The sequence below is a fragment of the Lynx rufus genome, unplaced genomic scaffold, assembly GCF_022079265.1.
Source record: "Lynx rufus isolate CCGP_SWC_20201006 ecotype Redwood Valley unplaced genomic scaffold, mLynRuf1.p SCAF_7, whole genome shotgun sequence".
NCBI lineage: Eukaryota > Metazoa > Chordata > Mammalia > Carnivora > Felidae > Lynx > Lynx rufus.
In genome coordinates, this window is record NW_025814889.1 from 48,559,932 (window position 1) to 48,631,775 (window position 71,844).

General features: G+C 39.5%; 4 protein-coding genes across 5 annotated transcripts; 1 reads left to right on the top strand and 3 right to left on the bottom strand.

Annotated features, from left to right (window-relative positions):
* Window positions 1-13,197: 13,197 nt before the first annotated feature.
* WBP11 (WW domain binding protein 11) lies at window positions 13,198-29,359 on the bottom strand. The gene is made up of 12 exons (XM_047066209.1): window positions 29,185-29,359; window positions 27,233-27,346; window positions 26,718-26,749; window positions 25,787-25,880; window positions 22,541-22,737; window positions 21,125-21,258; window positions 20,714-20,913; window positions 19,863-20,054; window positions 17,486-17,587; window positions 16,770-17,063; window positions 15,614-15,796; window positions 13,198-14,214 (listed from the first exon to the last, which is right to left on the bottom strand). Exons 2-12 carry the CDS (start codon window positions 27,294-27,296, stop codon window positions 13,781-13,783), a joined length of 1,926 nt encoding a protein of 641 aa, XP_046922165.1. The 5' UTR covers window positions 27,297-27,346; window positions 29,185-29,359; the 3' UTR covers window positions 13,198-13,780.
* A 2,368-nt stretch (window positions 29,360-31,727) lies between these two features.
* On the bottom strand, window positions 31,728-32,405 carry SMCO3 (single-pass membrane protein with coiled-coil domains 3). The gene has a single exon (XM_047066618.1). The coding sequence runs from the start codon at window positions 32,403-32,405 to the stop codon at window positions 31,728-31,730; it is 678 nt and encodes a 225-aa protein (XP_046922574.1).
* A 12,157-nt stretch (window positions 32,406-44,562) lies between these two features.
* Window positions 44,563-45,297, top strand: CUNH12orf60 (chromosome unknown C12orf60 homolog). Its single transcript, XM_047065628.1, has one exon. The coding sequence runs from the start codon at window positions 44,563-44,565 to the stop codon at window positions 45,295-45,297; it is 735 nt and encodes a 244-aa protein (XP_046921584.1).
* Window positions 45,298-48,739: 3,442 nt separating this feature from the next.
* On the bottom strand, window positions 48,740-62,541 carry ART4 (ADP-ribosyltransferase 4 (inactive) (Dombrock blood group)). Of its 2 annotated transcripts, none has more exons than XM_047067017.1 (3): window positions 62,079-62,541; window positions 59,583-60,291; window positions 48,740-51,812 (listed from the first exon to the last, which is right to left on the bottom strand). In XM_047067017.1, the coding sequence occupies exons 1-3, from the start codon at window positions 62,262-62,264 to the stop codon at window positions 51,721-51,723; spliced, it is 987 nt and encodes a 328-aa protein (XP_046922973.1). In that variant the 5' UTR covers window positions 62,265-62,541; the 3' UTR covers window positions 48,740-51,720. The 2 variants fall into 2 exon arrangements, with proteins under 2 accessions (XP_046922973.1, XP_046922974.1); XM_047067018.1 differs by having other exon boundaries at window positions 62,047-62,133.
* Between the last annotated feature and the right edge of the window lie 9,303 nt (window positions 62,542-71,844).

Below are 71,844 nucleotides of genomic sequence, written 5' to 3' on the forward strand. Positions count from 1 at the left end.
TAGAAAAACATCACTCTAGCAATCCTGTGACTTTTCTGATAGCAACCCATGAAAACAAGCTTAGTGGCTGTTTTACTAATTACAGGACATCCACAAATCAACCTATAACAGGAAAGAGAGTAATAAATGGTTAAAGCTTGTTAACCGGTCAGATTCAAATCTTAATATGCATTCTCCCCGCCCCTAAAGACAGCCTATTTTGGAATTAATGGCTTTACACCCACGCAGATTAAAAACAGAACCTGTTTGTTCAACAACTTATTGCGTATATATTATGCGTGAAACCTATAATTGATAACCAGCTGTTCAGAAAAATGATTATAATATAATAAAAAAAAAGATTACAGTATAACAGGCTACACGTAAAGAAAGGGAGATGTTTTGGCGAAACATCTGTTTCGGTAAAAGCAGGTGTTTCCGTAACAGGGAACAGAGGCACCTGTATCACTCAGCCTGGCGGGGAGAGTGGCACCTGAGATAGGCCTAGGTGTGTGAGTTAGCCTGACATGCTAGCGTGTTCCAGGCAGAGAGGCAGCACGCACCAAGGCAGGGGAGTCAGAGTACAATGGCTGCAGTTGGATGTGAGAGGACCTAGGGAAGAAGGTCTGGCCTGGAGATGAGAATTTGGGAGTCATAACTAAAAATGGTCAGTGGCTAAAGTCATCGAGAGGGAATATACATACACAGACTATATGTATAGATGCCTAAGTGGCTGTACAGAAAACAGCCACAGCTGAACGGGATGTGGGGATCTATGAGATCTAATCTCCTGGCAGAAGAAGAGGAGCTGAGGAGAAGGAAGGACATGGGCCATGTCCTTCTGTCAAAGGATGGAGACTTCTCATAGTTTGGCTCCCTGAACTCCTGGACACCCCTAATTTGCTTATACTTTGCCATATAATTAGAAAATGCTCTTTAAAAGTTATGTTCTCCCACACAGGCAATGTGGACAGGTTGACTCAGTTTACTAATGGTGTTGGAATGGATATGCATTTTTACCGTATGAATTTTCACTTTGCACAGACAGAAATTTGGGGGTGTATCTGATGACAACGAGAGCATTTGTTTAAAAATTTTTTTAATGTTTATTTCCGAGACAGAGAGAGAGAGAGAGAGAGAGAGAGAGATCATGAGTGAGGGAGGGGCAGAGAGAGACAGAGACACAGAATCTGAAGCAGACTCCAGGCTCTGAGCTGTCAGCACAGAGCCCCACGCTGGGCTCAAACCCATGAGCTGTGAGATCCTGACCTGAGCTGAAGTTGGACGGACAGCATTTGTTTAAAAAGCTGGGAAGAATGTTGGCAAAGAACCGTTTAATAATATGTCCTTTATTATAATCATTCCATTTAGTTGAATATTTTTTTGAATATTGAATATTTTTTGAATATTGAATATTTAGTTGAATATTTTTACATGTTTTAATTTTAATTGAAGTTTTAAGTTTTAATCTTAAAGAAGTTACAGAAACAGTGGTAACTTATTAATTCATCAAACTAGTTATTTAATTTATTTACTTTCCTAAAGAAATATATATTGCTTATAAATATCATTTGTAGAAAGCTATAGTTATTCTTATTGAGGTATAATTGCCGTATAACATTTTCAGGTGTAACATAATTGTTCAATATTTGTGTCTAATTAACAACTGTCACCACACATGGTGACAATTCTTTTCTTGTGACCAGAACTTTTGGAATTTACTCTCTTAGCAACTTTCAAATATGCAATACAGTATTCGTAACTATAGTTACTATGCTATATATTACATCTACATGACTTAATTATCTTATAACTAGAAGTTTTTACCTTTTGACTCTCTTTACCCATTTGGTCCAACCCCCTCAACGCACCTGCCACCTAAGGCAACCACCAATCTGTGGTCTGTATCTATGAGCTTGGTCGTTTCATTTTTATTGTATATACATGTGAGATCATATGGTATTTGACTTTCTCTGTCTGACATTTTTCACTTAGATAATACCCCCTAGGTCCATTCATGTTGTTGCAAATGACAAGTTTTTATTCTTTTTAATAGCTGAATAATATTCCTGTGTGTGTGTGTGTGTGTGTGTGTGTGTGTGTGTGTACACCACATTTTCTTTCTCCCTTCATCTATCTAGGGACACTTGAGTTTTTTCCATATCTCAGCTATTGTAAAAATACTGCAATGAACATAGGGGTGCATATATCTTTTTGAGTTAGTATAATATAGACTTTTTCAAATGTTTGAAATGAGAAATTTGACCTGGACAAAGTAATTTTCTTTTAATCAGCTAATGTTTAGTTTCCCAAGGGAGGGAAATGGAAGGAAGAACAGAAAAAAAGAAAAAAAAAGAGAAAAGAAAAAGAAAGGAAGGCAACTGGCTTCAGGCAGATATGAAATTACCACTGTAAAGCTTTACTTTGTTTTCTGTATAAGGAGAGGAAATAAAGTTTAGGTGTTGAACAGCGGATTTTAACACATACACACAGAAAAGAGAATGACAGCACATTTAGAAAGTAACTCAGGTCCTCGATAATTTTATCAAGTCGTACAATTAAAAAGCCAGTATTGCTTAACTCCAGTTGGGAAGGAAGGAGGGATAAGTCCTGTATTAAGTTACCTTTTTTTTTTTTCTTTTTAAGACAAATCAGACCAACCAATCTCCTCATGTGGGTTTATTTGCTTTCTGTTTTAAAGTACTTCTCAAATGAACTATCTTGTTCATTTCAAAAGCCCAACTGGCAACTGCAACTCTAAAATATCCCTGGTGAAATTGTGTTTATTACAGACAGAGATGTACAAATTCCTATTAAAATGAGAAAACATGAAGGAAGCAAGTGGTTGGCTCGAAAGAGGTGCAGTTTTAGATTGTGACAACTAGGAAAAATAACATGGTTTATAAAAATGGGGTAATTTCTGGGGTGCCTGGGTGGCTCAGTCGGTTAACCATTCGATTTCAGCTCAGGTCAGGATCTCACGGTTCACAAGTTCGAACCCCAACTTGGGCTCTCTGCTCTCAGTGCAGAGTCAGCTTTGGATCCTCTGTGTTCCCCGCCCCCCCCCACACACCTCCGCCCCTCTCCCACTCGCACGCACCCTCTCTCCCTCTCAAAAATAAATAAACATTTGAAAAAAAAGGGGGTAACTTCTGATCCCCACAACTTAGCCACTGGCCAGTCATCACTGATCACAGATCCAGACAAAACTAAATGGACCAGTCTTCAGGGACACAAAGACAGAGCTCTTTATCTGATTTAGAAATAATGATTGAAAGCAAAGTTTGTCCTAGGGTCGCTGGTCTGAAGAGTCCCGAACGCCTCAGCCCTCGGGGGATAGCTCAGAAACAGACTTGTCAGGCTTCTGTCCACTCTCGCCCTGTGGACTTTTGTGCTCAGACACGATTACAGAGGAGTCTTCTTTTGGTTTTGATTTTTCATGGTCACAGAATGGCCTGGTCTGCTGTTGGCGTTCTATGACATGGTTTATGTTCCACAGAAAGCTATGGTGTGGCTGTGAGGCCAACCCTCAGCAGCACCAAGGCCTGGCTGACAGTCCAGGCTGGTGACAAAGCTGTCCTGGGCTGCCTTCCCCTTTGTCAGTGGCTAAAGAAAAAATGTGACACCCGGAAGAGGGCTTGCTGAACCGTGGAAGTGGACAAGGGCATCTCAAGACAATTGCTGGCAGTGTCCAAGCACCACGCACAAGAGGGAGCTACTGTCTTTGGGTGTTTCAGCCCCACATTTGTATACTTCAAACATCCCGATCCTCTAACAACATCCTCTTGTTTTCATGTTCATCAAGGAACTTTTTATCTTGAATCATTTTTTGTGTGTCTTTGGGTAGGATAAGAGTATCCTGGTTTCTTTAACATGATATAATCCATGTATCGCTCATAATAAATGATATTTTAAATTTATATTATATTTATATATACTTCTCTCTATATAATTTTTGTATGTTTAGATATAAATACTAAGTAAATGCCATGACCTCACTTTCCTCCCATCTTCCAATATCCTGCTCCCCATTGCCCAGCCCAAATAGAAATCACTGTTACTCTTTTTTTAAAATTTTTTAATGTTTATTTATTTTTGAGAGAGGGAGAGAGAGAGAGAGAGAGAGTGTGTGTGAGTGGGGGAGGGGCAGAGAGAGAGGGAGACACAGACTTGGAAGCAGGCTCCAGGCTCCAAGCTTCATTCGGCACAGAGGCCCATGCAGGGCTCAAACGCACAAACTACAAGATCATGACCTGAGCCAAAGTCGGTCACTTAACCGACTGGGTCACCCAGGTGCCCCACCACTGTTATTCTTATTTGAACTCATGTCAGAAAAAAAAAAAATTCAACTCAATAAAAATATAGACATTTGTTTATAAGCTGGCTAAGCCTCTGTTTTTTGCATGCATAAAAATAAGGTAATAGTGGGGCGCCTGGGTGGCGCAGTCGGTTAAGCGTCCGACTTCAGCCAGGTCACGATCTCGCGGTCCGTGAGTTCGAGCCCCGCGTCGGGCTCTGGGCTGATGGCTCAGAGCCTGGAGCCTGTTTCCGATTCTGTGTCTCCCTCTCTCTCTGCCCCTCGCCCGCTCATGCTCTGTCTCTCTCTGTCCCAAAAATAAATAAACGTTGAAAAAAAAAATTAAAAAATAAGGTAATAGTGTCTATCCCTTATCATAAAGCATTTAGTGATTAGTGTATGGTAAGGGCTCAGTAAATTACTGCTATTGTTATAATCATTACCTTATATTTTCTTTTTCTTTTTTTAAAAGAGTTTTTATTTTACTTTTGAGAGAGATTGAGAGAGAGTGAGAGAGAGAGAGCCAGGCAGGGGCAGAGAGAGAAAGGAAGATGGAGAGGACACTGTCAGTGCAGAGCTGGATGCGAGGCTCGAACTCACGAACCTGTGAGATCATGACCTGAGCCAAGTCAGATGCTTGACCGACTGAGCCACCCAGGTGCCCTACCTTATATTTTCTCTGTGGCTTTTCTCTTTCCCTTTTGTATTACCCTGTGTGTCCGTCAGTGTTTATGATCTATATCCCCTGCCTGCCTCCTGAGCTTCATACTTCCTCTGCCCATTTCAGATTCCCATGGGGTTTTCTCCCAGAGATCTCAACCTGAGCCTGTTCCGAACTAGACCAGTTCCCTTCGTTCTACTACCCCCTCCCTGGGTCTGAATTTCGACTCCCTTCATTGGGTACCCTGGGCGGGCTATCTAACCATTCTGTGCCTCAATTGACCCATCTGTAAAATGAAGGAAATGACAGTAGCTACCTCACTGGGTTGTAGTAAGCACTGAATACATTGATGCATATGAGGCAGAGGGCATGCTGAGAAGGCCTGGCACACAGCGAATGTTCCGCAAGTGTTAGCTGCTCTTATCGTCCCTTTCCTCCTCTTCAGCACCATTACGCCTAACGAACCTGCGCCACACCCTTTATAAGTCCCCGGAATAATGAATAACGTCACTGCCATACAACCAAAGCTCTCAGCTGGAGACTATGCTCTTCCTTCCCTTTCTGTCTCATCCCTTCGATGACCTGGACTATCCAGTCTTGTGCTCTCTGTCCCTGAACTAGATCTTCAGCTCCTCTCCTCCACGCTTCTGCGTCAGTCTGGGTGCTTGCCTGCAGTGGTCTCCCCCTGGGTCTCCCAGCTCTGGTGTTTCATCCTGCAGCCAGCCGATCCCCTGCATCACAGCCAGGGTCTCATCCTGAAATGCAGAGACTATTCTGGCAAGCACATTGTAGTTAACCATGTGCCAAACGCTACTCTGAGAGTTTTATGCTATGAACTCACTTGTTATCTGTGTTCAATGACTTCTCCCTGTCTCATATATTATTTACTTCCTCAATAAATCTTATATTTATTCAATAAATCGGGAACTAAATCAGCCAGGATCCTGCCAGGAAACAGATGGCATGGCCCAAATACGGGGAGTTGAGAAAAGTGTAGTAATGGGATTATTTTTTTTTAATATTTTATTTATTTTTGAGAGAAAGGGGGGAGGGGCAGAGCGAGAGGGAGACACAGAATCAGAAGCAGCCTTCCGACTCTGAGCTATCAGCACAGAGCCCAATGCGGGGCTCACCAACTGTGAGATCACGACCTAAGTTGGACACTTAACCAACTGAGCCACCCAGGCGCCCCAATGGGATTATTTATAATGATGTGAGTAGCGCAAAGGGAAACCACATGGAAGGGGGCTAGTGACAGCTGGGCTCCACTACCACCCTTAGGCTTGATGGAGTGAAAGGAAGGAGTGATCACCAGACCTGGTAGGAGAAGGTTGAGTGGAGGGGGGGGCCTGCATGACAGGAAGAACCAAGAGAATATAACCCAAGACAGCCATGCAGGGAGGGTCCAAGGGAATAGTTCCCATGACCTCACTTTCTTCCCTTCCTCCAGTATCCTGCTTCTCATTGGCCGGCCCCAGTGAAAGCCAAAAGACAAAAAAAGCCCATTGATGCAGTCTCCCCAGTTCAGTTTCCTGGGGCCAGAGAACAGAGCGGAAACATGCAAAGAGGGGCTCTGGAGGGCCAGGCCTCTTAGTAATCCGAAGGCAAAGTGAGCAGGCACCCACTGCCATAGGGGAAGAATACAACTGGGCCTTGCCTCGCATGACAAAGGTCACCCCCCTCACATGACCCTTGATATACAGAGTGTGCTAACAAGAGCAAATAAAACAGATGAAATTCCTGTGTTCCTGAAGCTCCCACAAGAGTAGACCTTAAATGAAGTCCACAAAACTTACAGATGCCGGCCTGTTCTGCCATTTTTTTCCATATATATACCACTACTTCCTGTCTCTTCCAGTAGCCGACGTAGAAGCATGGGGGAACTCACACCCACTCTTCTTTGCTTCAGCTCCTTGAGTAGAACCAGCTCCATGTTTATTTATTTTTATTTTTTTAATACTTTTTTTAACGTTTATTTATTATTGAGAGACAGAGACAGAGCATGAGCATGGGAGGGGCAGAGAGAGGGGGAGACACGGAATCTGAAACAGGCTCCAGGCTCCGAGCTGTCAGCACAGAGCCCGACGCGGGGCTCGAACCCACAAACTGTGAGATCATGACCTGAGCCGGTCAGACGCTTAACGGACTGAGCCCCCCCAGGCGCCCTGAACTAGCGCCATGTTTAATCTAAATGCCAATAAGGCTGGAATTTGTCGAAGAGCCGTTGGAATATTTTAGCGAGTGCCACCGTCTCTGCCAGAGTTTCCCAGAGCATGTTTTGCTCACCTCTTAGTTCTTAGCTTTGTTCTATTTAACAAACCTCTGACATGGAGACTGCCAGGCAAGCAGGGTTCCCTTAAGAGTTTGTTAAGAACAAAAATGACCAAACAAGCCTTTTATCATTAGCAAGTACACACAAGCTAACAGTGCCTAATGACCTGCCAGAAGGAGCTGGAGGAATAAATGCTCCCTATTTTTGTCAAAGGAATTGGTGCTGATAATTGTGCAACTAGGCTTGTGACAGTGGACATAAAGAAGACTGGATTTTCTTCGCACTCACATGTGCCAGTTCTGAACTGATTGCTTCTGAGCTCCACGTTCAAACTTCAGTACTACTTCTGAGAAAAGAGACCGAATTCCTTTAGTGATTTTTCCATTTTGGTAAGCATGCTGTCTCTCTCAGTAGAGGGCACTGGAATGACTTTGCGGGAGGAAAGGGCGAATCTTGCTGGCTCAGGCTGCTGGTCGTTGTGGTGGGTAAGCAGTGAGGGTGCGAGGACACCCGGTGGCAATCTGTCCCTACCATGTGCCCAGAATGCACCGTCTCTCTGTGACCCGGCAACCTTGCCTCGCTCTGGGGACCAGCTTCCCGTAACCCCCCACCAGGGAGACCACACTCCAGGCCTCTGGCCTTCAGTGTTGCCCAGACTCCCTCACGTGCTTGCTTCCCCAGAGTTGATCTCCTGGGGTCCTTTCCTTGAGGTCAGCGAGAGTGACAGGCAGGCCACCTGCCTGCAGTGTGGGGTTCACACTACGAAGATAGCATTGAGTAGTTGTGACAGAGGCTGTATGGCTCACAAAGCCCAAAATATCCACCATCTGGCCCTTTACAGAAAGTTTGCTGATCCCTGTTCTAGTCTAATAGTGGAAACGAACAAATAAAAATACAAAATAAAAAAATCAAATAAATGCAAAGCATCTATTTAAATAACTGGGTTGCTCTAATAAATGTGGTATGTTATTCTTTGCTTTTTTTTATGTTAACCATAAGGTTTTTCATGAACATGTATTTTATGAATAAACTCTCAGTACAAGTTATGGATTTTAAAATAGCTCCTCCTATGATCTGTGTTACTCAGCAATAAGAACGGCCGTAGATGTTGGGTTTGTACTCTGTCTGCATTTTGATTCCCTTATCACTCAAAAAAGCCAACAAGTATTATTTGAAGGTATGGAGTTTTTTGTCTGTACGTTTTATTTTTTGTTTTGCAGTTAAGTCCCTAACTATGGCAACCTTTATCAACTCCCAGAAAAAAAGTCCAGCTTTCATAAAGATAGAATGACCTTTTCGTTTGTGGGTAGTGTATTTTATAAAATCAGACAGGATTTCAGAGCTATTTTAATATATGTTTTTCCCTTCTCCCTGCCTGAACTTTGGTTGTTACCTTCTTTCTTTACTCTCATTCCCCATTTTATTGGAGCCAAGGTTGCTGGGTGAAGTGATAATAATGGAGTTAATTCTGTTTTTCCCTGGACTCTAATTTTTCTTGAGATTCTATGGATATAAACACTATCGCATTCTAAGTTTCCTCCCAAAACATTGGTATACAAATCCCCAAAACAAAATTTTTTTTTTAATTTTTTTTTTAACGTTTATTTATTTTTGAGACAGAGAGACAGAGCATGAACGGGGGAGGGGCAGAGAGAGAGGGAGACACAGAATCGGAAGCAGGCTCCAGGCTCCGAGCCATCAGCCCAGAGCCCGACGCGGGGCTCGAACTCACAGACCGCGAGATCGTGACCTGAGCTGAAGTCGGACGCTTAACCGACTGAGCCACCCAGGCACCCCACAAAATTTTTTTTTTAACGTTTATTTTTGAGAGAGAGACAGAGACAGAGAGCGGTCGGTGGAGGGGCAGAGAGAGAGGGAGACACAGAATCCAAAGCAGGCTCCAGGTTCTGAGCACAGAGCCCGAAGCAGGGCTGGAAGCCACTAACTGTGAGATCATGACCTGAGCCCAAGTCGGATGGAACCACCCAGGTGCCCCAAAACATTTTTTTTTTTTTTGCATCTCACAGCATTATTCAAGTGTTAATTCTCCTAGTTATCAGTTATTTATCTCTTGTAAATGTGATACAATTCTTACTAAATAGGAATTCATTATGGTAAATTGCAATACAAGACAACTTTTAGGCTTCAGAAGCCTAATGAGGGGAAATAACCTGTTTGAATATGGTAACAGATCAAGGAAAAACATGTATGTGGGAATCCATGGTCTTTTCTTTGCAAACTTTTTTTTTTTTTTTTTTAAACAAAATGTTTTTCCTATTAGGGTCACAGCACTATTAAGGTAATCAGTTGATATTTAGTATTTTTAACCTTTCAGAGAAAACATTTCCACTTTTAAAAAACTCATTTAAAAGATTTTTAAGAAGATTAAAAAAAATTTTTTTTTCAACGTTTTTATTTATTTTTGGGACAGAGAGAGACAGAGCATGAACGGGGGAGGGGCAGAGAGAGAGGGAGACACAGAATCGGAAACAGGCTCCAGGCTCTGAGCCATCAGCCCAGAGCCCGACGCGGGGCTCGAACTCCCGGACCGCGAGATCGTGACCTGGCTGAAGTCGGACGCTTAACCGACTGCGCCACCCAGGTGCCCCTAAGAAGATTTTTAAAAAGATTACAAAGATATGATGAAAAGGTCTTTCACTGCTACGTGGCATGTAATAGCCGTCAGATTATTTTTTTCCAAATTGTTTATTAGCACAGGTTAAATAAAATTCTTTTAAAAATTAGTGTTGGTAGGGGCGCCTGGGTGGCGCAGTCGGTTAAGCGTCCGACTTCAGCCAGGTCACGATCTCGCGGTCCGGGAGTTCGAGCCCCGCGTCGGGCTCTGGGCTGATGGCTCAGAGCCTGGAGCCTGTTTCCGATTCTGTGTCTCCCTCTCTCTCTGCCCCTCCCCCGTTCATGCTCTGTCTCTCTCTGTCCCAAAAATAAATAAAAACGTTGAAAAAAAAATTAAAAAAAAATTAGTGTTGGTAAATACTGTATTCAAGGTATGGGACAGAAGTGATATAGACACATGTTTATTTCTTGAAATTTCCCTAAGGACCTTGAAGGTAGGAACCTCATCTGATTTTGCTTTACACTGTTTTCCTAGCACCTAGCTCACAGCAGGTGCTCAGTAACTATCTACAGAATGAATAGTTTATTTCTCATGTCTCCTTAAACCAGGAGATACCTCATTCCATCAACTACCCTTTCATTCTCCAACCTCTCCTTCTCTACTGTCCATTGATCCTCAGCAAAATTGAGCATGCTGATCAAGCAAAACCCTTCTGCTCAGTCTTCAGCCACCTGCCCTCTGTCCTACCTACTTCTCTTCACAGCCAAACTATAAGGCATTCTTAGAAATAAGAGGGGCACCTGGGTGGCTCAGTCACTTAAACGGCCGACTTTGGCTTGGGTCATGATCTCGTGGTCTGTGAGTTCGAGCCCCGCGTCGGGCTCTGTGTTGACGGCTCGGAGCCTGGAGCCTGCTTTGGATTCTGTGTCTCCCTTTCTCTCTGCCCTTCCCCTGCTCACACTCTTGTCTCTCTCAAAAATAAACATTAACCAAAAAAAAAAAAAAAAAAAAAAAAGAAAGAAAGAAAGAAAGAAAAGAAATAAGAGAACTGTGGTAGGGAGACTTATTTTGGTCTCATAGAGGTCCCAGCTCTGACCTTTGCTAAAAGTCCTTCATCCCAGGGATGGAAAGAACAGAAAGATTTCCCCACAGCTCATTTATACCTTCCTGAACCCAGGACTGGGTGTGTAGAAATTATCCATACCTCTGCTCAGTGACCGCTTTGAACTCTAGAAGTGCTGCCGTAAAGGCCTGTCCTCCAAACGGATTCTGACTGACGACCCTTTTCATATAGTAGATGTGCTGCAGTCAGAATTGAGGACACAACCTGAGTGTGCAGTTGTATATGAGGTGGTGATTGTGGCATCTTCTGTGGCCTGAAGAATTACTTGATGAAGTAAAAGAAAGTTTAAGAAATATTACAAAAAAGTCTCCCAACTCTATATAAAGTGGTCTTTTATAAAGAGCACAAACTGGAATATACAAAATGAGAATTGAAACTAAACGGAACTTTGGGTGTCGTCTAGGACTTTACGCTGATTCTACGCCATGGCAGAATATTGTTGTGGTGATCCTTCACATCTTAAGCCCAGGAAAAAGAGTAAAAGGAATTTCAAAATGACTTTAAGGGGCAATTAATGTATAACAAAGTGACACTTTGAGAAGGAAACAGTAATATTTATCCATATTATCTGCTTAGAGATCTGTATCAAGCTTAGCAGTGATCGAACCAGTTTTTTGAAAACATGACATAAATTATGATCCTGATGGTTAAGTGCCGACTCAGAATCGACCCAAGTTTTGAACTGCTGATTCCCTTTTCCTGCAGATATGGCTAACATATAAAATGTGTCAGATTGTGCAACTGACTTTTCATACAATTAAACTAGTGATATTAGGAAATGACTTTAAGATAAACTGTCAACAGCTCCCTTAATAAATGTGAAAACACAAATCTCTTGGACAAAAATATAAATTTTAAGCAAGAACATTAAAAATTTGCAGACCAAATACCGAAGAACAATTGTTTACACTTAGATTATAATATTGACTTGATGATGATGTAACTGTGTTTGAATCTTGTATCTAAATGATAAAAGATTCAATTCACTTACTGGCCTGCACTGATTATACCAAAAACAAAAACCTCCAAATGATCCATAGACTGCTTTGACAGGATTTGCTTTAACCCGGAGTAACTTCCAAGAGAAAGTCACATACACAAATCTCAGAACAGAAATGTAAAAATCCATCAAAGAAATCACCCTCAAGAGAAGAACAGCCTTATTGTGTTATTGTACTATCTTTTCAGGATATCACCAATTTTTGATGACTCACATGACAGGTTTTTAAGATCTAGTGGAAAGAATAGGTACACTTAGCCTAAACTCAGTGTATACATGGTCTCCTTGGGCTTGTACATGTGTCTTTGTTCATAGAATATTCACACTTTGGGCCACTGGGTAAGTCACACAAACCTTTTGGCTTCAATATTCTCATTTGTAAAATGGGGAAAGTATCTACGAACATCATTTCCCAGGATTACTGGCTAGATGAATTAGTTAGAAAATGGTATTGATGCAAATTAATAAAATTAAGCATTCTTATTCATTTTATGTGCTTTTATTTTTTTTAATGCTTAGTAAGTTTTGAGAGAGTATGCACACACATGAGCAAGGGAGGGGGAGACGGAGGATCTGAAGCAGGCTCTGCATGGACAGTAGAGAGCCCGATGTGGGGCTCGAACTCATGAACCCCAAGATCATGCATGACCTGAGCCAAAGTCAGATACCTGGGCGTCCCTCATTTTATGTGCCTTTTTTAGTATTATTTTTGAGAGGGAGACAGCAAGCAGGGGAGGGGCAGAGAGAGAGGGACACAATCTGAAGCAGGCTCCGGGCTCCAAGCTGGAGGTGCAGAGCCTGATGTGGGACTCAAACTCACCAACTGTGAGATCATGACCTGAGTCGGTCATATGCTTAACTGACTGACCCACCCGGCAACCCTTATGTGCTTTTACTAATAAAAGCTTATACAACTGACAATGCAATAAAGTAAAAGAAGTAACCTTATCTGGTTATCTAATGATTTAGAAATGGTTTCAAAGCTTTTTACCATCAATTAGTGTCAGCTCACAAAGCTCTGGGAAAGCAAATAAACTTTGAGAAGACTCATCTTCCACACAATTAATAACCTCTCAATTTCTCCAAAGCCAATAAGATAATTCTGAAAGAAAGTAATCCTCTTTTCTTGATCTCTTAAAATTTAAAACTTAGTTTTAACCATATCTTCAATCAGAGTTTCATTGTGTACCAGCTACGGTAGTTCCTTAAAACCCAAGTTTTAAATACTGGTTTCTTTTCTGCCCATAACACAGATATCATATTTATATATTACCAGTAACACAGAGGATGTCTTGGTGTAGAACATTTATTTATTTATTCCATGAAACACTCAAAGTTTAGGTCAGTGGGAAATAATTTTAATCAAAGAATTGTACAATTTCTTCCCACATATCTTGCTTTGTATTAGGAAATGACATTGCGATCCATTTCACTAAAATATTACAAAATATTTACAAGAAAATATTAAAATAACTCAAACACAAAAGGCAAGATGGGGTAAAATAAACTGTTTTTCAGAAATCTCTACTCCAGTGCCCACAGCACACAAGAAGAGAATCATAACAAATAAGTAACAAAGATCCCCCCGATCACGTTTCCAAAGAACTGGAGAAGGGGAACAAACGGGATGAAAACGGTGGTATGAAGGGAATGGATGTTAGCAGCACGGCTTCAATAACCAATCTATTCTGAATGAAATAACTCTGTCTTATATGCAACAAATTCTGAACAAGGCTAAGTTTTAGGATATTCCTTGAACTGAAATTTAAAAATACCCTGACAGTGAAAGCAGCTCTTTCACTAAGTTTAGTAAGAGCCTCTTTCCCCACGAACCACTCATGTGAACAGAAACCTGTTCTGGCATTAAAAGCTGTCACAGTAGCCCTTCCATTTCTTTCATGAAAGCTTCATAAACATCATCCTTAGTTTGCACTGAGACTGGGACAGATGGACCAGATTTGGGGGCTGCTTTGGCAAGAGGCACAGCAGAATCATCCTCTGACTTTCTTTGGGGAGCAGCAGCGGCCCCTTTATTCTCCCGACGTACCCTCAACGCAGTGGGCACGAATCGAGTAATCTCTGCCTTGGGATTGGTGATCTGTGGCTTGGCACTGATGGTTGCGGTGGCTTTCTTCTCAATGGTGGCTGCGCTTGTATCATCCGCCTTGGGTCGCTGAATCAAGTTGGGTGGAGCACTTAGAACCCCCGGGTTCGGCAAGGGAGCTGGTGGGAAAAGCCCAGGTGGGGCAGGTCCAAGTGGAGGCACCAAAGGTGGGCGCATCATGCCAGGACGGGGTGGAGGGATACCTAAATGAAGGCGAAAATGGGCCGATGAATACTACGTGAAGCCATTTTAACCATTAAAGATGTTAAAAACATAGGTTGACAATTTTTTAAAAATGGGCAATTTAGAAAAAATAAGCTAAAATCATGCTGCTTGCTATTTGAAACTCAGGAATACTTTTTGATAGGAAGGATTATTTTATCATGAAATTGTATTCACTTTCATTTTTTTTTTTTAACGTTTATTTATTTTTGAGACAGAGAGAAACAGAGCATGAACGGGGGAGGGTCAGAGAGAGAGGGAGACATAGAATCTGAAACAGGCTCCAGGCTCTGAGCGGTCAGCACAGAGCCCGACGCGGGGCTCGAACTCACAGACCGCGAGATCATGACCTGAGCCGAAGTCGGCCGCTTAACCGACTGAGCCACCCAGGCGCCCCAGGAAATTGTATTCACTTTCAGTCTGTGTCCCTGTACTTATGTTTTCTTCCTCTCAGAGTAATGTACTATTTTAATCTATAAAGTTGACAACACCAACTGGTTTCAAGTAGGATGTCACCTTTTTCAAATTTCAAATCTGACAGCCCAAGACACTATACTAGCTGTGTAATGCAGATACTATCAAGGCCAAGGTTGGGGGTTTCATTCTCATGCATTATTTACTGATTTCCACACCATTCCTCCCCTGAAAAAAGTAGCCCCATGGGCAGGAAATGTAATTCTAACCTTGGAATGAGAGAACGTAACTAATCACAGTATGTCACCACCACTGGAAAAGAATTCGTGTCCTTTTGATGGTTCAAACATACCATTGTCATTTACCCAGAACCTCCAGATTATTTTTCTTCAAACACCACTTTTAAGATTGAATATAAAGTACCAAGTTTCACAGAACCTAAGATGCTATTACTTATACAGACTCATAATTATTCCGGATACCACTGAGAATCCGGGGAGCTTAAAAGGAGGCTTTCACATTAAACCGGGAGTCAATGTAATAAACTAGAAATACACATACCCCACAAACTAAGAGTGCAAGGAAATCTGCATATTTCACACTGATACTGGTTAAGAGAGGAGGGGGGATCTGCCTTATAATTTTAAACTTTAAATTCATACTCATGTAAATAAATGGAATGACTTCACAATTAGAAGCATTGCCTGTCCCTGTCTGTGCAAAACACCCTACTCAAATGGAGAATTTAATCCAAGGTGGTCTTTGGCTGGGAAAAATCCCTCATACGACAGACAGAATCCAATGCAAATACCCTTTGGAAAAACTCAACTTCAACCTACGCCAAAAGCGATTTAAAAGCATTTTAGAATACCCCTTGACTTCAGGATATCGAAATGTGACAATATGTCTTAGAGCAGGATGAAGGATGTGGTAGTCAAATTTTTGTAGTATAAATCAAAGCTTTACCTGGAGGCGCAGGGGGAGGTAGCCTTGGTGGGGGTCCCCGAGGAGGAGGGCCAGGAGGCAGACCTGGAGGTGGACCTGGGGGAGGACCAGGGGGCCGGCCTGGGGGTGGGCCTGGAGGTAAAAGTCGGGGTAAAGGCCCTCGGAGCCCTGGCATTCCAGGTGGTCTCAGGAATGGAGGAGCTCCTGTAAAGAGAAAAACGGCAAATTAGCGTAAGACAAATAACATATGAAGTAGGTAACTGTGATATAGAGGTAACTCCGATGTGGTCTGACTTATCATTTTAACTTGAAATAAGGTAACTTCAAAAACTGACCAAAACATATGTGGAAACTGAATTCATTCAACAAATATCTGAGCACCAGATAGGGTAGTAATTTTGTTATGGATCATTTCTCTTTATATCCCAGCACTGAAAAAAAAACATACTCAATCACAGCTCTGCTGGGCTAGACATTATACAAAGATGAGAAGAATTCTTAAATTTCCAAAATAAAGCTGAAAATGGAATACAGAGCAGGGTGCTTTAAGAACTCCCCTGAAACACAATAAGATATTGACAAGGACCACTGAAAAGGGCGTAAGATAGGTAATTTGCTTTTGCACCACCAATTGGAAAAGGATAAACTCAAGTGAAAAAACTTAACTGGCCAACTGCAGGATGAAGAACTATAAAATCATAAATGGCCAAGAAGTTCGCATTTTAAATAAACTTCTTATACTGGTATGCCAAACTACACTAATACTGATCACTTTTATCTCTGAAGACTGACATCCAACAATTCCCAACCAAAGAAGGATACTTGATAGTATTTACTGTGCCCTAGTCTCACTAGCTATCAATTTAGATTTCAGCCAACCTGTCATATTAAAAAGCAGTACTAAAGAAACCCCCAGTTTCGTATTCCAGTTTCCGCCTGCGAATGTCAGAAGTAAAGAACCCTGAAAAAAGAAGACCTTTGGAGAAAAAGACGGCTGTCGTCAGTACTATGAATTGCAAACAGTGCTGTAGGAATAAATCGCACTTATCCTTTCTCTCTTAGGGTATCAGGAGAAAAGAAAACATCAGCACTAATGATGTATATTTTTGAAATGACTTCATCATTCTAATCACAGAGAGATGTAATTATTTTTCACAATACCGAAGTGCTAATTTACCTGGAGGTGGTCCAGGAGGAAGGCCAGTAGGTGGTCCAGGTGGCCGTAAAGGTGGAGCAGGGGGTGGTCCAAGAGGAGGTGGTCCTGGCATGGGAGGTGCTTGTATCTGAGAAGGAGGAACAGACTGTGGGGGAGCTTGCTGCTGTGAAGAGGCAGCAGATGTGCCATCAGAAAGAGATTCCTCTTTATGCTGTTTCTGTGATTGCTTTTCCGCTTCAGAATCATCAGAATCATCTTCATCATCATCCTCTGAAAATTCTTCTACTTCTCGTCCCTCCTCTGGGATTTCCTGACCTAAAGGAAATTTTAAACCAGGTAAATGGGACTGATTCATTTTTTACAGTCTGCAAAAAAGTGATGCCTGAAGACACATGTTCAATTCAGTGCTTTCTTACAATTATCTCAATAGTCTTCTTCAGTAAAATACTTAGATGTGGAAGAATCAAACAGTATTCCACTCACCTATGTTACTGGAGCAGAGGGAAATAAGCCCAGGCTTTTGAACAAGACCGACCTGGATCTAAATGCCAGTGTAACAACTTACTAGCTGGGCAACTCTGGACAGCTTACCTTAATGTCTCCAAACCTAACTTTTGTAAAACAGGATTTATTATTTACTTTAGGGTTGCTGAGACACTAAATGGGAAACCATATGTAAAGGAACTAGCAGGAGGAAATATCCAAAAGGTGATTTCACGCCTCTTTCTCAGTTTTACCTGCCATTCGAAGCATCATGGCTTGAAGAGGAGTCAGCTCCTTCATGTTCTTCTTTTTCTTCCTTGATTTTCCAGGCATATCTGCAAATCTTACACTCAGACCTTAGGGGCCAGGGGAGGGAGAGAATGGGGTAGATCAGGAACAACAAAATTCAGTAAATGCTTACTATATAATGCTATAAAGCACCAGATATGATGGCTGCCCACTATTTGGCAGAAGTTAAGTGCTGAAAGAGCCATATAAAAGGTAATAGAAGAAGTGCTCACTGGTGGTAAACATATGCAATTGTGATTTCAAATCCATCAATTTTAAAAACTTGAAGAATACCATCAATATCTTTATGTCTGTAAAACTGAAAACCCTGGTAAGAGACAGTTCTCTCTAAAAATATAAATTAAAAAAATTGGCCAGAGAAGAGATAAGACCAGAATTTATAAAATTGAAGTGGTAGTTAAAAATCTTTTTTTAACCTGGCCCAAATAATTTTTACAAGGAACTTCAGGCAAACGTGGGAGTTACAGAAATTTCCTGTACAGGAAAAGATGGAATGCAATCCAGAACTCATGAAGCCAGCACAACCCTGATACCAAAACTAACCTACTATAAAATACAGTTGACCCTCGAACAACATGGGTTTGAATTGAGTGGGTCCACTTACGCATGGATTTTTTTTGTGATATAGTACAGTACTGTAACTGTACTTTCCTTATGAATTATTAACACTATTTTCTTTCCTCTAGCCTACTTTATTGCATGACTGTAGTATATAATACACGCAACAGACAAAATGTGTGTTCATCAATGGTTTGTGTTATCGGTAAAACTTCCGGTCAGCACTAGGCTATTAAGTTTTGGGGGAACCAAAAGTTATGCACGGATGTTCTGATTGCACACAGGGTCGGTGCTCCTAACCCTGGTGTTGTTATACCCACCTGTATAACCAAACAGAATCTAACAGTGTTTTAAAAGAAAAATACATCATAAACATGTAGGGTTGGTCCCAGAAATGCAAGGTGAGGTTTAACATTAGAAAAGCCATGAATATAGTTCATTACATTAAACAACTTAAAAACCATAACAACATCCCAACAGATGCTTAAAAATATTTATTACAAAAACTCTTAGCAAAGTAGGACTAGAAGGGACCTTTTTAACCTGATAAATCAAGCTATCTACTAGATGCTATTAAACATGTTGCCAAAGGGTACAACATTGGAAGCAATCTTTGTTGGTAAACATTTACAAAGTTCCATGTGGGCAGGGCTTTAGTTGTGTTCACTTTGTATCCTTTGTCTAGGAAAACTCCTTGCATACAGTACAAAATGAACAAATATTAGATGAATGTCAAATCATAGTTAGGATAGCCACATAGTTAGGATAGCACATGTACACTGTATGATGATGAGTATATATGAGTATATATGATGAGTATGTAAGAGTAACAAAAGGTGGCAGAAAAAGGGAAAAATGAGGCAAAGGATCACACAATGCCAGAGAAAAATGGAGCTGCTGTGGCTCTAAGGACTTGCTATTTTCAGTGCTAGCTCCTATGTATGTCCTCCATAACTTTTCGTTACCAGCTCTATACACCCCTTTAACCAAGCTTTTTGGTTTGCAACCATGATTTTTAAGAAATATCAGAGGAAAGATCTGTCGTCATTATAAATACATCAGTAGTATTACTAACACATAAATATGGTATTGTAGGTTACAAAAACAATTTTAAAAGAAACTGCAAGACTACAGAGGTGTGAGAGATTATTATACATTTTGCACTGCTCAGTTTCTATCATGATGCTTAACATTTTCTTGATGAATATCATAACTACTTTTTAAAAGTACATGTAACTCAGTCCTATTTTGTAATAATCAAATGGACACATAACCTACATTTTGGATGTTTCCATTACATCATGACTCACTTGCAAGTGTACCTGAATTATAATTGTGGTCTGGTTCATGTGAAGACACAATGAACACAGAAAATTTAAGTTATTTAAACAGACTTATTAAAAAACAAACCAACAATGTGAATATGGCTTTCTCAGTATGGTTGTGTGCTTATTCTCCTTTTTTCCTACACATCCCCATAAAAGTACATCCTCATGCTGTTGAAATAGTTATTTTTCTCCCCAAGTGGACTTTACTACATAGGCTTCTTTATTACATACACTGCTTAATTTATTTTTCCATCACAAACATCCACCGAGTACTTAGTATGTGTCAAGAACTTTTAAGATTAGATATAAAGATGAATGGAGCTATGATCCTTCCTTTCAAGATATTCACAATTATTTTTACAGATGTATTAATAAATCAAGACCTTTGTCTTGTGTATTTATTGATCAATACCATGGACCTTTCATCAGCACATACCTGACTTTTTTTCTTCATTGTTGTCTCTTTCATTATCATCACGGTGCACAAATTCATCCCCTTCACTTTCTCCATCTGATCTGTCAGTGTCGCTGTCATCAGTACTGTCATCATGCTTATCTTGATCCATGTCCTCAGGATACCCATCATCTTCACTGGTGCTGGAAACATCGTCGTCATGACCCCGTTGAGCTGACAAAGTAGGAGGGAGCAGGAAACAAGTATTACTATTGGATCCTCCACACACACACGGGGTCTCAGAGCACAGAAAACTATTATTTAACTCAGAATAACCTACCTGTTTCTGTAGGTTCTGTATATGAACCTACAGATTCTGGTTCTGTATATGAACCAGAAAGATTCTGTATATGATATGAGCTGTTCATACCGTCTAACAATATTTCCATATGGTAACAGTTTTAAAACCTTTTTGATAACGTAAGGTATTTTTTAAAAGGTTTAAATTTGAAAACAAATTCTATATGTGGAAACTTGGATGCACACACATATACAAGATATTTGTTTATATAGAGAACATATAAAACTATGTTCTAGTCTGATGGCAATAAAACTGAAAAGGAAACAAGTATCTGAATCTTAAGGGATTGTTAGTAAGAAGGTGACATCTCTTAATAGAGCCTATTTTAAAACACAATAAACATTTCTATACTTCCTTATGTACGATGCTTTTACTTAAGTAAATTCTATGACTTATCCATCTGTTAGTATGTACATGTAATCCTCATTCATTTTCCAAGTTCTGAGGATGGTAAACAAGATGTTAAACAGGGCCAGCTTAAAAAATGACGGTAGAAAGGTTGTTAAAAGCAAAAGAAACAGTCACTCCTTACCAAGTTCCGGACTATACAACATGTCTTCATCCCGCCTACGAGGGGGAAGATCTAGAGCAAAGCCCACTTTACGGCCATACATTTGCAAGACTTGAGGAGGTGGTGGGCCAGGGGGAGGACCAGGAGGTTTTCTGCCAGGGGGCAAACGTGGAACACCATGACCGAGAAGAGGAAGTATAGAAACTGCCCGCGTTGGAGGTCTATGAAGAAAATTTTACAGTTACCACGTTAATAATGAGAAGATATTTATTTCCTCTCTTCAAACATTTTTAAGGGATTTCTTCACATTTAATCAGGCGGGGCACCACTTACATTCACATTGCCTTTCATTTCCACTACAATAATTTTGGCACTGGATAGTCAAAAGGTACTTTTAATAAATGCTATCTGATGATGCCACCGCTTCCTTACCCATAGGCTGAGGTCTTTTTAAGGATGGAGGGTGGCTGGGCACCAGGAAGTGGAATGTCCTGGATCAGAATGTTGGAAGGAGCATGCGGCATGTCTGGCAAGGGAATACTCTCCACTTCCACGTGCTGAGCATTCTGAAACAAAATTTTTCAATGGTATGATAAGAGCAAGCCACAAACTCAACACTAAAAATTAACCACCTGCTGCTTCATAAACTGGATTTGCTTTCCATTTAACATAAGTATCAGGAAAAAATATCAATACCAGTATTTGTCAATATTTCCAAAACCTGTCAATGAATGGAAAAAAAATCCTTATCACCTCTAAAAGAGACAAGCTCTGCTGCTCTTCTCCCTCCTATCATCAACTTATCCTTTTGGGTTATGGTTTGAAATAGCTGTTTATGGAAATCCAACTATTAAAAGTATCTAGCACCAAAGCCACCCTTTTAAATGTTCTGGATGATAAATAGCACTTACCAATTAACTTAGAAATAGCATATAACCCATGGAAGAGCTTGGGTTTCTAAAGTTAGTCTGCCTTCGTTGAATTTCTGCCACACACTAGCTGTGTGACTAAGCAAAGTTACTTTAGTTTCCTTATCTATAAAGCAGGACCGATACTACCTACTTTGTAACAACTATATCATTTTTTTTTTTTTACATTTTTGAAACAAAATTCACAGTGAAATGTATAAATTCTGTTTTGACAAATGCAATAGTTCATATTCCTGTCGATCCCTAACAATATCCCATAGCAACCACTGTTATAAATTTTTTCATCCACAGATTAGTTCTGCCTATTCTAGAACATCATACAAACGGAATAACTATGAAAGAAGTTCAACATGTTTTGACACATATCCATGAAAAAATTTTTTTATCCCATGTGGTTTTGAGTATCAGTAGGTCATTCTTTATTGCTGAGTACATTCAATTTTATAAATATACTAGTTTGTTTATCCATTATCCTATTAATGGACATGTGGGCTATTTCCAGTTTTTGGCTATTACTGTGTTGGCAGATGGATTAATTTCTCTTGTGTAAATATGTAGCATTAGATTTGCTGGCTCATGGAGAAGGTGTATGTTTAGTTTGACAAGAAATTGCCAAGGGGCACCTGGGTGATTCAGTCGGTTAAGTGCCTGACTTCAGCTCAGGTCATGATCTCATGGTTCGTGAGTTCGAGTCCCACACCCGGCTCTGTGCTGACAGCTCAGAACCTGGAACCTGCTTTGGATTGTTTGTCTCCCTCTCTCTCTCTCTGCCCCTCCCTGGCTTGTGCTCTCTCTCCCAAGAATAAATAAACATTAAAAAAAAAAATTGTCAAGAGGAAGAATATGACCAATTCTCACACTGTCAATTTTAAGAGCAAATCTAAAAACATTTTAGTTTCTCTAAAAGAAACTTGATTACCTTGACAGCATCAAAATATTGGCTAAGTTGAGCCCTCTTCTGTTCATATTCTACTTCTAGCTTTCTCAATTCTTTGTAAATATCCGGATTCTCTTTTTCATAGAGTCGTAGAATACGTTCAAAGGTTTCACGCAGCTTTTTACGCTTGTCTTTCAGCACCTTCTCATTTAACTGTGGTTGCTGCACTGGGTTAAACTCTGAGAGAAAAGAGTAGATATTCAAATTAAACACAAAAACTTGTTTCATTTAGGTTATCAACTAACTATATAATTTAATATAATCTCCCTATATGCTAAAACTTTTAAAAGGGACCTAGACTAGGTATATTACTTCTAAAATTTACTATAAAGTGCAACAGACATTTGTTGAAATTCCACCCTTTTAAGATAGCCATTAATTTTACTTTCTTTTATAAAAACAGCACCTAATTGATTTCATCATCACTGTAATAAAAATCGATTTTCATTCCCTTACGCTAACAACTTGCTATATAGTGAGGCTTCAGTCAGACCTGACTCTGTCCTTTAATTCTGAGATCCTGAGCACTTTACTTGAATTCTATGATCTTTAACTTCTTCATCTGGAAAATGGGGACATCAACTACTTTACAACAAAGTCTGATGACTTAATGGGATCACAAATAAAATATCCAGTAGTGTCTACCTCACCACTTAATTATTTTTATAGTGGACTGGTGTCTAGTTACCATACAATCCTTTCTCTTTCCATGTATTCAACATAGGGCTTCATTTCAAGTCTTCTGCCCCAAGAGGGATTATCAGCACAAGACTCCCAGGCTTGCCTGGTCAATTATACCTGCCTCCCTCCACTCCCCCTGCCAGTGACTGACTCAGAGATCAAATGGCACATGATCCAAACTGAAACTAGATACTTCTCTGAGATTTTAAATGTGGATGTGGAGATTTTAAGTGTGGATCCCTCACAGGAGGGATAAAATAAACCTAAAGCTGTGACCTTGTGTCCCACTAATCCACACACACATATTTCACCTTCCATCACAAGAAGTTCATTAGCAATATACTGAATGAGGCTAACAAGAGAGTAGACCAGACAGACACACGAAAGCTTCCCTCTGGGATTTACCAACTATGGGAGTCAATGTACATATTTTTTCTACTTAAACTAGTTTATACCGAGTTTTATAAACTGTGTTAAGTTTTATAAATTGTAATTAGAGCCCTGATCAACAGTGTTCCCTTCTTTTTTTACAGATAGCAAGTTTAATTATCTTTTCCCCTAAATCCTATTAACCTTGGTGATTTATTTGGTCTCCCATCCTAGTACCAACCAGGCCTGACCCTGCTTAGCTTCCGAGATCAGACGAGATCGGGTGCGTTCAGGGTGGTACGGCCGTAGACTTGGTGATTTATTTGGAAGATACAGTCTTACATTCACACACTATTCTTAGTGTGATTAATACAAGTGTTGAATGCCTGAGTTTTAATCCCAGCTTGCCACTTCCTAACAGCACAACCTTGAGTAAAGTATGTGCCTGAGTTTCCTCACTCATAAAACAGGTGGAACACACCTACCCAAAAGCTGTTGCAAGGGTTAAATAACATCTGGAAAAAAACTGGTAAATAGCAAGATAAGAGCTCAATAAACCTCAATTGTGACAATTATCTCCTTTAAAACCACAAAAATCATTGAAGTCATGTTAATAGGTAATGTCTTGACATCTCAGGGACAGCAATTGTCCATAGTAATATTTAACGCAGAGGCAACAAGTGGGATCAGTTCCACATGAACTGGGAAACATCTGGGATCACGCAATCTGACCCAGAACTCTCGCCCCAGCTAAATGCACAAGATTTGCCACATTATTTAACAAAACTTCTCATACCATAATCCCACATAACTGGATTTTAAAAATTCATTTAATGTATTGTTGAGACCCACTGTACCTCTTTTGCTTACTATCTGATTTTTGGCAAACCACTAAAACTGGGAACCTTTGCTAACAAAACTTGGAAAAATCATTTCATTATGCAATTAAAAAAAAAAAGGTAGAAGCAAATGTCCATGAACAAATAAATGGATAAAGAGGTGGTATATACATACAATGGAGTATTACTCGGCAATCAAAAAGAATGAAACCTTGCCATTTGCAACAACGTGGATGGAACCAGAGTGTATTATGCTACGTGAAATCAGAGAAAGACAAATATCCTATGACTTCACTCACATGTGGAATTTATGATACAAAACAGATGAAGGGAAGCAAAAATAATACAAAAATAGGGAGGGGGACAAAACATAAGAGACTCTTAAATACTGAGAACAAATGGAGGGCTGCTGGATGGGGTGTAGGTGGGGGGATGGGCTAAATGGGCAAGGGCCATAAAGGAGGACACTTGTTGGGATGAGCACTGGGTGTTATACACAGAGGGATGAATCACTGGCTTCTATTCCTAAACTCATTAATGCACTATATGCTAACTTGGATGTAAATTTAAAAAAAAAAAAATTTAAAAAAAATAAAAATTAAATTAAAAAAAGGTAAAGGAGGCAGAAAAATAAAAAATCCCATGTTCTGAATGGATCTTTGTGGGTTGGGATAAACTTTCCAGTGGTAGCATCACACAGACAATTCTCAAGCAACTTTGATTCAAGGAAAGATAACAAGTTATTTGTATGATTCCAGTTATAAAAAAACTTGTGACACTGAAGATGCATATGAAGAAACTGAGTAAAATTACTCAAAAGAAATGAGAAAAAAGGGAGAAATCCTAATACGATATTCTATAAAATTAGATTTTAAGTATTTGATGACTTCTACCACCTTACTAAGTGGGTCAAGTGTCTGATCTTCTCATTGGGAAAAATGGGAAACTGATAAATTCACGGTGGGGTAATACTTAGATGTACGTTGTAGTTGCCAAAATTAAAAACCAAAACAAACAAAAACCTCCAGAATTCAGTCTTGTCTGGAAAACAGGCTTTCATTTTTGAACTGGTCAAAACAGGCTTTCATTACTTCAATAACAATTAGTTCAAGCTAAATAAATGGGATTCATCTTACACTAGGTAAGATCTTCAGTGTGCAAATTGCTCCCCACCCCTCCATTTTAGTCTTCCTGATACTAAAACTAAGCCTAACTGTCAAATGTCATCATGCTTTTGTTTTACTCATGCCTGTGCTGCTCTCCTCATTACCTGCTTGCCTGCCTCCATGTATAAGACTGTTATACCTGCTATGAAATCTAGACTTTTATAAATTCTTACCCATTTCATCCAATTTCTCCATGTCTCGGATAATCTGTTTGGGATCCTTCATCTTTAAAACTGCAGCTCGTACCATCATGCGCTGTTTTTTGTTCTTAGAGAAACAAAAGAGCACTATGTCAAGGAACTGGACACCCATATGAGTTTTTATTTCCATTTGCATCAAGAATCTGAATCTATTTGAAATGAAGCCAAACTTCTCCTCGGTTTCTGATCTCGTTTCAACCACCACAACCAAAGCTATGTAATTTTTTGCTCTCAAATATTTCAACGTTAGACAAAAAGATAAATGACCATTACTATGTGTGCTTTCTTAGGCAAGTATTTCCTTCAATTTTGTGAGGTCTTTAGCAATTACTTAAAAAAATCTGTTTTTTTAAGCTTAATTCTAAAACTATATATTAGAGAAAAGTTTTGCAGACTTGATACTGAACAATGAACTAAGAAAACCCCATTAAAAGCTATTAAAAATCTGCATTCTCTCAATGTGTTAAGGCATGATACTATAAAGTAAATACTTTTTTATTCTGGGAAAACACTTCGCCAGAAACTCGACAGCTACAAAATGAAAAAAAGGAACCCACAAAACTATTCAGAACCGTATTTATTTCCATTCACTAATTCAGTAGCTTTTAACAGAGCAATATGCCTTAATAGCAAAAAGAAATTCCTTTCAAAGATATTTAACTCACTGGGAAAGATAATCAAATAGACAACGTTACAATAACTCCTCATGAGCTTAACTGCAAAGTTTTTTCAGTTCTGTTTCCAAATATGGTATTTTGGCTTAGTAATTTTATGGTTTGTTAGAAGCAGTATGAAGTATCTTTCCTGACAAATAATTGTAAATATTGTTTTGAAATCCACTAATCCCAAATAGTAAGATGTGCCAAACACCACTATGGCTCATAGGATGCTTCTGAAATCGTACCTTCTTTAATTCTCTCTTCCGGGCTTCTTTTCCTTTAGAGACAGAGAAAACATAAAACTTTCAAATCTTGAACACTAACATTTTCTCCAACTTAATACAGATTAATTCTTATTGTGGGAGGTTGTCCTATGCACTCCAGAATATTTAGGAGCATTTGTGGGCTCTACCCATTAGATGCCAACAGCACCCTTTAATTATGTCAACCAAAAATGTCCTGACAAGTTTTTAAGCTTCTTAAAAAGTAACTATGAATCTGAAAGAAAAAGATGTCACTCTCTCTGCCCTTTCCCCCGATCATGCACACACTCTCTCAAAATAAATAAATAAACTTAAAAAAAATATGGGTACTAATTTTTTTGCATGTTTAAAGTTTTCATCATGTACTCCCAAGAACACTGGATAACTTCATACAACTGACTCCTAGCACAGCTGGTTTTATAATTAAGGCGTAATAGATTCTCTAATGTTTGCAATTTTATCCTCTTCCTTATCATTCCATACTAATGGACACTTACGGGCTTGGTCTGTAGGGTTCATAAATTTTCCACTCTTGGTGGATGATGTAGATCTCCGTCCCATGTTGACAACTTGTATGATTTACTTGTTCATAAAAAAACAAAAACAAAAACCTGCAAAGACAAAGAAATAGCTTATTTTTCCTCTATTTACAAAGTGTCTTCCATTTTATGTTACAAAACTTCTACCAATCTCTTGAAAAGAAACATTCCTTTGATTATTAACTTTTTAAAATGGATCACAACAGACCGACTCTGTCAACTGAAAAGAATCAGAATATGCTTTGACAATATGGGGACAAATCATGCCTACGAAAAACCATTAGATCTTTTCCTACACCCTTGGTTTCTATTTAGGGTGAAAGGGGAATCAAAAGAGAATGGTGGTAATAATGTGAGTTCAAAAAAACAGATAGCTCACTCTTGTCTCTCTCCATGGTTTTTCTTGTCATGTATTCCCAACATCTTTAAGATAGTAAAAACTCATTAATTTTAGGCTATTTAATTCAGATTTCATTCTAATTCAGATAGAATTCTTGACTCTCACGAGCTTAAAACATAACTAAAGGTGCAAATATTAAAAATTAAAAGTATCATATGAAGGAGTGTCCAAGAATGTCAAGACACACATTTTTACTAGCACCCACTTGATTCCTGATTTGTGCTTTTTAAGATAACTGAAAGGGATGATCGTGCTTGAGAGAAAATATTTTGCAAGTCAAGATTTTTACTAATCTGAGACATTATTATATTACTTCTTTCTCTTGTTCCAATTAAGGGTTAACTTTTTAATGCTTACCCTTCCGAATAATAAAGTTGACAAATTTACTTTCTCTTGAAAGTAGACTTTTATTTATCTTTAAAAATTTTTTTTTTACACATTTCTTTCTTTTTGAGAGAGAGAGAGAGAGAGAGAGAGAGAGAGCAAGTAGGGGAGGGGCAGAGAGAGGGAGACACAGAATCCGAAGCAGGTTCCAGGCTGTCAGCACAGAGCCCGACGCGGGGTTCGAACCCTCAAACCGTGAGATCCTGACCTGAGCCGAAGTCGGACTCTTAACCGACTGAGCCACCCAGGCACCCCTGAAAGTAGACTTTTAAAGGGTGGGAAAGGGAAGATCATGAGATACAATTTTTAGTAGCCTATACAAGTAATTATACCTCCCCTTCTTCCTCGTATGAAGATTTTGTCAAGAAAAGTTCACTAGTTAATGCCTCTTTCAGCAAGTGTTCAAATGCCTTGATTTCTGCTAAATGCTTCAAAGCTTTTCCAGTGGCAACTAATTCACCCTGCGCAGGATTTCCTTCACAGAAAAAACTGGGAGTCGGGCAGAAAGGAGGTGGGAACAAGCAACATTAGTAGAAATATAGGCTCCCCTGATATTTGATGACTTGTATCTGGTTTGCTGTTTTCTCAATTACCCTTAGGCTCCTGTTTTGACCTTCCTCTCCCGCAACTGTAACAAAGAACAGATACTAATTACAGAGGATTTCTACAGAAGACCGTGGAGCCTTAGTCTGCACGAACTACTTTTGGTTTAAAAGCAGAAACGACAGGGAAACTGGGCCACAAAACCGTGGGGAAACTAAATTTAACCGAAGAGGCAGCAGTGGGACGGAGCCCAGTTTACCAAGGGAAGCAACAGCAGCAGCAACTGCCGAAACCATAGCGACGGTTGACCCTGACTCGAGGTACAAGAAGACGTCAAATCTAAAGCGGCCGGTCAACGAGCACAGGCAGGAGGTGGCGCTAACTGACTCGGGTGAACAGCTGCTGAAACGCTGGAAGCCGCACCGCCCTTGGCTCGAAGATCCCCCGGTCCGCGACCCGGGAGACCCAACCGCGGAGAGGAAGAGCGGAGCTGACGGGCCTGGTGTCCCCGAGGCAAACGCGCGGGCCCGGAGAAGGGTCGGGAGAGATGAAGGAACGGAGTGGAACAATCCTGCACACTCACACTTCTGCTGGGTTCCTGGGACTGCAGGAAGCGGGGATGGGACGATTCTTGGCCTCTTTTATCTCGTAGGGGCCTTCACCTCTGCCTCCCGGTCAGCAACCCTGCCACCGCCATCTTGAAACCTCGCGCCCCTCCGCCATCCTTACGTCACTTCCTATCCCTATTGCCGAAGATCTTAGCGTTTCTCCGCCCTGGTACCATAGAGAGGAACCAAGAACTCCCGGACCAGAGTCTTCTTCCGCTCCGGATTAATACCGAATTGGTTGACTTTCTGGTAAGAGCCCGCCCCCCATTGCTCAGAACCACGGTAATTGACACTTCTTTAGACCAATAGAAATAAGGAAAGCGAAGCAAGTGGGCTAGGTGATTGGCTGATGAGAAGACTACTTTCCCTCTAGGACCGAGACATTCTGACTTAATTTCCGGGGTCTCCGTCACGTTGGGTTGGACGGGACGATTCCAGTTAGCTGTTTTGCGGTGTTTCTTTTGGTCAGAATTATATTAGTTTTTGGATTTTGGATTTTTTCGTGATGTAAGCGCGTGCTGTCTCTTTTGGTTGTGTCTGTTTGAGAGCGGGCCCCCAAATGGCACTTGGTACTGTGTTTGTTGCTCTTTGCTAGCGTCATGTCGGTCTGGAAATTTTATAGGCACACAGAACATTTTGTAGATTTGAGCAAGTTAGTGCCCGTTTTAGAGTTCCAGATTGTTCATCTACGATAAATTAATCTACTACAGTAATCTACAATAAGTTTTTGAGGAGGAAATGTGGAGATACGTCTGCAATTTTAAATCTAGAAGTGGCGAGGTTGATTTATGTTGGCTCCTTTCCCTTTTGGTCTTTTCACCATCTAGAAGTCCTTTATGATGTCACTGTACCTATATACGGATTTTCACTTAGGTCTAGTCTTTCATCCTTCCCTGCTATCTGCGGTTTGTCTGAGACTCCTCCCCCTTTCCCCTTAAAGGTAAGCTCAAATATTTAAAAATTTTACTTTTAAAAGACTCCCTTGGTTATTTCTGATTTTAATATCCCTTAATAGGAAAATATTTTAGATATAGTTCTTACTATCAATTATTGTAAATACTCCAACATTGAGGGAGATACATACTAATTTTAGCAGCAGAATATTTAAACGTGCACTTAAGCATTTAAGATCGGTTCCTTACCTAAACTATCCTTTGTTTTAGAAAATTTCCCGGTTTGGTTTTGGGCCGAATTTTGAGTCCCAGAAAGCATTAACAAGGTATTGTAGTTTAGAACTTGTAAGTTAGGTAATAAAAAAATAAGCTTTAATTTTGAATGTGAACAAATTTAGTTTGCAACTAAGTTTAAGAAGCAGTGACAGAAGAGAAAATGAGTACATTTTGAAACATTAAAGTATTTCATCTAGCTTTTTAATTTTGGGGACATGATGAGATTTTAAAATCTCAAGACATTTCTTTTATGCAAAAAATAAACTGTAAAAACACATTCTTGCATCAACAACTTATTAATAATTTTGTGAATAGAACCTAAGAGTCTCAATGGGTAGTTATTGGCGAAAAAACACTTGTGTCTGTAGAAATTAACTGAACCATTAGGCCTCATTCACCTCAGGATTTTTCTGAAATCAGGTAATTAATGAAATGGGCCACCTAACGTTTTATGTAGCCGAGGCAGCTTCCATTCTGATAGTATTGAAAATGAAATTTCATTTTTCTGAAAAATCAGGGTAATAAAAATTATGACTCTCCTTTAAATGACAAAGTGACAAATTCTTAAAAGAGTAACAGCTTCCTCCCCTGCATCCTAAATGCATGTTATGTAAGTGTAGCTGGGGTTTGCATGTTTTCTTTTTAAATGTTCCAGAGGGTTCACACGTTCACATGAGGGATATTTAATCATCACACCACAGTTGGTCAGGGTTGATTGCCATTATAGAAACAGAGCTTTTATCTTTTTAGTTTTAACTTTTATCTTTTAAAAAATCCATCCAGGTTATAGCATGTGATTAGTAGAAGGTAAAGAACCATTGTGTTCTTTCATGATTGAATTGTTGCAAAACCATATTTCAGTCTCTTCCAGTTTATAGAAAATTGGATTTAAACTGATGAACAAAATTATGGTTGCATTTCTATTTCATTCAAAGGTCACAGTTTGTCTAGGCAGCAGTTACCAAGTACATCGCCTTAGAACTAAATGATGTCTGAAGCTAGTAGTAGAAACAAAAGTCAGTGTAAATTTTAAAGATTTGAGGAATTAGAAAAGGAAAAGGTAACCCTTACACCTGCTCTCCTACAATAGCATTAAACCTAATGTTGATCTGGTAGAGCAGTGTAAGAAGGTATCCTGGGATATAATTTTACCTCACAGGGTCTAGCACCAGCTGATTTAGGCATTCATTGTTGATACAAAACTCTAGAGGCATCTAGTTTCAGCATCTCTAAATCATCTTTCCACGTTGTTAACTGTATTTATGTCCATGTTGGAAACGTACAGAAAATGAACCTAATCAAAGAAGCAGAACACTGTTGTTGAGAAGCAGAAGTGGCACAGTGGCTGTTTATTTCATTTGGTGTTTCACTATGTTGGTGACTTCGGTAATGGCATGATGATATTTTTCTGAAGCTGATTTGAATTCCACCAGATGCTTCTCATAACTTTTAATGGCTGCTTGAAGCTGTGTTTTCTCCACTGCTCCCAGGATAGCACGGAAAATCATATCTATGCCAAGGCCAAGAACAGCAACCCCTATACTACCAAGGAGAGAAGCGCCAATTTGAGCTAACACGGTGACCAACTTGTTAATTATGCCAGTTGTGACATTTGAGCCCACAAGTTTGACAGCCACTGCACTGGCTGCAGAAGTAGCTTCTCCCAGGATGACTGAAATGACCTTTTGTACTATTGCAATTTTCTCTGTTTCCCTTTCTTTAATATCCTGAAGTTTTCTGTAAAGGGTTGGCTCTAGTTTATCTTTCAGTGCTTCATCAACCTTTTGCAATTCTTTTTGGATTTCCATCATGGCTTGGATGATGATATCACAGTTTTCCTTGATGGTCCCATCTCTTTTCATCTCAATGGAGGCCAGGCTGCACCGCAAGTGCGTGTTTAAAACCCCAATGAGCTTATTGGTGGCATTGAAGCTATCAGATAAGCAGTCAAGAAGCTGCTGGTGAAGACGGTTGACTTCTTGCCTTCTCCTTGGGTTATCTGGGTAGAGGAAGTCACTGTGAGCCATATTTCAAATATAACTTCTGAAAAATAAAGTAGTAAATATTCACTAAAACTTTTGAAAAATATCTGTTGTCTGCATACATTTGACCAGGAAATCTTATACTTTATGAATAGAAAAATAGCACTGTGCTGTCTAAGGAATTCCTCAGAAAATTCAACAGGTTCTTCAAAACAATTAGTTTTATGAAACTTAGAGTCAGTGGATGGAAATGTGGGTAACAGAATGCAACCTGTTGGTGCATTAATTAGGGCACTAGCTTTTTGTGGTAGAGAGAAATCCTAGATAGGAAACATTTGTGTTTATCAAGTATCTTATTTGACAAATGTGATTATTTCCAAGTAATATTTAATAGCATTTGACATACTTTGTAGTTAGCCCTTGGTTTCCAGTGCTCCTTAATTTTCCCAAGCCCTAGTCACCTACCAGATTGATTTCTTTAATATTTGGAGTTAAGTTACTAGGGCCAGGAGAATAGTAAGATCTGAGTTTACAGGGCTATTAATATTTGATTTTGCTTGTATACTGTTACTTTATACTATTCAAGTCACTCTGTATGTCCTTACAGGCAATTATTTGGTCTCTAAACGCAGGGGCCATCCAAAGGCAACACAGATATAACATTAGAATCTTTACACAAAATTTTCACAATAAGAGCACATATTCAAAATTCTTTAGATTAAAATCTCCCTTGGGGAGAAAGTGTTCATGGTGCCGGACACAGTGTAGTTATGACTACCTCTGTAGTGTCCGTTTGCCAATCTTGTAAGTTATTTAGACTGGTCTGCAGTGCACTTGGGCACTATTAAGTTTAGCTAGAGGGAGGGGCGCCTGGGTGGCTCGGTTGGGTAACCGACTTAGGCTCAGGTCATGATCTCACAGTTTGTGAGTTCGAGCCCCGCGCCAGGCTCTGCTGACAGCTCAGATCCTGCAGCCTATTTCAGATTCTGTGTCTCCCCCTCTCTCTACCCCTCCCCTGCTCACGCTCTGTGTCTGTCTTTCAATAATAAATGTTAAAAAAAAATTAAAAAAAAAGATTAGCTAGAGGGATGCCTGGGTGCCTCAGCCAGTTAAACGTCTTACTCTTCTTCATTTCGGCTCAGGTCATGATCTCAGTTTGTGATATTGAGCCCTGTGTGGCCTCCACGCTGACAGCATGGGGCCTGCTTGGAATTCTCGCTCTCCTTTTCCCTGCTTTCTCGCTGTCTTTCTCCTTCTCTCTCTCTCTCTCAAAAAAAAAAAAAAAAAAAAAAGAGCTAGCCTCAGTAAGAAGACAATACCATTTCGTGAAAGTAGTAAGGAATGAGTAGCAAGAACGTACCATCGAATAAATAAAATGAATCTGGTAGGAGCCTCCTTGTGTTTGTACTTCTGGCTCAGGCTACTATGTAGAGAAAAAAGGAACAAGCATGTTCTGAGTTTATTTGGGTGAAAAAGTTTGAGTCCTGTAAGAACAATGTTACTCCATATGCATTTGAATAGGCTTACTATGTGCTTGGCCAGTCTATTTTTAGTTTAAAATTCTCTTGGGAGAAAAGAGAAAATGAAATCTGTATGGGGTCTGGCACGTTCTGTCTTGAGTAAACAACATCCTGAGGAATTCAGGCCCTATCTATTCTGGGACCATGGGTCTTGGCCTAGATATGAGGGACCTCACAAGCATGGAATGAAGGAATGAAGATACTTTTTTCTCAAGAAAATAAATATGAAAATAACCTACTCTCCAAGTCATAAAGATATAATTTGAAAATGGAAAGGGGTACACTTTTTAAAAATGGATAGGGAAGATAATTATTTATGCTGTTAAATTTAGAAAAAAAATGTCTCAGTACCCCTGATAGCATAAATTATCATGGCAAAAAATTCATTTTTTAAAAAAGTCTATTGATTTATTTTGAGGGAGTAAGAGTGCAAGTGGGGGAGGAGCAGAGAGAAAGGAAGAGAAAGAATCCCAAGCAGACTCCATGCTGCCAGTACAGAGCTGGACGCAGGACTCGAGCCCACAATTCTTGAGATCATGACCTGGGCCTAAATCAAGAGTTAGACCCTCAACCAATGGAGCCATCCAGGTGCCCTAGTCAGAAATTCATTTTTATATTTGATTCAGATCCGGCACACCCATGTGTTACACAAATTGCCACAAAACTGTACTTAGAAGATATCTCAAGTTCAATTAAAGAAATGGCTGAGGGTTTATTAAATACTCCCCAAACACACCATTGGGTTGCAAACTGCACTTCAATAACCACGAATCTGGACTTTGATTTCTCTTTTATCTTCTTGAAATTTTCCCTTAAACTTGTTTCTTTTTTTGGCTCTGAGTTTTCAGATATTATCATGAAGTGAAAACTACAGTTTCTGACTTTGAATTCAGAAGATCATCAACTACATTGCTATTCAGATATTTAGGTGAGAGGATTCGTTCTTACCCTGAAAAAGTATAAAATATCTCTAGCATCTATCCTATGCCATTATCTGAAGGCATAGCTTCCAGAAAAGGTGTGTGGTCCTATGTATGTAAAGATAAACAAATGGAGAGATGAGTCTGCCTTCTGGGTGGGAGGGTGAATACTTCCAAGTGGTCAGTTTCTTCCCAGTTAATTCACTGTGTTAGCACAACTTGATGAATGAATCATAAAGTAACAATCAGGATGTTGTTTACCTGAAGAGAATATGTACCAGATCCCACACAGATACAGAGGACTCCATTTTCTCTTTCTTTTCTCCCAAGGGTTTAAACAAAACTAAATAGGTGAGGTTTCCTATTTTTCCAGGAAAAGTAATGATGGGAATTTTTCCTCCCTCAGTATTAAAACATTATGAAAACAATCAGTATTGTACGGGTATAAGAATAGATGAACTCCTAGAACAAAACAGTTCTGAAAACAGATCCTTTTATATATTTGATAAATAATAAACATAGAATCTCAGGTTGATAGTAATTGAAATTATTATTCTATAAATGTTCCTGGCATAACAGACTAGTTTGGGGGGTTAAAAATTAATTTTAAAAAGTTAATGTAATATATGTAAAAAATTATAAAGTAGCTAGAAGAAAATGGATAATTTTCAGATGTTTATATGGAGGAGGACTTTATACACTTAAAGCCAAAGTAAAAAGTTACACAAAAATTTGATTAACAAGGATGACCATGTAAAAAGAACTAAAAGCAAACTGGGAAACGTGCAAGAAAAACAAAGTGTGAATTTTCAAAGAGTGTTGTAATAAATAAGAAAAACAGTAGTAATCTAATAGCTAAATGAGCAAACAACTTTAAGCAGGACAGTAAAAGAATAGTAGCTAATTAATTGATGAAAAAACTTAAATCTTACCTGAAAGACAGTATTTCAATTATATTTTCTTTCTTTTATATACCCAAGGCGTTACACCTGCACTTTTATACCCTTCTTCCCAGTTTCCAGATATCAAGCTATAATTTTGTGCCAGTAACAATTTTGAATAAGAGACACCATGACTTGCTCAGAATTGTTTTTCAAATCTAATCAAAAATGACTTTTATTTTTTCTGAGTTGGGCTTACCTTTCTAGCTCCTTTTCTCTTGGGGAAGGGTGTTGAAAAGGTTCCTCTGGTACTGAATAAGTTCAAGATTATTTTTATCCCAACAGTGAGGTAAACACTAGAGAATTAGGTGGAGGAGAGGTAGGGTTTTAAGGTGAAACTAATGAATTATTTTTGGACACGTGAAATTTGAAGAAGCTGGTGAAGGAAGCAGTTTAATAATTCAGTAACAATTTATCTAATGGACTAGTACCTTATGTATAAGAAAGCATGTACTTTCTATGTATAAGAAAGCATGCTAGGCTCTATAAAGCACACAAAAATGAAAAAGTACATGGTCCCTGCTTTTATGGCATTTCCAATCTAGTTAGGTAGTTAAGACATTTAAAAGTACACGTGGAGTTGAAAGTAATGTGTCATTTGAAATTATAGGCTTGGCGCTTGACTTGTGCACATTCAAATTTTATTTTATTTTAATTTTTTTACCAGTTCCTACAAATTATTTATTATATTTTTTTATTTTTATTCTGTTCTAAATATTTATTGTCAAGTTAGCTAACATACAGTGTGCTCTTATTTCAGGAGTAGGTTCCCATGATTCATCACTTACATGCAACCAGTGCTCATCCCAACAAGTACCCTCCTCAATGCCCATCACCATTTTCCCCTCCCCTCACCCCCCCATCGACCCTCAGTTTGTTCTCTGTATCTAAGAGTCTCCTGTGGTTTGCCTCCCTCTCTGTTTGAAACTATTTTTTCCCCTTCCCTTCCCCCATGGTCTTCTGTTAAGTTTCTCAAGTTCCACATATGAGTGAAAACATATGATATCTGTCTTTCTCTGACTGACTTATTTCACTTAGCATAATACCTTCCAGTTCCATCCACGTGGCTGCCAATGGCAGGATTTCATTCTTTCTCACTGCCAAGTAGTATTCCATTGTGTATATAAACCACATCTTCTTTATCACATTCAAATTTTGAACAACCCACAGGTTAATATATATTAACACTGGGGCCATATGGAAATATTCAGTCATCTAGGAAAGGTTAACAATTTGTACACTTTAAAGCTGTTACTCTTAAATGTTTGATATTTAGAGGAGAGATTGTAAACCACATGGAAAAACAGCTGACAATATGCAGCATTTCTACTATTGCCCATGACAATTTAGCTTCGACTCTCAAATTGCTTACTTCACTCAGCAAAACAAAAGCCTTGCAATTAGTTGGAGCCATTCTTCTTCTTCTTCTTTTTTAAATCTTTATTTATTTTTGAGAGAGACAGAGCGAGACCGGGGGAGGGTCAGAGAGAGAGAGGGAGACACAGAATCTGAAGCAGGCTCCAGGCTCTGAGCTGTCAGCACAGAGCCTGATTCAGGGCTCAAACTCACAGACCATGAGATCATGACCTGAGATGAAGTCAGGCACTTAATCGACAGAGCCATCCGGGTGCCTCGGAGCCACCCTTCTTGAAGATCATAGTGTTACTTAGGCATGCCTCAAGTGATGTCTTACCAACAATACACTTCACTTACCTAAGAAGAGTTCTGGGTCGTATACTTCTTCCTATCTTTATTACAATTTCAGGGATAACCATTTATTTATTTATTTATTTATTTTTAGTTTTTTTTTTTTAGTTTTTTTTTTTTTTAACGTTTATTTTTGAGACGGAGAGAGAGCGCGCAAGTGGGGGAGAGACAGAGAAGAGAGCAAGACAGAAGATCTGAAACGCCTCTGCACTGGCAGCACGGAGCCCGATGTGGGGCTCAAACTCACGAATCATGCATGAGATGATGACCTGAGCCAAAGTGGGACACTCAACCGTCTTAGCCACCCGGGCGCCCCAGGGATGACCTTTTAAATATTGACTTTAAAATTCAATCTTTTAAAAATCATTTCAAAGTCATTTTATAAAAGACATTTAAAGATTGGCACCTACAGGTAGCTAAGTGGTATACACTTCATCCAATTCTTACTTATTACCTGCACCTTTTGTGTGGTAAATGTGATTTTTACATTATTTGTTATCACATGATAGTGCTCCCTGTCAATGAAAAAAATCACTTTATGCAATTAGCATCCACTTCTTAACAGCAGAGTTTGTACTGTTGTTTGAGTTATTTTATTGCTGTGGTTCATGAAATAGGTTCCAAAGATTCTGGGGCAGCCTGATAGAGAATTGCTGGCCAGCAGGCGGAGCTCGTGGTCTCTGGCATGCCTATTTTTCCAGAGCCTTTGCTGAAGCAGCTATGATTTCTTGTTGCTATATATGGACTGTGGGTGCATAAAATTTTATTTGATGACAGAGTTCTGTTGCTAAAAGGAAGTTTGGAAATCACAGGTATTTTTGTCTTGGGAAATTGGAATGTGAACAAAGACTAGCTTCAGTGGATTCTTACTGAAATTAACCTTGTCAATTTTGTTGAAATGAGAAGTCAACATTCAAGACAGAAGAGCGTATAAATGGTAGAAATATATTGATTGTATCTAAAAGTTAAGATTTATTTAGTGATACTATACAATTGTTTTAGTTTTTTTCAGGGAAGGAACCACCTTACAAAGTGAAAATGTATTGATTATCACATGTTCAAATAAAAAATTCTCAGGATACTTTTGTGAATAATAGTAGTTAAATGTCAAGTGTCACAGAAATTTAAAGAGGGAAATTATATTGAGGTGTTCAGAGGAAGCTTCACGGAGAAACACATGTGGTATGTGTTTTGACAGATGGTAGAATTATAATATGAAAAAATTAAAAGATATGATAAAAAATATTTTAAAATATAAAGTCAATAGCACTGATATATAAGCACTTTAAAATAGGAGAAAAACACCCATTAACCTATCTTAATTTTTTTTTTTTTTTGGTTATTCCTTTCTAAAGTTTGTTTAAAGGTGCAAGTAGTTTACAAAGTTGCAATAACAGTGTAAATAAAATTGTCATCTTATATTAATTTACCTCAACACTTTCCTTTATTTCTAGTTTTATAATCATTATATAAAATATTCCATAAGATATCTATCATAATTTAATAAATATCCAATTGTTTCCCTATCATAATATTCTTTAAAAAAATTTTATTTATTTATTTATTTTTTTAATTTTTATTAAAAAAAATTTTTTTTTTCAACGTTTATTTATTTTTGGGACAGAGAGAGACAGAGCATGAACGGGGGAGGGGCAGAGAGAGAGGGAGACACAGAATCGGAAACAGGCTCCAGGCGCTGAGCCATCAGCCCAGAGCCTGACGCGGGGCTCGCACTCACGGACCGTGAGATCGTGACCTGGCTGAAGTCGGACGCTTAACCGACTGCGCCACCCAGGCACCCCTAAAAAAATTTTTTTAATGTTTATTTATTTTTGAGACAGAGAGAGACAGCATGAACAGGGGAGGAGCAGAGAGAGAGGGAGACACAGAATTTGAAGCAGGCTCCAGGCTCTGAGCTGTCAGCACAGAGCCCGACGCGGGGCTCGAACTCATGGACCGCGAGATCGTGACCTGAGCGAAAGTCGGACGCTCAACCGACTGAGCCACCCAGGCGCCCCTAATCTTTTATTTATTTTTGAGAGAGAGAGAGAGAGAAAGAGAGAGAGAGACAGGGTGTGAGCGGGGGAGAAACAGAGAGGGAGGCACAGAATCTGAAGCAGGCTTCAGGTTCTGAGCTGTCAGCACAGAGCCCAATGTGGGGCTTGAACTCACGGACCATGAGATCATGACCTGAGCTGAAGTCGGATGCTTAACCGACTGAGCCACCCAGGCACCCCTCCATCATAATATTCTAATGGACATTTTAATACACAGGTTTTTTCCCCCTTTTCAATTATCTGGATTATTTCCTCAGGATAATTTCCAGAAGAATTTTATAATCCATGGGAAATAAAGTTTTTATTACTTTTGATAAGTATTGCCAATTGCACTCCAAAAACTTCTACACTACCATCAAAAATAAATTTTTACAGCAGGACACTGTGTATGTTTCAAAGTCAAAGATGGTTCTGTTAAACATTATTAATTTGGGGAGCATGCAGTTAAATTTCAAAAAGAGTTTTTGCTTTTGTAGAAATACATAGTGAATATGTTAATGATAAAATGATATGGTTGATCTCTGAGATTTGCTTCAAAATAATCTGGAAGGGAGAGTGGAGTAGGGTTACAGAGGATATAAAATCAACCTTGTTTTGATAATTTTTGAAGCTACATTATGGGTAAATGGGAGTTTATTTTTTTATTATCTCCACTTCTGTGTATGTTTGAACTTTTTCCACAATAACAATTAAAGAAAAAGATAACTTCTCAGCCTCTAATGTTTAGTCATTTGTGCTCTCTGAGGTTTTACATTTCTCCAGGCTGTTACTTTTCCTCACTATCCATTTTGGGTCCAGTGATCATGCAAGTTTCACTTATTTGGGAACATGGGAAGAGGGTATAGGTGAAGCCCGAAGCTTTTCGGGAGAAAATAACAGCTATTAACTTGCTCTGGGCCTCCTTCTATAAATCAAAACCATGGCCTTTAACTGAAAAAACAAAATCAGGGGTGCCTGGGTGTCTCAGTTGGTTAAGAGTACAACTTTGGGTTAGGTCATGATCTCACAGTTCGTGAGTTCAAGCCCTGCATCGGGCTCTGTGCTGACCACTCAGAGCCTGGAGCCTGCTTCAGATTCTGTCTTCCTCTCTCTCTGCCCCTCCCCGGCTCATGCTCTGTCTCTCTCTCAAAGATAAACAAACATTAAAAACAACAACAACAACAAAAATAAGAAGCTGATCATGGTGTCATGACACTGTTCCCCATGTGAGTTCTTCTAAAAAATATTTCTGACTAGGGAGAGGAGTATCAAGGAGTTATCAAATGCTCAGGTGAGAATCCTCTACTTATGTGCCTTAAGGAATTAAAAAAATTAGTAAATGTTTCTTGCCCTCAAGAAGATGACAGTCAATTTGGAGATACACAGCAAATGCTAATGATATTTAAATGTAACATGAAGGAGCAGAAGCAGTATAAATTAAGTAGTAGTAGATTATACGTTTCTTCTTTTACAGATTCTGAGTGCTTATATTGGTGTTAAAGACAAGAGGAAATGTTACAATCCATGTAAACAGTACACATTCACATAGGTATCATTTCTTCTTTAATCCTAATAGTGATGTCTTTACTGCTTTATCTTCCCCTCTGATTTAATCAGTCATATGAGCTGTTACTTTTTTTTTTTTTTTAATCTGGTGTCTTCAGAGAAGCTGATCCTCTTAAAACGAAGTTGTTTTGTGACTATATTATATTTATGGCTAGGATTCAAGACTGACATGTTGTTTCAGGAATCCTTTAATCCGGAGAAACAGAATATTATATCAATACTAGCAGAAATATTCATATTGCTTACCTTGCTGTGTTCCTGAGTTCAGTAGCCCCAGCTTGTTTAGGAGTATTGCTGAAGGGCTTTTTCATCTGGTTTCATCCGGATGTTTCCGTGGAATGTGATGACTTATAGCCTTTGCTAGTCTCTGCTGGGTCCCTCTGCCTGTCTGGTTTATAGACAATTTCTGCATTCTTTTTTCTCAGAATTCTTCTATTTCCTGTATAATATAAAGTCAGTGTATGTTAAGTAACATAATTAGAAAGACTAGTAAAGTAGTGAGCCATTTAATTTTCTGTTCTTGAATGGACTTCATTGTTGAAGGGCTGTACAACTGAACTAATTCCATTCAGCAGAGAAGATGACTCTGATCGCAGCTCTCAGATTCTGGGATTCTGTCCTGTCAGCTATTCCAGACATCAAGTTTCCTTTAGCTTCTGTTGCATTTATACTTCCATCTGTTGCTGGTGGCTTTGGGTTCTCAAGAGATGTAAATCCAGATACCTGCAGCCAAATGTGATTTGTGTGTAGAAGTTCTGCTCTTTATCACTGTCTCTCATTGCGTTGGTGAATGTCTTGACAACAGAAAAGCCCGAAAGACCAACCTGACTCCTTTCCCTTAAAGCTTAGATCATGGGGTGCCTGGGTAACTCAGGCCATTAAGCATCTGACTTTAAAAAAATGTTTATTTATATTTGAGAGAGAGAGACAGACAGACAGACAGACAGACAGACAGATGGAGTGTGAGTGGGGCAGAAAGAGACAGAGACAGAATCTGAAGCAGGCTCCAGGCTCTGTGCAGGCTCTGAGCTGTCAGCACAGAGCCTTACACAGGGCTTGAACTCACGAGTGGTGAGATCATCACCTGAAGTCAGGCGCTTAACCGACTGAGCTACCCACACACCCCAGTGTCTGACTATTGATTTCAGCTCAGGTCATGATCTCATGGTGACAAGAGATTGAGCTCTGCACGGGGCTCTGAGCTGAGTGTGGAGTCTGCCTAAGATTCTCTCTTTCCCTCTCCCTATGCCCCTCCCCCACTCATGTGTGCGCTCTCTCTCTCTCGTTAAAAAAAAAAAATGCTTTGATCAGAGTCTTCTATGCTTCTTCATCTAGATTCTGCCCTAATACCCACTGGTTCCTCTATAGCCAGCAGGGACACCTCAGACGCAGGAAAATCACTCAGTCCCCATATAACTTAATGGAAAAAACACAGGCTTAGAATTGGACCGTCCTGATTTTGTGTACCCCAAGTATCACTTCCTAGCTATGTAGCCCTGGGAAAGTTACTTAATCTAATTTTTTTTCATCGTGTGATTTGAGTATTAGTTTGTAATTTATCGGTTGTCATTATGTATTGAGTGAGATAATGCATGTATAATATGGCAAAAACTTATTAAATGGTAGCTATTCTTATTATATTAACAAATCCAACTAGAAAATGTGTAAAATGTAAAGATGCTGCTCTATAGTTTTTTTTTTTTTTTTTTTTAATTTTTTTTTTTTTCAATGTTTATTTATTTTTGGGACAGAGAGAGACAGAGCATGAACGGGGGAGGGGCAGAGAGAGAGGGAGACACAGAATCGGAAACAGGCTCCAGGCTCTGAGCCATCAGCCCAGAGCCTGACGCGGGGCTCGAACTCCCGGACCGCGAGATCGTGACCTGGCTGAAGTCGGGCGCTTAACCGACTGCGCCACCCAGGCGCCCCACTGCTCTATAGTTTTAAAGAAGGATTAAGTGGGGTGTTATTTTACTTTTGTCCCAGTGGGTCATTTTGCACTTGACATATCCAGGGCTTACCATGTACAGGCATGGGGGAGAAAAAGAGAAGAAAGATGTGTAGACAGTGTATTGAAAGTAAGTATGGATGGATAAGTACGATTTCAATAGGTGTGGAGGGGGAAGGAGTGGGAAGAGATAATGCAGGTGGAGGGAGTACTGTGAACAAAGGAGCTAACAAAGTATTGTAGAGCATTTCCAGGCAACAAAATTAATCCACTAGGCTGGTGGCACAGGATCTATATGAGAGCAGTGAAGGGAAGGCAAGTAGTGAAAAATTGAAAACAGTTTGTAGATGACCTTAAATGCCATTCCAGGAAACTGTATTTTATTCTCTAGGCAATACTGAATTATTGAAGGTTTTTTATTATGAGATAATATGAGGAGGTTTGGATTTCAGGAAGGTTACTTCGTATAAAGTGCATTAGTGGGTATAGCCAATAACGTAACTCCAGTGCCTACAGTAACTGGACAAAACATATTAGCTGAAACACTTAGTGTAAGACAGTAGGGTGTAGAGGGTAAGTGTCTACTTTAAAAAGGACAGCTGTAGCTCCAGACGATTTTTCTAACTTATAACATGGGCTTAGTGCTGCCAGTTAATCTCATTTTTTTCAATCATCAATAGCAATCCAGATTTCTGTCTTTCAGTTTTTGAATTTAGCAGTTGATATGCGTTTTGAAACTACTTTATGGTGGGTCAAACAAACCACATCTGCTGGTTGGACTTTGCCTGTGGATTGCTGGTTTGTGACTCCGGGGCCAGTGTTCACAATCCCGTCTTTTTGTATCTCCTCTGGAATTCTACTTGTGAACGTTGGTTAGAGACATCAACACTCCTCTCTGAAGCAGAAGAGGAGGAATTGCAGTGCAGGTACAGAAACATTCTGAGGCAAGAGAGACTCTGATGGAGTTTGCATCAGATGGCCTTGATCTTCTTTGGAGTGTGGCACTCTACCTCCTTGGTCTGCTGTTATCCACCTCTCAGAGCTATCTGATAGTTACTTGATATATTCTGTCCAGGATTTTTAGTTGTACTCAATGGGAAAGATTGGATGGAGTGTGCTTGCTCTATCTTAACTGGAAGCAGAGCCCCTCTATGTAATTTGTAAGCTTTATACCATCTTCTCCACTAGATTGGATAGTTATTGAGGATAATCTCTGAGAATAATGCTACTCCATATATCAGCACATCTAATTGTGGATCTAGCACATAATATTCAATATGAGACTTAAGTTCATTGAAGCACCCCTACTTTATATATTTATATATAGAAAATATATATTTATATATAAAATATATATATTTATTTTAATTATTTTTGCTGTTTTTTAAAATTAAAACACAGGATCATTTCTGCTTTATAGCTTGGGTAGCTTTCCTACCCTTGACAGGAGTTACCTCCACATTTAGATTATACTTTCAGTCTCCCTGTGGTTGACAAATATAATTTTAGTTTTGATTCGGATTACTACTTTGTTTTGCAGTGCTGAAACATTTTTGTTGGAGAAATGTCTTCAGAATCAGAAAAGGATAGAGACAGGCTGGTTCAAGCTGCCCAAAAGTTCTTCTTTCATATGCAAGATCTTGCTTCCTTCACTAACATACTTATTGAATTGTTTAACTGCAGTATGAATACTCAGATCAACCACATGACTGTGAAAGAAGATGATAATATTAAGGATGTCTTTGAACAAATGTTCAAAATTTTAAAGGAGATGCAATCTGTACTGGAGGCAAAGTATGACCAAATGCAAAAGGAACCTTTATGTTCCCAGATTGCAACAGCTGTTTGTTCCATAGTTGAGAAGAACACCAATGTAAAGGAGTTGCATCAGTCAGCTAAAGAAATGTTCAAAAATGTCCACACACCAGTCATTGTCTCTGTGCTGAATAGTAGTAACATCCTGGGGAGTTTAGAATCTTCTGTCTCACCCTTGATGAAATATCCCATCATGAATCTTCGGTTAAGTGACCTCTATAGAAAAGACACCAAAGAGCAATCAGATGCCACCACATCTGAGAAAAGCACAAGCCCAGGGCCACCCCAAATCAGTACAATAGACACCTTGAAGAAGTTGCAGGGTGCGCCAAAAACTGAGCAAACCAAGAATACCATCAAGTCCACTGCAGATCAGCTGGAGCAAATTGTCAAAGCTTTGCTACCAATCTTAGAGGTCCTCCAAAAAGTCATAAGCACTATGGAAACCAAGACACCTGTGCCTAAGAAGACCAATGACCAGTAGGAGTGCTCATTTCTGTCAGAGAATCAGTTTGAGTCCTGTGAAATTTTGGAGTATGTTCTAGACCTTTCATGCTAGAAATGTGTTATGTTGAGACATAAGTGCAAAGAGTAGTCACCCAACAGACCATTTACCTTGAATTTTGCTTTATTCAAATAAAAATAATCAAAGAAAGCCTGCTTGAAGTGGCAGTTACTAAAGATCACATTTTGTTCAGAAAAGCAAGGTAATGTATTATGTTTGAGGATGTTTCTAAACGTTACCTGTCATCTTAAAACAGTTAAAATAACCCCAAACTAATTTCCACCCTTAGTAATTTTTTTTTAACATTTATTTACCTTTGAGAGACAGAGAGAGACAGAATGTGAACAGGGGAAGGGACAGAGAGAGAGGGAGATGCAGAATCAGAAGCAGGCTCCAGGCTCTGAGCTGTCAGCACAGAGCCTGACATGGTGTTCAAACACATGCACCATGAGATCATGACCTGAGCTGAAGTCGTACACTTAACCAACTGAGCCATCCAAGCACTCCCCACCCTTAGTAATTCTATTTCTAGATACTGCAGTGTGAAATCCAGGTAAATGTCAACGTTATCATTAGATAATCTGGCAGAAACTACTGTTGAGACAGGACACGTATAAAATAAACTTCTGCATTTCTGTCCCTTATATACTCATCTCTGAAACATTAGTGCCTTAACTCTTATATGCCATCACTAAATACTTTTGGTATGATTTATCCAGAAGTGATTGATTGATTGATTGATTTTTTAATGTTTATTTTTTATTTTTGAGAGGGACAGAGACAGAGCACAAGTGGGGGAGGGACAGAGAGAGAGGGAGACAGAATCCGAAGCAGGCTCCAGGCTCTGAGCTGTTAGCACAGAGCCCGACGCGGAGCTCGAACTCATGAACTATGAGATCATGCTCTCAGCCGAAGATCATGACCTGATCGTGATGCTTAACCTACTGAGCCACCCAGGCGCTCCCAGAAGTAAATAAGAGCAATGAAGGAAGAGTAGTTGTTTTCTTGCTTACTTGACTAAGACCAGAGCAAACAATTTATTCTTGTCTGTTTCCTACTGAAGTTTTGTGATTAGGAACTATTGGAGGTTGAAAAATGGAGTTGCACTAACCTTTCATGAAGACTGAAACACTTGTAGGATTTCTGAGATGTGCTTTTATGGGGGAAGAAAAGTTAGACAAGTCCCTTTGCCTACCAGAAAGTCTTTGACGCTCATTCAGTGGGAAGAAGCATATGCTTTCAACATTGCCATATTCTACATGAACCTAATAAGAACTTCATTGAGAATAAGAAAAGCAATTAGTAACTTGAGTTCTTTAAAAAAAATTTTTTAATGTTTTATTTATTTTTGAGAGCAAGAGAGAGCATGAGCGGGGGAGGGGCAGAGAGCGAGGGAGACACAGGATCCGAAACAGGCTCTAGGCTCTGGGCTGTCAGTGCAGAGCCCGACGCAGGGCTCGAACTCACAGACCTCAAGATCATGACCTGAGCCGAAGTCCGACGCTTAACCGACTGAGGCACCCAGGCGCCCCAGTAATTTTAGTTCTTTATTGGAATTTTTTTTTTCTGAGAATACCTAAGTTTTTTCCTCGTGTAAACATTTTCTCATCTAAAGCTTTAAGTCCCATTTTCTTCTTTAAAGAGAAAACATATTTCCCTATACTTAAAAAAAAGTCTGCAGCATGAGAAACTAAAAGGGAAAGAGATGGTGGGCATTTGATGGAGGGGGGAAGATGGCACTCAGTTTGTGTACTTTTTAGCCTGCGATGCAGTCACTTCCACCAAGGTTCCCAGGTCACCTCCTCAGTCATGGCTACTTTGAAGTTGCACTTTTGCTAACCTGAGTCAGGAGCTCAGCTCCAAAGCCAAGGCTGTCATTGGAATCACCACTATAATTTTAAATTAGGAATCTCTTCCTTGCTCCCTAACAATAAGACCTTCAGAACGTCCTGTGGCAAGGGCCACGGGGATTTTGACCATTTCCAGGGTTTAGAGGGTTTGCAAAAAGGATGAGTTTCATTACATGGAGTCTGCAGTTTCTCTCAGCTCCAACGCTGAAACCTTGTTTGTTTGCAATAGGTATCCATTAATAGCTGTCTTATTTTGAGGACATTCTTGAGCTGATCCATTTCTTTTTTTTTTTTTTTAACATTTTTTAAATTTATTTTTGAGACAGAGAGAGACAGCATGAACAGGGGAGGGTCAGAGAGAGAGGGAGACACAGAATCGGAAGCAGACTCCAGGCTCTGAGCCACCAGCCCAGAGCACGACGCGGGGCTCGAACTCACAGACCGCGAGATCGTGACCTGAGCTGAAGTCGGACGCTTAACCGACTGAGCCACCCAGGCGCCCCGAGCTGATCCATTTCTAACCTGACTTCAAAAATATGCATATATAAATGGGAGGAGGGAGACGTGGCTCTCACTTTGTTACTTTTTCTGAAACTGTGTGTATTCCGGTTTTCACCTGCTTTCTCTTGGTCTTAAGATTGTGTCCCAGGTTATTACAACAGCAGGGGGAGTCACATGGAAATGAATGGGACAAGGGCCAAGAAAAGTCTTGGGCAGAGTCTTTCTGTGAAATGACTGGAAGAATGACTGGTGGCAGTTCTAGGGAAGTCCTCACCACATGTCAATGGGAACGACAGCTAGTGTCATCCCTTGACCTCAGAGATGGGCAGGGCATCAGTAAGAGTGGTTTTCAGATGCTGGTGGCTCCTGTGAGGCTGGCCATCACTTGCAGTGCCTCTCACAGATATTCCCCCACCACCCAGGACCGCTAATCTTCCCATATTGATGACTTCTTGGTGGTGGCTGCTTCCCAGCCTGTGGAGATACTGTGTGTGTGTCGGTGGGGAAGCCTCACTCCTTTCTAACCTATTACTCTTGTTTAATGTTTCTCTCAAATTCTTTGTTTTGGGTTCCTCTCATTTTCTATCAGTTCCTCCAGGTTTTGAAAAGCAGCATGGGGAATACTCACTAGTTTCTACCTCTTATCTAGTTTCAGTCCTTCTCAGGGGCCATGAGCCCAGTGTGAACTAACTGAATGAAGCATAAGTGGGGACAAAAATGTGAACTGCCATAAAGTAAAACAAAATGAAACACACGGGCATTTACTACGAGAAAATAAAGAAAAGAGGGAAGGAAAGAGGAAGGAAGGAAAACAAGGAAGGAAAGTAGGAAGGGAGTCCTGTAATACTTGTAATGCTTTTTTTTTCTTCACGTTTTCTCACTTGCCAATGTTTGGTACGTGTTGGCATCTCTGAAAGCATCTAGTTCAATGAATGCTTGTTGAATTTTACCAAATCAAGAGCTGGTTCATAGAGCATAAGTCAATTTGATTCTGATCATGACACAACTCAGGCCAAGAATCCTGGCTCCCCAGGCAAATCAAACTCTACAGAAATTTTCTTTCACTGGCTTTATTATTTTTCAAAGTAATAGCAAACAGAGAAATTCACGACAATCAGATAGGCATATTAGAACACTAAATTATAAAGATAAAAATAAAATAATAGATGAGGCCAGATAACTTTTTGTGTACACAAAAAGGAGAGAAACATGTTTTATTTTAATAAAAATTACTATAGGAGGTAAATACTATGCAACTTTATAACACCAGCTCTTTTAACAATTCATGTGAATTCGTGCACAGTCAAGCGTCCATTTTATCTTCAAAGGTATCCCGGAAGAAAAAAAAGAGCAGAAATTACAGTGAAATTTTTGAAAGTGATGTCCTAAAATTTCATGAACTTAGACTTTGAATTGATTTAAATCAATGGTCCACTTCACGGTTTTCTTGCACAAAAACTGTGGACCATAGAGAGAGATCAAGGGAACGTAAACTATGGACATCCATCCTTAACCTACAAATCTACATAATTCAAGGGAATAACTTCTATCTCTGGAGATTTGTTCTATAAAGCAACGGCAGGATCATAATCCCATAAGTCACAAGCCTGGAGGGCTTCTTAAACATAGGTTCTAAGTTTCTGATTCCATGGATTGGGATCAGGCCCTAGAGCTCACATTTCTAACAAATTCTTAAGGGACACTGATGCCGCAGGTGCTGGAGGCATGTGTTAAGAGTCACCTATTTAGAATGTCTTACTCAGAAAACTGATTTCTCATGGAGATCCAATGCATTAGACTGCGTTTTTAGCTTGACTGGGTGACTCTTTCCTCTCTGGTCCACATTACAGCTTCACTCTACCAGACCTACTTCCTGACCCTTACGTACACTGGTCATTCCTATATCCTCCGACTCTCTCCTGCTCAGGTGTCTCCTTTCTACCCATCTGAACCCCTTTCTCAAGCCTCATCTCTGATAGAAAGCTGTATCCAACCATAGGTCAGAAGGATCTCATTTTTCTCTAAACTTCAAGTGCTCATTTGTATGCACGATGACACTAAGCACTTGACACATACCTACACTTACTATCTTCTTCCTCTAACCCCTTGCTCCACTCCCAGTGTTCCAAGACCTCGTTCAAATCCTGCCTCCTCCCTGAAGCCTTCCTGGCATCTCTTCTTGCCTCAGTTTGAAGGAGTCTCTCTTTTGAACTATCATGAACAGAAGGCTTGATTTCCTCCTTTCTTTTGCTATTTCCTCTGTGACTCGTTTATGTTCTTTTTTTAATTTCTCCCAAGAGATTGTAAACTCATGGAAGATCTGGCCTACGACATTCAACTTTTAATCCCCAAAGTGTTTTGTACATAGTATGGTTCAATAAGTGCATTTATGTGGCACAGAAAAAAAATGTATATATGCAAGATGTTGGAAGGCTTTTCTATTGCTTCACTGAGGCTCACAGCAAAGCTTCTTCCCAGAGTCAGGCCTGTGGGACTCTACTCAGTAGCCACTAACCTGCCAAGGTCCCTGGGCAATAAATCAGGAATATTGTGTTTATGGAAATTTTATCCTTGCTTTATTAGGTATAGAGACCAATGTAAGCTAGGTGACAGAGATGCGCTTGGCCCTATTCTCAAAATTCCGTGTAAAGTATTAGATGCCTGAATTCTCTACCAGGTGATTTTAGGCTAATTCTTCACTGAGTCTCTTCTCTCATGGCACGGTCCTTTTAGAAAGTTCTCCTGGGGTCAGTTAAACTGATTTTACTTTCGTTGTTTCTTACTCAAATCTCAGAGGGGCTAAATAGCATGGACTTTCAAAATTCAAAGGTGTAGAGCTAGCCCTCACTTTCACTCCATTTAGCCCAATACTAAGGTCTTTGGAAATCCGCTAAAACAACCCCATTGCCCCACTGATATTGTATACTACTGAGGTGAGTTGGAGAACATTCCCAGCTGTGAAGTTCGATGATTTATACTCCCTTTCACTTAATTATTGTCACATAGTGGCGACTCAATGTATCTTTGATATGTGCTTGGTTATCAGACTTTTTTTCTCCTACATCTTCTCCTTTATCTCCACACACATCTACATACATTCCTAATAAATGTACTTAAATTTTTGATGCTGACTTAAAATCCAATTTGCCGTAAAGTTCTTTCTAAAATAATATAGGAATTTAAATTCTCACTTCTGTAATGTTTTAGAAACACGTGCAGCACCCCACTACTGGCAGTGAATGAATGAGATTTCACTAACATCTTGTATTAACTTTCCCTTTTATTTCTCAAGTTTTCATATTTCCTCCTATCTAAGACTACACTGGTTTGGTCCTGAATGCTGATAAAAATCTCACACTTTAGCTATGTCTCTGGGCTTCAAAGCTTTTCCATCTGATGAAGAATTTGGTCTCTGCTTTCGAACTCAAGCTTCTCTGGTTTGTTCCTACTTAGGATTGCTAAAAAAAAATAATGGAGAATCCTTGTATTCATGATTCCTTTAATTGCTTAAGGTAGGATATTCAATTCAAATTATTTATGCAAATATACTATTTATTGATTTCTGTAATAAAAAAACCCCAGGAGTCCAGTTTCAGGCACAATTGGATCTAGGGGCTCATTTACTCTCACCAAAATGGTTTCTTTTCATTCCTCAATTCTTCCTTCATTGTGTTCACTCCATTCTCAAGGAGATAGAGTCTCCCTTGCTGGTGGCAAGATAGCTGCTTAGTAGCTCCAGGCTCCTACTCACTCTGCTTTCATTAATCTTCACTCAAAAAAAAAAAGGCTCCCACCCCACTCCCAATCCTGATGCCAAAAAATTACGATGATTGTATCTCACTGGCTCTGGCTGGGTCCTTTTCTATTTCAGTATGAATCTCTGTGTCCACGGAGAAGAAATATACGGAGTTACAGGTCCACTCACAGGCAGCGGGCTGGGCCAGCTCTGTGTCAGTTGGTGACTGGGCAGAGTGATTCCCCAAGGGTATTCAGGGTGCCCTGGCTGGCGTCAAGCAAAAGGGCACAGAGAAAGCAAAACCACAAGGTTCCTTTATACTCTACTTTTGGAAGAGATGACGACACTGGTCAAGAAGGAGAGAGAAGCAATAACCATGGGAGCTGGGTTGTACTTTTTGCTGGAAGCTGTAAAAACAAACACAAAGTTAGAGATGTTTTAGGTGGCAAGAGAATTTTTTTTAAATGACCTCATTTCTCCTTTGATTCACTTTTTTTTAAAGTTAGAAAATTCCTAATAAAAGTATTTTAAGTTGGCTACTTAAAAAAAATATTCTTTTAGATATTTTCTAACAGAACTCAGCTTGTTTATTTTGCAGATGATGAAACAGGCACCAAGAAGTTCAGATATTTACTGCAGGTTACCCAGCTAGTAGGTATTTGAGATCTCCTGATTTGCCACCTTTATTATCATCAGCAGCACTCCCCCCATCACACTTACCCCCATCTAATTACCATCAGCTTCATCATCATTATGAAAGCTAACATTGATTAAACAACTCATTCTGTGCTATGATCTATTTTAAGCACTTGCTATAGATGAACTCATTTAATCCTCACAGGAAATCTATGCAGTGTTTATTCTTCATTATCCCCATTTTTCAGTTGGTAAAATGGTGACACAAAATGTGGAGTAATTTACCAAGCATCACACATCTGTTTAACCACTATATTGTTTCTCCATACTTTGCATGTCCATTTTTTAATTACAAAGTGGGCCAAAGGTATTCACACAATCTTGCTTGGTGTGTGGTGGTGGTGGTGGTGGTGTGTGTGTGTGTGTGTGTGTGTGTACTGCCTACACATGCATGCTCTTCACAGGAAGTATGGGGAAGGTTAGCAGGCAGTTAGATGTGGCTCATGGAAGCAAGACTGGAATACAAGAAACTATGTCAGGTATCACTACTAATTGGGAATTTAATGGGATGAGGATATAGAATGAGTTGGAAGATGGAAACCTTTAAAAAAGGCTCTAGATAAAGAGTGGAATTGCCTTTTTAACCAACCTTCACTGATTATTTAGAGTAGAAAAGATGTTTAGGGTAGGAAGACTTTCAGCTCTGCGATTGCCTATTTGAACAGCTCATTTGATAGGACGACCCGATGATGGAGAAATATTTTTCCACTACTTTCACATAATAATGCGTAAAATCCTTTGAGTTTCCTGGAATTTCTTGGAATTCTATATATGCAAATGATATTTAAAACCCCAGTTTTCACCAATAAGAGTAGACACGGAGAGTTAATAGTGGGTACAGATTTCTAAGCTTTTGCCAAACTTTGTGTAAAACTATATTATCTGAACTCTCACAGGGACCTTGGAACCATTAATACCACTGTCTCAGGTTATTCATTATTCACTTCTTGTTTTGTTTTCTCTTCATTCAGGCTGAGGTCCCAAGGACCCCTGACCCTGCCTTTCCTCACTTTTTAATGGGATGAGATTCTACTGGAGAATTATCAGAAAATATTGATTGACAGTAAACCAATATAGCAGGTAGAAACTATGGTTATTGGAAGGAATTAGCTTTGGTCTTGAAGCTTTGCCCCTAGCCTACCTTTACCATGGTAGTCACTTTCACTGGGCCCCAGTTTTCTCATCTGTAAAATGAGAGCACCTCGAGGTTTTTGGAAATACTCGGATCACTGTCATTCCACTTTGTTTCACGGCTATTACAATGAGGCTCAAAGAAGTGACAGACATACAGATATTACTATTTTGAATCATACTCATCCTTCAAACCACCTATTAAGCCCCTTTCATAATAACCAGGATATTAAAAAAGCTTACTTTAATTTTATTTTCTCAGCTAAAGTAACTTTTCTTTCCTCTTTTGTTCGTTTTTTCTCTACCTTTCTTACAGTCATTAAATTTCTAGCTCACACTTTATTATTTTTTTGCACAGACAATATCTTTGTTTAGGAGAATAAATGAAAAACATCTGTGAATTAAATTCGATGCAATCTACAAAATCTTTCATTTAAGGATAACTCACATTAAATTGACTTTTGTATTTGTTTTTACTTTTCTTCTAGGCTATCTATTTAATACTTTGTGTTCCCTCTGTCCCTAGTAGAGTGTTTTTCAAATTGGAGTTTGTGATGCATTGATGCCTTGTCATGACCATCACTCTTTAATAATGTCATAAAATGGGTTAGAATAAAAAACACTCTAGTTAAACGGCATGCAAAATGGTAACTGATTGTCGTGTGTGTGTGTGTGTGTGTGTGTGTTTGTAATTTATGTGTATGCAAAGTGAGTTATAATCTAGTCACAGTCACAGAGGATTAAGACTAATGGTAGGTTCTTAGTAATATTTTTTTTTTTTTAATTTTTATTTTTGGGACAGAGAGAGACAGAGCATGAACGGGGGAGGGGCAGAGAGAGAGGGAGACACAGAATCGGAAACAGGCTCCAGGCTCTGAGCCATCAGCCCAGAGCCCGACGCGGGGCTCGAACTCACGGACCGCGAGATCGTGACCTGGCTGAAGTCGGACGCTTAACCGACTGCGCCACCCAGGCGCCCCCTTAGTAATATTTTTGAACAGCAAATAAATCTCCTGAAAATACTCTATAGGGAAAACTGTCATGGGCTTTTTGTCATAAAGCATGGGAAAAAGTTGTACTTTTGTCATTTGTAAGCTGAATGATCTCACATAAGCCATTTAACCTCTCTAAACCTTAGTATTCACATCAGTACAGTGGGGTCAGTAACCCAATGTACAGGGTGGTGGTAAGAATTAAACAGATAATGTGTGTGAAAACCTTTTGTAAATGAAATTGCTACATAAATATCATTCTACTAGTGACTTATAACCTCAATTTGGTCATCTATACCTTAGGGTATACCGCCTGGGGAGAACATATAATTATTATACCTTTTATTTAATGAATTCTGAATCTGCGAATTATACCAGATTGTTCAGTCAATCCCTTGAAAAAAACAGAAAAAGCTAAAACTGACATACAGCGTATCTAGGTAATCTGGTATTTGGAGCCGAATGCTATCTATAGCTCGTTTCTGTCAAAATGCAGAGATTAATGAATGTCATTATTTTAGAGAGTTATCTAGGAAAAAGTTGGCACTCAAACAATGGTAAGCATTGTTTCTTCCACCTCTTCTTTTGTTTTATTTTTAACTCTCAATGTCACTGAAGCATGCATTTGTGCCATTAAACTATTATTCCACTTCCATGTGCAAAGTACTTTGCAGAGTTTTTCAATTGTGTTTGAGAGAGTGGATACCAAGTACTACCACAACATTCCCTCTTGCCCCATTTTATGAATAAAGAAACAGGCTTATAGGCTGTCATTTGCACAGGGCCACGTAGCTATTAACATATGTCCAGCCCATCCTGGCTCCAAAGTCTTCTCTTTCCACCATGCTGTGGTGGTTTCCACCATCCTAGATTCATTCAGTTACTCATTCTTTCATGCATTCGGGTGAGATAGACACTATCCTTCAAGAGTAATGTGATATCACAAATAGGGAAAACTTGTTTGAGATAAAGCCCAGAGTCAGAGAACACAGGAAACAGGAAGTTAATAAAATAAATAATATGTAACAGTAATAGTAGCTGAAAGTTTGGAGTACTTACTAGCATCAGGTATTGTTCCAAGAGCTTTTACATGCATAAGTCATTTTATACTCACTAGAATCTTATAAGGTAGGTTTTTATTAAAATTTTCCCCTGTGTTACATATAAAGAAATGGAAGCACGGAAGAACTAAGCCATTTGTCCATGTCCTTACTGCTAGTAACTGGCAAAGTTAACATGTAAAACCAGGCTTGCTACAAACAATTGACTGTATTTTTTTCTAGAAACATGCTTAAGAATTTTGATTATGTGAAACATTTTAACAAATAAATCCTTCCTTGTGAATCCAACGATATAGAACAGAGCATGTATTTGTGTGTGTACAGATTTTTGGCACGGATTATTTTCTTGAACAAAGCAACATTTAAGGACAAATAACTGACATAACATATTTCGAATGTTTCAGTGAGCATGAAAACATGTTTCTATGGTAACCAGTATAGGTCATATGAGGGGTGAGAGAAGAATTAGAAGGGAGAGCTGTTAGTTTAGAATGTCTTAAATGATTTGTCTTTTTCAAATTGACTCGCTTAAATATATTATGCTACCAATTTGACCTGTTGACTCTCTGAAGGCGACAGATTCCTGGGTGCTCTTTGAACTTGGGAATTGTAGTTACAAGTTAACAGAACCAATTTTGAAATAAATTGAAGGACTGAAGAAGCTATGCTCTCTAATCTACTGTCTTTTCATTGGGAGAATTATGGTGTCCTGGCTGACCAATTTTAAAGGTCTTCGTGTTGTCTTTCAAATATGTTGTCTGTCAGATTAAGAGGGAACAGGAGAGGAAACAAGTCACTGGCTGAGAGGGAATTGTTGAGACATAAGATAGTTTGTGGCTTCTGCTCAGGAAAAAAATTGAAGGGATAAGAAACAGTTGAGAGGACTCCGGTTTCATGAGGAATTAGATATCAGTAGAATACTATCTGTGCATCCCTAGACTGAGGTTGATGGTGAACAATATCAGTTACCTAGAAAAACAGGTCTGGAGAGAGTCCACTGATCTTACTCCCTTCCAGTGAAGGACTCCCAGAAAAGAAAAACATACCGCCACCTTCCTCCTTCCGTTGTTCATGTATGGATCAATCCAGTACTGCTCCAAGATGTTGGGATAAGTGGAGTGTTACTTGTTAGTTAACAGAAATGACTTCAGGAAAGTTTCAGAAATAGCTTACTCATTGAGAAAACAAATACCACTGCAGTGAATGGCTGCAAGCATCGTGAAATTAATCAAACTTTTTTTGTAGTGAGTAGAGATAGGTGGATATTGGTTGTGTTTGTCTCAAGATTAGTCTTTTTGTCCTCAACTAAAGTGTCTATGCTAACCACCAGCCAATGGCAGCCTTGAGGCTTCCCTCAGTTGGCTTCCCTAAGGGGTTTAGGGAAGGCAGAACCAGAGGATGGAGGAGCCTTCTCTGCAACTTTCAGCCAGAGCCAAAGGAGTCAAAGGAAGAATGGCATCACAGCAGCTTGGGCTTGTTCCTCTCCCTCTTTCAATCTCCCAAATAGTTTTGTAGTTGTGCTGGCTGGGAAGACACTCCAACTCCAGCTCTTGGCCTACCATGTAATGCCTCTGACCAAAACATCACCTTCTATGACCAGTGGTAGTTTCATTCCACCATTTACAATTTCTTCCCAAGACTGCACAGTTGGGGAATTTCTAGGAAAGGTTTAGATATAATAACTCACATTGCAAGTGCCCACATTTCAGATCATTTATATTGTGGCTACAGCTCCTTAGTTTTTGACTAGGGGTTGAGCTTTCTAGAATATTTTCTCATTCTAGTAAGTATTGAAACTGTTTTTAGTCAATTGCGTTATCTGGTCATCTGACCCAAGGCCCAGGTCATGTAGAGGCATTGAAAGAGAATGCTTCATTTATTCACTTACTTATTCAACAAATACAGATTAAGTACCTCTGGTTCCAGGAGACTAAAATTAATATTGGTTAAGGCTTATTTATCAAATACTATATGCTAGGGAATGTAGAAATTCTTTAGTGTTTTATTTTATTTTCCCAAGAGCCCTGTGGGGCTCTGTTGTGATGCTCCTTACATAGCTGAAGAAACATAGGGAGTTTAAGCAACTGGATTGAGAACACAGCTCAAACATAGTACCAGTTGGACAGGAATTTAGACAGAATGGATCTGGGGTCCAAGTGCCTGGATTCCATGCCAAGCTCTTAAATACTATGTAGTCATACCCTGGCTCACAAAAAGCTTACAGAGCAGTACAAGATTATTGATTCCCTTAAGTATGATTTGTGATTCCAAAGATCCAGTCAAGACCAACCAAGCTTCCAGAATCTAGTGATATGCATGGCTACTCCAGCTAAGCCTTAACTCAAAGTTGTGCTTGAGTTGTTTCCTGACAGGAAAGCAAGGGTCATTAATTTGGTGTGGAGGGTCTTGAAACACCTTTTCTTTGAGACTTACAGAGAAGAGTATGGGTAATTGTTTGTATTATATTCTCCTTTTTCTCAGTTTCCTGAAAGCTACAAACATCATGAAATTAATACATTTTTTTGGTAATAAGTAGAGATAGGTGGATATTGGTTGTGTCAATGCCCTACAACTTTTTACTTAATATATTTTATTGTGCTCATCAACCTAGTAGAAAAATTTTTCTGTCTCAACTTCATCATGATGAGGATGAAGCAACCGTGCCATAGTCAAGTATAGTTCCAAAGAATCCTGGAAACTGGCTATGAATGTTCTCATTTATTATCAAAATCTCACTGTTTTCTTCATACTCTAGTGTTTCATATTCTCCTCTGCAAACACTAATCTCTTGGTTCTGTGGAACAGATACTCATTTCACGCATAGTAGTGCCTATCACACTTCCAAGGAGAGGCAGGAGGAGATAAAAGTATTGATAGGTCACCTCTCCCCTGGTCTGTGTTTGCAGATAGCACCAGAGTGAGCAGGCCCAAGACTTCAGTGTGGATGATAGTTTCAAGATCTTTGTGACACTGTAGCCCCCAAATTTTGAGAAACGCTGACAGCCTGAATTACTAACAGTACCGATAGTGATGGAGTGGAGAAAGATTCAGGGATATTTCAAAGGTAGACCTGCAGTTGTGTGAGTGGGAATGAGTGCACAGGTGGATAAGGACGGTCTTCCTTCTGAATCAAACAGGGCACAGCACTTGCTACAGAAGTACCCTTTTGTGCAGTGACTGTGGCTGGCAACATACAGGGATGGAAAGGAGTCAGCCATGTATTTTTCTAAAAAAGGCCTTAACATATATTTTTGTTTCATGATGTCTCCAATTCCTCCTGCTTCAGTTCATTTTTTTTCACTGTATCATCAGAGCTCTTGCTCAAATACTGCTTTAATTGATGTTCCATTCCTTAAAAACTTCCAATGACTTCCCATTATCTATAGCATGAAATTTGAAAAGTCCTCAGCATAGAATACAAGAGTTTTAATGGTCTAGCTCATCTGAATCTTCCCACTCCAATCAATCCCGTATTCCCTTTCTACTCTTCCTATGTCCTACACCTCCTACATTCCAACCATCCAGAATCATGGAGATTCCCTAAAGACACCAGGTATTTGAAATCTGTGATTCAGCATATGCTGTTTTCTGCTTGCAATGGCTTTTCCTCTCTTCTTTCACTGAAAGCCCCCATTCCTACTTCAAGTCCCATGTGGTCCTCTATTCTGAAGCCTTTCTTACTTTCTCCAGAGACAATGAATAGCTTCCTGCATAGGGAAGCCACAGCCGTTGCTTAAACATCTGGTGTGTTGCTTAGTGCTTTTGACTGTGGACAGTTGTTCATATTTCAATTTCTCATTAGACTAAAAATCTCCCTAGGATAGTGATCTTGCTTTATTCATTTCACATTGCCTGGGGTCTCCCATCCCAGTTCCTGGAACATAGAAGATAGTTAATAGATAAGAGTGAATGAATAAATCATGCTTCCTGCTTTACTTTCAGCACTCCTTATTCCTGTAATGGCCATGACAAAAAAAAATGAGTTAGAGGGAGAAGGTAAAAATACTATATTTTATGTGCTATTTTTTTCAGTAGAGGTTTACTCTCTGTGTCTAGAATGCCCCACTGCAGAAATACATTTTTTTTTTCTAGAGGTAGTTTAGCAGAAAGAAGAGAAGGGAAACCAAGAAAGAACGCAGGTTATCTCTAATCTGTCAGTTCCACCATCCCTGAAGGCCAGTTTCCAGGGTTTTGGCCTTTCCCTCAACAAGCTTACCCAGAAAAATAACTTTTGTAAAAGAACAGTAGTCTGTGATCCTGATTAGAGTGGATTCAATTTAGATCAATAATATAATACCTTTTAGTAGCTGACAGTTATATGTGCTCTGGTTCCCAGCTGACTGCAGTTGCAACCAATTTCCTCTTGGGTTGTAGCTCATATTTACAACTTTGAACAACTCATAGGGAGGGACCAGGACCTCCTTCTTGACAGAAACTTCTTCTACAGGTGCACCCAGACAGGTGAATATGGTAAATAGAGTTTGGTTTTCAGACTTCTGTGTGTCTTCTTTTCGGAGGGAGGTGGAGAGGAATTGGCCAAATCGGATGGTGGCACCTCTGTAGGCTTCCAAATTGATACCCTTCATCTCATGATGCACCTCATAACACAATGAGTTATTCTTCCCGACTATCTCTTTCCTTAGCAGCTGGATTGCTGAGGTCAGGTAGTAGTGTAGGTATTTGAAACGGAATGAATGTTTATACTGCCGTGGAGTCCTAGTAGCACTGGCCATGGCTCTGATGAAGTCTGTGCGAATGCTATTGTTTGATGTATAAACTGAGATGGCCACAGCATGCGTAATATTAATGTTCTTGGGGAGATCTTTTGCTTGGTTCAACCAGGTTAAATAGGCATTACTCCAGACCCTGTAGTAATTTCTATGTGTTTCTATTTCTTTTGTGAAATAATCTCCTTGACTTAGCTTCTCTATGACCTGCTGGCTGCATCCTTGGTACTGATCATCAAAAGAATATGGTGCCAAGTCAAAGTTGATGTTAATGGCAACCTATAGGAAAAGAAAAATATTGATTTTAACCATTCATATCAGATGGTAGGTGTGGTGGCTGACTTGCTATACTCCATAAAGCCAAGACTTTGCTTCAAAACTTATTTGCTGAAGTAAGTTTCACTCATATTCATTACACACTGCCCCAGTATGCCCTGCATCAGTGACCTATGTTAGAGATTGGATTTGGGTTGATAAATATTAGTAAAAGCTCAAAAAACCCTCATCTCCTCAGGGAGGCAGTGACCCTTCTTGTGTAACCAAAAACAGTATTTTTGCACAGGGAGTACTTTGAAGAAAAAAATTGTAATCTTAAAGTTTATGTATACCTTCTGTTTCCCCTGTTGATTCCCTCCACATTCTCTCATGGGTGTTAAGAAATATCTCTGTAGGTGAATACTTAAAACCTATATTAAGTCTTTGAACTTTATTTAAGAAAAACCTTCAGTGATGAGTAATGTTGGGTTCTCCCAAGGGGGCCCCAGTATATAACAGCCCTCTTTTCTGACCAATTGAAAAAATTGAGGGGGGTGGGAAAGCATATATGAAGGTTAAAATAACATCTTTACTACTGAACTGTTGGGGCACACATCTTTAGGTCTGATGGAAAGTAGATTTGCTAAGAGTAAACCTCAGAACGAGGCAGACCTGCCTACTTAGCTGTAGACAGTGTTGGACTGTGGTCCTGCCCAAAGTAAGATTCTGGTCATGGAGGTACACGGAGCTCATGCCCTTTGCCATCAGGCTAACTCCCAGGAAGAAGAGCAGACTCAAACTCATAATACCCAGTTATTAATCCTAATGTTACCAATCAAGTAAATTTGCCCAGCTCCAGAGGAGAAGTACAGTGGTCAGGAGTGTGCCGAAGATAGTTCCTCCTCTTAGGAGACAGGAGTGGGAAAAAGACATTTTCTCATTGGTAGTCAATAGAATGTTACTTATTAATATCTAGTCCATATTAAACTGAGGTTAGAGATTTGAATACAAATTCATTAAGCATCATCAGTCCATATTTTTTAGAGCCATATTTTCAATTATCCAAATTCCAAGATGTTTTCTTCTTGGCAAAGAAACTGTGCTTTTCTAATAGACAGTACTCATTATATTAGGAGATAGGATTCCATCCAGTCAATGTCAAAGATGTTGCAGCTAACGCTCAAAAACATACCATTTGGTGTTTTTACTGTTATTTATGATGAAAAGATGTTTGGTTGTATGTAAAATGGAACAGACTTTTAAGACTGCTTAATGATTTTAACCAATAGCTCTTTATGGAAGGTTTACAAATAGTTCTACAGAATCTATTTACGCCAAAAGAAGCCAAAATCAATAATATCATGTTCTGTTCAATCTTGTAAGCTCTAAAAACTTTACTATATTACTCGATCTCAAATATGTACTTTGTTATCTCTTAACAGTAGGTTATTTTTCCTTATGCAGAACTTTAAATTATAATACTTCTTGTGACTTGATCCATATGACACAGTCTAAAGTCAAATAGGCTATTTTGTACCACTTGTCCTACAGAAGCAGTGTTTCACTTAAGTTTTATGGAGAATCAAGAAAATAACACTATGCCCCTAGCTTCCATAATGCCAAATTTATAAACTCGAAAGAATTCCACAATTGTTGATCATTGTTTTCAACCCCCTTCACTAAGCATTACTTGTTAAAATGTCTGAAAGAAATTAGAACCAAGTGACTAAAGGTCATTTAAAGGTTGTCACCAGGAAAGTGCCCCTCTGGAGCACTCACCATAAAGAATCTCCTCTTCAATTGTGCCCTACCTCAGAACTCCCGGAGGGTGTCTGCAAGGCAGAGAACAGCATCAGGAGAGGAAGCTGCTTTGGAAAGAGCCAGATTCTCAGCACAGGGGCTGTAGGAGTAGTTGGGAAAAGAGTCCTCCTGCATCTGTTGGTCGATGGACGGTATTTGTTTGTGTTAAAAGTACTTCTTTGCTCTTGCGGCTTCATCCTGAAACGGGTGTTCAGTGTTCTCCTTTGGGAACCTTCCTTGTTCACATCTTGTTGATGACTACCAGCCAGCAGTTTTCTGAGGGAAGAGATCAACTCCAACTTACTTGCAGAGCTGATATTTCTGTGAAATAGCCAGATCTGTGCACCAAAAAAGGGATTCTAAAGTGAACTTGTTACGTTTCCCATTAAAAAAAAAATCCCTTATCTAGTCTGTGTGGGGGAATTCCAGAGGCCTGTTAAAGGTCAGGCTCAGCAGCTCAACCTTAACTTTCTCAGGAAGACAGGAAAAGGCACAAGCTGTACAGTGTCTGGGGCCAAGCGACATTATCTTGAGCTGCAGGGTTTCATCACGAGTGATATGATTGGCTCCCACAGGTTGCTGGAAAGATGCCACCTCAAGGTGGGTCTATGTCAGGTACATTTGGTGCTGCTGATAGGCCGCCCCTGCCCAGAAGGGGCTGATAAGAAGCAGCACACCTTTTAGGGTTACTGTCAAAAAGAAGGCTCTCATTGCTGCTTTCGCCCGACAGCCTTGAAACTCTCTAATCCAGAAACTATTCCTGTTGGGGTCACAGCTCTTCTGTTTTCTCTTCTGAAGGCATCAGATCCTCTATCCACACTATTTCAGTCTATAGTGAATCCTACTGACTACTGTCAGAAGACAGCCTCTGAACAGCTGACATCAATCAAAAGCAGGGTCCAGTGTGCTAAGTTAATGCAGCACAAGTGTTCTGTTAGACACTCTCTCTCAGGCACTTCCCTTTCTAGTTTGAACATCTTTCATCTGTTCCCAATCATTGGGATAATTGTTTTTCTTGCAAATCTTTACTATTAACACTTCCCATTTCACTATTTAACTGTGAAGGAGAGACTAAATCTTGTTCTTAGAAATGGTATTCTTGGGGGTGACTGTGTGGCCCAGTCTGTTAAGTGTCTGACTTTGGATCAGGTTATGATCTCACAGTTCATGAGTTTGAGCCCCACATTGGGCTCTGTGCTGACAGCTCAGAGCCTGGAACCTGTTTTGGATTCTGTGTCTCCCTTTCTCTCTGACCTTCTCCCACGCACGCTCTCTCTCTCTCTCTCTCAAAAATAAATAAACATTAAAAAACCCATGAAATTATGGTATTCTTTTCAGCATCCTAAAATAGTTTGTAATCTAAATTTTCTGATGATCACAGCAGCTCTATCTCATGACAGAAGTTCAGAGTATTCACACAAGTATAAAAGGGGATACAAAATTACCCATAACCTATCACCTGGACAAGGGTACTATTTAGATTTAGATTTTGGTATTACACAACACACACACACACACACACACACACACACACACACACACACACATTTAGGACTAAATTAATATAGTATGCAATTTTCATACTGTTTTTTCCCTTAACATTTTTAATGTAAGCACATCTCCCTATAGTTTAATAATTATTGAAAACATGGCTTTTTTTTTTATAGCTGCACAGTATTCCACCATAGGTGCTACAATGCAATGAAATATGGAATGGATCCATGCATCCGTCTCAGAAACAGATTGATCAATGAATAGAACATGATAGTACCTCCCTTATCCAACGCTTTGACCTGTTTTTAATTCTTACAACAGCTTCTGGCCCTGAGAAATCAATCAATTAAATAAATAAATAAATAAATAAATAAATAAATAAAAACAATTATCATTATTTGTGCCAAGGTTTATTGAATAAATATCTTATATTTAGCTTGCTTTCAACTTTGTGCTATTATAAGCAATGATTTGTGAGCCTGTTTGGGACATAAATCTTTGTGTGTTTCTCTTCTTGCAACTTTAAGATGCAAATCTGGAGATGTGACCACAGATCGTTGAAATGCATATTTTTTGGACTTAAAGGAAAACACGATAAAATAAATATCCCTTTAAGACTTTTAAATTCTTAAGATTCCTCATTATCAACCATCAATTTGGGAGACTGAGGTGTGGTGAAGAGCACTAGAGTCTGAAAACTTGAACTATGGGCTTAATTCTACAGCTTGCTGGCTGGATCAAGAAGAATAAGCAGGCTGGCTTAGTGGGTTAAGCGTCAGGATCTTGATTCCGGCTCAGGTCATAATTTCCAGGTTCATGAGATCAAGCACTGCACTGGGCTCTGCACTGACAGGCTCTGTGCTGACAGTGTAGAGCCTGCTTGGGATTCTCTTTCTTCATCTCTCTCTGCCCCTGCTCCCCACCCCCCAAATAAATTAAAAAAAAAAAAGAAGAAGAAACAGCAAGTTGTGCTGAGCTTCAGTTTCCTAACCTTATAGAGTTGTCAAAAGTAAATAACAGTTACCTTTTATTGGGAGTGTACTGTGTTTCAAGACCCTTTTTTTAGTATCTCAACCTACAAGACCACTGTGAGGAGATAGTTTAACTTCCACGTCACAGGTGCATTTCCTGAGGCTGTGTGAGGTTAAAGAGACTGTCAGTGATCACAGGTTCATTCCTCTCCTCCCATTGGCTCCCTGTCTCCAAAAACTCTAAAGGAGTCTGTCATTTTATTTCTATTGTCTGTAAACATTTGCTAATTTTCCTTAAGTGTGACTTCCACTTCCAGAATAATACCACTAGGGGGAAGCAGGAAACCTTGTAACTTTTTTGTACAGTTCCTTTGTCCAGAATTTAAAGGAGCTGGAAGAAAGAAAGGGAAAAAAGGGAGGGAAGGAGAGACAGAGACAGAGCAGAGAGTGGGTCTAAGAACAGTAGTGAGAAGTTGAGACTATTGTCGTTGAGCTGATTAAAGAGAGAGGGAGGGAGGGATGGAGGAAAGGAAGAGAGAACTCTGACAATAAAATGGAATAGAGAAAGACAAGAGGTCTGATGTGTGTGTGTACGTTTTTGGATTAAAATGAAAACAGTATTTTCTGATAATGTTTTTAAAAAAATATTTATTTTGAGAGAGAGAGAGAGAGAGAGAGAATGAGCGAGGGAGGGACAGAGAAAGAGGGAGAGAGAATCCCAAGCAGGCTCTGTGCTGTCAGTTCAGAGTCCAATGAGGGGCTTGATCTCATGGACCATTGTTGCAGGATTCTTTACCTCAATACCCCGGGGTTCGTTGTCTCCCTGGCTTGAAGAAAAGAAGTGGAATGTAAAAATGTGAGAAGTGAAAATGTGCAGCAGGCAAAAGTTTATTACAATATAAGCTTAGAAAGTAAGAATAGTATGAAAGCTCTCTTTGCAGAGAAGGAGCATGTGAAAGTGAATGCCCCCGACTACAGGCAAGGCTCTTCGCTTTAGAAGGTTCCGGTCAGTCCCCCCATACTTTCCCCCTTGTTTCTTCTCAGTTTTCATCCTTATTGGCTTGATAACTCTAGGTGCTGTGTTGTCCATTCCTGGTTGGCTCGATTCCATTGTGTTAGGAGTCTGACTATGGTCATACTATCCCTTGTATAACATAAGTTTTATGTTTACTTCTTTTAGTTAGGTATTTTGACTGTCAAACTCCTGAGGAGAACCTGAGGGGGAGGAGGTGGTGTCTGTTAACATTCTTAAGAGGAACCTTAGGCCTGAGGGAGCTTTCTGTGGTCAGATGCTCCCAGCATTGTTCCAAAATATGTGTTGTTTTTCACCCTGGGACCTCAGGTTCTAACCTTTCCCTCCCTGCCTATTTTATCCTACCTTTCCCTTATCATACCCAGAGATCATGACCTGAGCCGAAACCAGGAGTCAGATGCTTAACCGACTGAGCCACCCAGGCGCCCCTTTCTGACAATATGTAGAGTCATTAAAAAATCATCTTTTGCCTTGGGGGCTATTTTATGAAAGTTCCCATGTGATAATTTAATATTAGTTCATTTAGAGCTGGGAGTTCACTCCATTATCATTTTCTTGATACCCAGTTCCTTAAAATGCAATCTATCTCTGCTGTCTTGATGGGTAAAAGGGATGTGGGCTTTGAAATCGCACAGAACTGTGTTGGTATTTTGCCTTTATGTCTTCCTTCTTTTTGTGAATTTGAACAAGTTATGTTACAACTGGAGGTGGTATCACTCTTATAGGGCTGTGATGGCAGTGAAATTGAGATACTCTATAAAATATCATGGAATGGATCCATGAACCATACTGTCTCGGAAGCAGATTGATTAGTGAATAGAGAGGCACTTTGATTCAATTCCTAGTTCTATTATGACCTTAATGTCTGACCACGGGCACAGTATTTTACCTCTCTGCTCCTCAGTTTCCTGTTTCTTAGTGCCACTGACACCAGCTTCTCAAGGCATGTGGGCTCAGCTTACGCTCTACTCAGATTTGTGAAGACCAACAACTCACAGGGTGTCCAACAAAGTAAAAGTTAATTTTTATTATTTTTTCCCAAATAAACAGCTGTTTAAGAAAAGGTTTTCAAAAAAAAAAGGAAGAAAGAAAGAAAAGGTTTTCTAGAATAAATTCTAAACATTCTAGACTAGTTTTGTAAAGCTACTAAAGCTACTTTTGGAGCATAGGTTGAAGTAGTCCTAGAGGGTCTTGTCCCGGGGGAACTGTGTCCTTTGCCACCAACCTAAAGGTTTTGTAATGGCCCTGAGTACTTCCTGTTTGGATCTTATTAAACTCCTTTGGACCTGTGTCAATTTAAGGCCAGAAATCCTTGTTATCTGCCAGAAATCCTTTGTTATCCAAAGGAAGGTAGTTTGATAGAGACCCCCCAATTTGGTAATTTGGGATGGTTTTAACATCTTGTTAGTTCTCTTTTACCCTCACTCAATACCCTTACAGAAGTGAGCAAAACTTCCTTAATCATTTCATATTTTTATAACTTTTATTTAGATAAAAATTTTAACTCACAGAAACATTTCAAGTCTGTACAAGGAACATGCATATGTCCAAGGAATTCCCCCATACCCTATCCATAATAGATAGCACACATGTTTAGATTTCTAGATTTCCCCCCACTTGCTCTATCATTCTCTTACTTTTTTTTTAAACCACCTGAGAATTAATCATAGACATCATCCCCCTGTGAAAAGATAAACTGAGGCACATTAAAAATGTTAAGAACTTATTTGTGCAAAAATAGATTCAAATCAGGCAGCACCAGACCAGAAGTGATTAGGAGAGCTCCACCAATAGGGTCCAGAGGCAAGATTTTTATGGAGAAAGGTGGAAGCAAAGCAAGGACATTGTTTGATTGGCTGTAGTGTAAGCATTTGCCTCATTTGGGAAAGCTTACTTGGCTGTTTGTGATTGGTTGTCTTTAGGTTCTGATTTCTTAACCTTGAGGTCTTTACATGCTTAGGTTTTGGTTTGCTTACATAGGTTATTAAGGTACTAGAACCTTCTCAGTCAAATGACTTCCTTGTTTAATTAATTTAATGTACTTCACGCTTAAATACCTCAGAATTTATTTTCTAAAGACAAAGATTTTTTTTACATAACCACAATACAATTACCAATGATGAGGTTTTTTTGGGGTGATAGTGGGGTTCGTGGGGTCCAGAGGCAACGACCAAGAAAGAATTCTTAAAGACGTCTTTGTTGCAAAAAGGTGATTTATTGAAGCACGGGGACAGGACCTGTGGCCAAGAAGAGCTACTCTGGACCACAGGAGAGACTGGTTATACACTATGGGGTTGGGGGAAGTAAAGTCGAGGGGAAGTTTCCTGTGAGATTTTCATATGCTAAGATTACAGGATCCTGGAGGCCTAGCTATTGTCAAGCTAAGGTTGTTTTTCCCTCTAGCAAAGCATTGACATTAAGGTAATAAGGAGTTTCTGGAGAAACTTTGCTCTGCCAGCCTCCAGTATTTGTCAAAGGGCTGCAGGTTATAAGGAAATTGGGTTCTATCTGCCATTTCCTTCTGCCTTTGTTTCTCGCATCACTATGAAGGGGTGATGTTGGGGCTCCAGGAAACGGAGTCTGTTGGTTTCTGGAGATTAGGCTATTGATAAGATTGCCTTTTTCTTGTGATTTACTAAGATATTTGTCAATAGATGGAGGCTCAAATCCTGCAGGACTATGATCTCTATTAGTTATCCCTTTGTTTTTCTCCTTTCCTTCGTTCTTGGGCAGCCAGGAGTGCCCAAGGAATATCACAAGTATGGCACCTGGGGGATGGGGGAGCGTTTGCGGCCTGTCAGCTTGGCTTATGCTCCCTTATCAACCAATATCAAGAAATTTAACATTTATACAATACTATTATCTTACACATAGTCCAGAAATGATTTCATCAACTCTTCCTATAATTTCCTTTCTGGCTATTTTCCAGGATCACCCTTTGCATTTAGTTGTCAAGTTTCTTTAGTATCTTGAAACTGAAACATTTTCCTCAGTATTTATATTGCTTTTTGACCTTGACGTTTTTGAAAATTATAGGCCAGTTATTCTGTAGATGTTTCTCATTTGGGGCTTCTCTATTATTTCCTGATGATTAGTTTCAGGTCATAGAGTTTTGGCAGGGAAATCACAGAAGAGATGTGATATCCCAGGAGGCACTTGTATCCATTATTTCAATATATTTGTAATAATAGTTGTTAGATCAATAGCTTCATTATGAAACGTATTATCTAACCTTTCTTATTTCCACTTTTTTTTAAAGTATAGGACCTTAGTGTTGGGAATCGTCTTCTACCCACGGTGAATTTCCCCCTCAACATTCTTACAGAATAACTTCTGTTGTGTGTGTTCTTGTAATATTGAGATTTATAGTAAATAAATATTTGCTCTTGTCCATGGTTTGTGGCACACACCTCCTAGAACCTTTGTAATTTCTTAAGCACTAAGAGCTATAGTGACATCTTTTCCAGTTCCTCAAATAGCTCCAGAGCCAGAAGGGTGAAATTGGTGTCTTTTGTTATTCCAAACAATTCCACTGAGGCTATGTTAATGAAGTGGTGTTTTAAAGGCCCTAAGGAGGTTCTAGTTCAAGATGGCCACTTTAGGAAGACTCTGAACTCACCTCCTTCAAGGAACACACCAAATTAAACTTATTAATAGAACAATTCCCCCTGAAGAACTGAGGGCTGACTAAACAGCTACTGAGCAACCAAAGATAGAGAGAATGGCATTGGAACTGCAAGAGAGACAGAGACACAGTAACAAATGGAACCCCCGCCATTGAGGCTGCAAACATAGTGGGGAGGGATAGTACTGAGGTTCTGGGAATAGATCCCTGGGTCCTTGAGCACAGGACAAAAGCCATGGTTTAAAAGGGCAACTAGCATATAAAAGAGACAATGCTAGAACCCTGGCAAGTGGTGGAGGAGCTTTGGGAAACCTTTCCAGGTCAGAGGGACATGGTTTACCTTTTCACCCACCTAGACCGGGGCAGGGTCTGGACACCGAAACAGACAGGTGCGGTTGTCTCAGTGAGACTGGGACTTAAGTGAGCCCAGGAGTCACAAGCCCACATCAGCGCTAGTCATGCTGGGGCACGGAAAAAGGAGCTGAGTTTTAAAAGGTCCCAGGAAGGGGCACCCAGGTGGCTCAGTCAGTTGAACAGTCTACTCTTGATCTCAGCTCAGGGTCATGAGTTCAAGCCCCACATTAGACTCCATGCTGGGCGTGAAGTGTACTTTTAAAAAAAAAAAGGGCCAAGGAGATGTGGGAATGCTCTCCCCATGCCACCTTAAAATCCCACACTGGATCAGGGTCTGGACATCATAAGGTATGGGTTGGGATGGCATAATTGGTGGGTCCAGATGCCATAACTGGTGAGTTGGATTGGCACAGAAAGCTTATGACCTCAGCAAGTCCAGGGTCGACAAACCCACACCAGCCCTAGCCATGCTGGGACACAGAACTGCAGGAACATTGTCTCCCCCTCCACTTTAAAAGCACAGACCGTAGGAAGGTCAGAATACCATAAGGTAAAGTTTTCGTTGCCATAAAGGGCAGGTTCAGAATGCATCCTTGGAGGGTCCTGATGCCCCAGTGAGCAGGTCTAGAAACCATAACTGGTGGATCCATTCATCACAGGGAACTTGTAACCTCAACAAGTGCAGGAACCTAAAGCCCATACTACCACCCCCCCCCATCACACTGAGGCACAGAAAAAAAAAAAAAGACGAGGTTTAAAAGGTCTGAGAAACTGTGGGAAAGTTCTCTCCCCACCTACCTGAAAAGGCCAGACTAGAGCAGAATCCAGCTCACAGAGAGTTTGTGACTTCAGCGAGACCAGGGTCCATAAGCCCACACCAGTCAATCTTTGGTGTTGGGGTATAGAAAACACGTCCTGATTTTGTGGATTTTTAAAATTTTTAAAATATTTTTTTAATTCAACATATATATTTTTTATTTTAAAAATTTGTCTTGTTTTGTTTTTATTTTTATTTTTTTGGTTTTGTTATTTTCTTTCTGCTTTTTTCTTTTCTATAATTTTTTCTTTTCTTTTCTTTTTTCTATTATTATTAATTATTATTATTATTTTCTTTATTCTTTCTGTAAAAAGTCATAGTTTAAAGGAGGCTGCACACTGAAAACCATAAAACATGGATGAAAGAAATTAAAGATGATACAAGCAAATGGAAAGGTATCCCATGCTCATGAATTGGAAAAATTAGTGTTGTCAAAATGTCCATATTACTTAAAGCAGTCTACAGATTCAGTGCAATCCCTATCAGAATATCAACAGTATTTTCCACAAAACTAGAACAAATAATACTAAAATTTTTATGGAATCACAGAAGACCCCAAACAGCCAAAGCAATCTGGAGAAAGGAGAACAAAGCTGGAGGTATCACAATTGTGGATTTCAAGATATACTACAAAGCTGCAGTAGTCAAAACAACAGGTACTGGGGGAAAAAAGACACATAGATCAATAGAACAGAATAGACACCCCAGAAACAAACCCACCTTTATATGGCCAATTAGCCTATGACAAAAGAGGCAAGAATATACGGTGGGGAAAAGACAATTTTTTCAATAAATGGTACTCGGAAAACCTGACAGCTACATTTGAAAGAATAAAACTATACTACTTTCTAATATTATACACAAAAATAAACTCAAAGTGGATTGAAGACCCAACTATGATACCTGAAACCATAAAATTCCTTGAAGAAAACACAGACAGCAATTTCTCTGACATCAGCCGTCACAACATTTTTCTAGCTATATCTCCTAAGACAAGGGAAACAAAAACAAAAATAAACTGTTGGGACTACATCAAAATAAAAAGCTTTTGCACAGCAAAACAAAACAAAAGGATAGCCTACTAAATGGGAGAAGATATTTGAAAATGATATATCTGATAAGGGGTTGATATCCAAAATATATAAAGAATTACATAGCTCAACACCAAAAAACAAAAAACAAAAACAAAAACAAAAACACCCCAAATAATCCAAATAAAAATGGCCAGAGGACCTGAATAGACATTTTTCCAAAGGATACATCCAGATGTCCGAGATACATGAAAAAATGTTCGGCATCAGTGATCATCAGGGAAATGCAAATCAGAACCACAATGAGATATCACCTCACACCTGTCAGAATAGCTAAAATCAAGAAGACAAGAAACAAGTGTTGGCAAGCATGTGGAGAAGAAAGAACCCTTGTGCACTATTGGTCAGAATGTAAATTTTTACCACCACTGTGGAAAATAGTATGGAGGTTC

Coding starts and splice junctions, on each gene's coding strand:
- CUNH12orf60 (XM_047065628.1), top strand. CDS start 44,563: ATGTCTTCAGAATCAGAAAAGGATAGAGACAGGCTGGTTCAAGCTGCC.
- SMCO3 (XM_047066618.1), bottom strand. CDS start 32,405: ATGGCTCACAGTGACTTCCTCTACCCAGATAACCCAAGGAGAAGGCAA.
- ART4 (XM_047067017.1), bottom strand. CDS start 62,264: ATGAAGCCGCAAGAGCAAAGAAGTACTTTTAACACAAACAAATACCGT. Junction 60,292..62,078: donor CACCCTCCGGGAGTTCTGAG/GTAGGGCACAAT, acceptor CTTTTCCTATAG/GTTGCCATTAACATCAACTT. Junction 51,813..59,582: donor TAACTGTCAGCTACTAAAAG/GTATTATATTAT, acceptor TTGTTTTTACAG/CTTCCAGCAAAAAGTACAAC.
- WBP11 (XM_047066209.1), bottom strand. CDS start 27,296: ATGGGACGGAGATCTACATCATCCACCAAGAGTGGAAAATTTATGAAC. Junction 26,750..27,232: donor GAACCCTACAGACCAAGCCC/GTAAGTGTCCAT, acceptor CTGTCTCTAAAG/GAAAAGAAGCCCGGAAGAGA. Junction 17,588..19,862: donor CAATGAAGAAAAAAAGTCAG/GTATGTGCTGAT, acceptor CTGGCCCCTAAG/GTCTGAGTGTAAGATTTGCA.